The 71441-nt window shown below is 39.9% G+C and overlaps 9 protein-coding genes across 9 annotated transcripts; 5 read left to right on the forward strand and 4 right to left on the reverse strand.

Moving 5' to 3' along the window:
* The first annotated feature begins 623 nt into the window (after nucleotides 1-623).
* LOC144713728 (uncharacterized) lies at nucleotides 624-1544 on the forward strand. The gene has a single exon (XM_078588403.1). The coding sequence runs from the start codon at nucleotides 1005-1007 to the stop codon at nucleotides 1434-1436; it is 432 nt and encodes a 143-aa protein (XP_078444529.1). The 5' UTR covers nucleotides 624-1004; the 3' UTR covers nucleotides 1437-1544.
* A 3758-nt stretch (nucleotides 1545-5302) lies between these two features.
* LOC144713790 (uncharacterized) lies at nucleotides 5303-5954 on the reverse strand. Its single transcript, XM_078588475.1, has one exon. The coding sequence runs from the start codon at nucleotides 5794-5796 to the stop codon at nucleotides 5365-5367; it is 432 nt and encodes a 143-aa protein (XP_078444601.1). The 5' UTR covers nucleotides 5797-5954; the 3' UTR covers nucleotides 5303-5364.
* A 3695-nt stretch (nucleotides 5955-9649) lies between these two features.
* LOC144713868 (uncharacterized) lies at nucleotides 9650-10447 on the forward strand. The gene has a single exon (XM_078588587.1). It carries the CDS (start codon nucleotides 9959-9961, stop codon nucleotides 10388-10390), a length of 432 nt encoding a protein of 143 aa, XP_078444713.1. The 5' UTR covers nucleotides 9650-9958; the 3' UTR covers nucleotides 10391-10447.
* Nucleotides 10448-33230: 22783 nt separating this feature from the next.
* LOC144713497 (uncharacterized) lies at nucleotides 33231-34916 on the forward strand. Its single transcript, XM_078588093.1, has 2 exons — nucleotides 33231-33282; nucleotides 34483-34916. The coding sequence occupies exons 1-2, from the start codon at nucleotides 33231-33233 to the stop codon at nucleotides 34914-34916; spliced, it is 486 nt and encodes a 161-aa protein (XP_078444219.1).
* Nucleotides 34917-49174: 14258 nt separating this feature from the next.
* On the reverse strand, nucleotides 49175-49809 carry LOC144714002 (uncharacterized protein At5g01610-like). Its single transcript, XM_078588732.1, has one exon. It carries the CDS (start codon nucleotides 49682-49684, stop codon nucleotides 49253-49255), a length of 432 nt encoding a protein of 143 aa, XP_078444858.1. The 5' UTR covers nucleotides 49685-49809; the 3' UTR covers nucleotides 49175-49252.
* A 9859-nt stretch (nucleotides 49810-59668) lies between these two features.
* LOC144713651 (uncharacterized protein At5g01610-like) lies at nucleotides 59669-60306 on the reverse strand. Its single transcript, XM_078588303.1, has one exon. It carries the CDS (start codon nucleotides 60200-60202, stop codon nucleotides 59771-59773), a length of 432 nt encoding a protein of 143 aa, XP_078444429.1. The 5' UTR covers nucleotides 60203-60306; the 3' UTR covers nucleotides 59669-59770.
* Nucleotides 60307-61417: 1111 nt separating this feature from the next.
* LOC144713652 (uncharacterized protein At5g01610-like) lies at nucleotides 61418-62110 on the forward strand. The gene has a single exon (XM_078588304.1). The coding sequence runs from the start codon at nucleotides 61618-61620 to the stop codon at nucleotides 62047-62049; it is 432 nt and encodes a 143-aa protein (XP_078444430.1). The 5' UTR covers nucleotides 61418-61617; the 3' UTR covers nucleotides 62050-62110.
* Nucleotides 62111-66228: 4118 nt separating this feature from the next.
* LOC144714029 (uncharacterized protein At5g01610-like) lies at nucleotides 66229-66968 on the reverse strand. The gene has a single exon (XM_078588770.1). The coding sequence runs from the start codon at nucleotides 66769-66771 to the stop codon at nucleotides 66340-66342; it is 432 nt and encodes a 143-aa protein (XP_078444896.1). The 5' UTR covers nucleotides 66772-66968; the 3' UTR covers nucleotides 66229-66339.
* A 1112-nt stretch (nucleotides 66969-68080) lies between these two features.
* On the forward strand, nucleotides 68081-68718 carry LOC144713657 (uncharacterized protein At5g01610-like). The gene has a single exon (XM_078588310.1). It carries the CDS (start codon nucleotides 68185-68187, stop codon nucleotides 68614-68616), a length of 432 nt encoding a protein of 143 aa, XP_078444436.1. The 5' UTR covers nucleotides 68081-68184; the 3' UTR covers nucleotides 68617-68718.
* The last annotated feature ends 2723 nt before the right edge of the window (nucleotides 68719-71441 follow it).

Below are 71441 nucleotides of genomic sequence, written 5' to 3' on the forward strand. Positions count from 1 at the left end.
AAATCACTGTCGAGATTGTAGGCGCAGCGACTCACATCACTGATCTTCCAATCTGGCTTTCATAGCATTAGATTACACATTATTTACGTTATTTATGCATGAAGCCTTTAATATCTTAAGGTTCAGCTAAAATTCAACAACTTCCATATACCACGATTTATGGCCCTTGTCGTAATTTGTTTATTTTCCACTAACCCGACGTGAGTTTATAAAGATCAGATGTTCATTGTATAATTTTTTTTTCCAGGATATGAGTGGCCAAGCCTTACATAATGAGAGTTAGTCAGGTCTACAACTCGACCAGTCAAAGCGACGAAACCGAAACGAGAGTTTCATGAGGCAATGTGCTTTGGTTGGTCCCCTGTTCCCCCGCGCACTCTTCTCACGGCGAATAAAAAACCATGGCTGATAAGCAGATCTCCAAATGAGACAGATGTTTCCTCTCAGGCGAACTTTCAGTGGGCGGATCAATGGAATCAACAAAATGGGATTGGGAAAAATCGCCCTAATTCTCTGTCGTATCCAGTGACTATTTCAAACAAAAAACATCCCACAGAATATTACTGACGCGTTCTCGCAGATTTTACTGTAAAATGCCGCGTGAGCCATTAAATTGACGACTTCGTCTGAGTCGCCTAGAACATCAAGATTCAAACTAGAACGCTCGCCTTCCACGGTGGGCGCAACCCAATTTGCGACGGGCAAAGTCATGACGGTGCCATGTCAACGTAGGATGGCGAGATGATTAAGCAGAGACTTTCAAGTCATTAACGGCAAACCGAAACCAGGACTTACAGCAGCCATGTAATCCTTCCGGACTTTCTTGACGGTTTCAATGCCGCTCTCCTGCCGAGTACGCCAATACCTTCTTCCTATAAGAACCCTCTCCAGGATATTCTTCCTCCGCATATTTGCATCCCTCACAGAAATCAAATCGTTTTTTTGAACTACGACTGCCTATCGTTCCTTCTCTCCTTTCTATTCATAGCCCCTTGATCACGCTCATGGCTCCTCCCTCGGCCGTGGATAGCTACAAAAATAACGCCGAGGTTTTCCACGGCGAGGCTGCCTGCAAGAAGATGCTGGCCGAGCTGCTCAAGGACCTCGGCCTCCCGCTCGGACTGATTCCTCTCAACGATGTCACAGAGGTGGGCTACAACAAGCAGGACGGCTTCCTGCGGGTGCTGCGGAAGAAGAAGGTGGAGCACAACTTCAAGGCGATCAAGCAGGTCGTGTCGTACGCGACGGAGGTGACGGCGACGGTGGGGCCGCGGAAGATAAAGAAGATGACGGGGGTGAAGGCGAGAGAGATGCTGTTCTGGCTTTCCGTCGTGGAGGTCTATATCGACGATCCGGCCTCCGGCAAAATCATCTTTAAGACGGGAACTGGACTCGCCGACAGCTTCCCCGTTTCTGCGTTCGAGTTGGAAGCGTGAATGGGAAGGGCAAGATCTTACTATTTGTATGGATTAGAATATTTTTTTTTACAGTGATCTTACGATGTTATTAATTTAATTCTACTAAATATATATATTTTTTGTTCTGGAAAACTTTGAGAGTTCAGTAGAAGCATTCAAGAGCTGGAACATGAAGAAGATTGGGAGGGGAGGCAAGAGAGAGTTTGTGTGTGTGAGAGAGAGAGAAAGAAAGAGATAGATAGATAGATAGATATATATATATAGAGAGAGAGGGAACAAAGGAGAGAGAGACAAAGAGAGGGAGCAAGAGAGAGAGAGAGAGGGAACAAAGGAGAGAGAGAGAAAAAGAGAGGGAGAGAGAGAGAGAGAGAGAGGGAACAAAGGAGAGAGAGAGAAAAAGAGAGGGAGCGAGAGAGAGAGAGAGAGGGAACAAAGGAGAGAGAGAGAAAAAGAGAGGGAGCGAGAGAGAGAGAGAGAGAGAGAGAAAGAGAAAGAGAGGGAACCAAGGGAGAGAGAGAGAGAAAGAGAGGGAGCAAGAGAGAGAGAGGGAACCACGGGAGAGAGAGAAAGAGAGGGAGCAAGAGAGAGAGAGAGGGAACCACGGGAGAGAGAGAGAGGGAACCACGGGAGAGAGAGAGAGAGAAAGAGAGGGAGCAAGAGAGAGAGAGAGGGAAACACGAGAGAGAGAGAAAGAGAGGGAGAAAGAGAGAGAGAGAGATAGAAAAAGAGAGGGAACCAAGGGAGAGAGAGAGAGAGAAAGAGAGGGAACCAAGGGAGAGAGAGAAAGAGAGGGAGCAAGAGAGAGAGAGAGAGGGAACCAAGGGAGAGAGAGAACGAGAGGGAACCAAGGGACAGAGAGAGAGAGAAAGAGAGGGAGAAAGAGAGAGAGAGAGAAAGAGAGGGAACCAAGGGAGAGAGAGAGAGGGAGAGAGAGAGGGAGGGAGAGAGAGAGAGAGAGAGAGAGAGAGAGACAGAGAGAGAGGGAGAGCGAGAGAGAGAGAAAGAGAGAGAGAGATGGAGTGAGAGAGAGAGTGAGCGAGAGAGAGAGACAGAGAGAGAGAGAGAGATAGAGAGAGAGAGAGAGAGAGAGAGAGAGAGAGAGAGAGAGAGAGAGAGAGAGAGAGAGAGAGAGAGAGAGAGAGAGAGAGAGAGAGAGAGAGAGAGAGAGAGAGAGAGAGAGAGAGAGAGAGAGAGAGAGGGAGAGAGTGACGATCATTATGAGTCCGGTGGATTATAACTTGGATTGGTCTGAATTTGTAGAGTATGTATTATGTCCTTTATAATGAGCGTATGGATTCAACCTACTGTACATAATGTACCATAAATCTTTAATCCTAACCATCTCTCTCCTCCTATCTATTTATAATCCTCGCTCTTTTTATTGCATCCTCTCCGCTAACCTCGTTCAGAGTATAGCGTTGAATTATTACTACTCCAATGTTATTTCATGTCATTGATGAACGTCATGTCTCACATGGGCGATCCACTTTAGATACATCACATAAACATTAGAAGCCGTGGGTCATAAAATAAAGAAAACGTCCATTATACCTACATTCTTGTGGGGACATGGTACAAAATATTCCAAAGCTTTGTTCAGCATAAATGACAATATTTAACACATGAATTTTATCACATTGCTGCTAATCCAAATACCCATGGTGCATATTGGATGCATCATCAAACTGAGAGTGGATATCGATTCCCTGCGATGGCTAACTCTGCACAAAAGCAAATGTATCAACCTTTTATCTCTAATCTAAATTGAGAATTTTACCCAAGGGCTATTCCTAAAATTGTGGTCAGAATCAAGGGAGAGAAACAAATCAACACTTTTGGCCTGTTGCCAGCTTTGATTCCGATCCTGACACAAAGCTAGAGACTGTGAAAATATCATTCACTTTTCCAGTAGCCATCTTCAAGGCTCCCAAAGCTACAATGAATAGTGACACAAATAGTACCCCACTCAGCGGTGCATGAAGAATGGTACCCTGACAATGGAGCAACCCATCACATCACAAATTATCAAAGTGTTCTACAACAACCACAAACATACAAAGGCAATGGTCAGTTGTAAACAAGTAATGGCACAGTTTAAACATTTGGGCTATTAGATCTTCCCAATTTACTACTTCTGATCAAACAGTTTCTCTTAAAAGTATTTTAAATGTTCCAGAAATCATTAAGAACCTAACATTTGACAGTGACGCATATGTCTAGGTTCATTTTCTCATTCTCTCGTGAAGGACAAACAACCAACAAAATTCTCATTTAAGGAACTAATCAATATGCTATCTACTTTGTGGATCATCAACCTAAAAAAACATCCAAATGCTGGAAAAAACTCTCAACAGAAACATGGGACTCAAGAATGGGTCATCCGCGACTTAAAAAATACTATTCTTAAATAATGTCTACCATATTCCTATTGTCAAAATCAACTCATACTTGATTCTTGCAATATGTCCTGCCAGGGAACCCATTTCATAAATGTCTGATATAACCGCTAGAATCAGAGAAATTGGTCATGGAGGTTTCTTAAAAGAGGCTATTGCATTCTGTCTTATCTTCACGTTATGTGACATCAAATTGGTTGAGTTTGATTCCAATGAAACATGTTGCTCCTGAATCATGTCAGGTGGGCCTCATTGGTGAAGATATCATGACACAAGAATTTATGGCTGAAATTGTAAACGAGTTTGCAACTCATGAAGATCTAAAATTCATAAGCCTTGTACAAGTTGATTTCCATCATTTTTCATGGCAACTGTCATGCCAGGGAACCCATTTCATAAATGTCTGATATAACCGCTAGAATCAAAGAAATTGGTCATGGAGGTTTCTTAAAAGAGGCTATTGCATTCTGTCTTATCTTCACGTTATGTGACATCAAATTGGTTGAGTTTGATTCCAATGAAACATGTTGCTCCTGAATCATGTCAGGTGGGCCTCATTGGTGAAGATATCATGACACAAGAATTTATGGCTGAAATTGTAAACGAGTTTGCAACTCATGAAGATCTAAAATTCATAAGCCTTGTACAAGTTGATTTCCATCATTTTTCATGGCAACTGTCATGCCAGGGAACCCATTTCATAAATGTCTGATATAACCGCTAGAATCAAAGAAATTGGTCATGGAGGTTTCTTAAAAGAGGCTATTGCATTCTGTCTTATCTTCACGTTATGTGACATCAAATTGGTTGAGTTTGATTCCAATGAAACATGTTGCTCCTGAATCAAGTCAGGTGGGCCTCATTCGTGAAGATATCATGAGAAAAGAATTTATGGCTGAAATTGTAAACGAGTTTGCAACTCATGAAGATCTAAAATTCATAAGCCTTGTACAAGTTGATTTCCATCATTTTTCATGGCAACTGTCATGCCAGGGAACCCATTTCATAAATGTCTGATATAACCGCTAGAATCAAAGAAATTGGTCATGGAGGTTTCTTAAAAGAGGCTATTGCATTCTGTCTTATCTTCACGTTATGGGACATAAACATATTCAACTTGGAATACAATGTTGAACAAGAAACCATTGATTTGATCATACTCTGTAAATACAAACTCCGTATGAGGTTTTTGGGTGTGATACAATATTGATACATGGATTATAAATAGATCAGAGATAAATGGTTAGATTAAAGACATTAACTGCGTTATATAGCCCGTGATCAAATGTAATCATACCGCTATGTAATAGTCTAGAAATAGAAACCAATTCTACATTCTATAATATTCTCTCTTTGCCTCCCTCCCTCCCTCTCTCTCTCTCTCTCTCTCTCTCCCTGTTTGTTCCTAGACTTCTTCCCGTTTTCGTTTTTGAATACTTAAAAAGGTATTTCCAAAAATTCCGAAACAAAAAAATTATTTCTATGATAATTAAATTAATAGCACATCATGATTCTAATCCACACAAACAATAGGATATCGCCCTTCCCATTCACGCTTCCAGTTCAAAAGCGGAAATGGGGAAGCTGTCGGCGAGACCAGTTCCGGTCTTAAAGATGAGCTTGCCGGAGGCGGGATCGTCAATGAAGACCTCCACGACGGAGAGCCAGAGAAGCATCTCCCTCGCCTTCACGCCCGTCATCTTCTTGATCTTCCGCGGCTCCACCGTCGCCGTCACCTCCGTCGCGTACGACACGACCTGCTTGATCGCCTTGAAGTTGTGCTCCACCTTCTTCTTCCGCACCACCCACAGGAAGCCGTCTTGCTTGTTGTAGCCCACCTCTGTCACATCGTTGAGTGGAATCAGTTCGAGCGGGAGGCCGAGATCCTTGAGTAGGTCGACCAGCATCTTCTTGCAGGCAGCCTCGCCGTGGAAAACCTCGGCGTTATTTTTGTAGCGGTCCACGGCTGAGGGAGGAGCCATCAGAGCGAGTAATGCGGTACGAATAGAAAGCAGAGAAAGAAGGATAAGCGGTCAGAGCTCAGAAAACTGATTTGATTTCAAGGTGGGAATGATAATATAAGGAGGAAGAAGAGGCTGGATAGAGTTCTTATAGCAATAGGGTATCAGCGTACGCGGGAGGAAACCGGCGTTGAAACCGTCAAGAAAGGCCGAACGGATCACATGTCCGCTTTGGCTCCTGGTTTCCGTTTATCGTAAATGACTTGAAAGTCTCTGGTGAATGGTTTCGCCATCCCACGTTGACATCGCAGCGTAATGAGTTTTTTTCGTCGCAAGTAGGATTATGTCCACCACGGAAGGTGAGTGTTCTAGTTTGAATGTTAATGTTCAAGGCGACGCAGACGCGATCGCCAATATGACATTTCACGCGTTATTTTACACGAAAACCTTCTTAAAAGCGGCAGTTATATTTTGTGAGAGCTTTTTTATTTTAATTGGTCAATGCATATGGCCTGGACTTTGGGGATTATCCCAAGCCCATTTGATTGATTTCATTTGTCCGCCCGCTCGAAGTTCGCCTAAAGGAAAATATCTGTCCCAGTTGGAGATCTCCCATTCAGCGCATGAATTTTTATTCGACGCGAGAAGAGGTCGGGACCGACCGAAATCCAATGCCTCATGAAACTCTCGTTTCGGTTCCATCGCTTTGAGTGCTCGAGTTGAAGAGCTGACTAATTCGCATTCTGTAAGTCTTTGTCATTCATATCATCAAAACATATTAACAGGAGGCGCATTTGATTTTTATAAAGTCACGTTGGGTTAGTGGAAAATAAGCGAATTACGACAAGGCCCATAAAGCATGATATATGAAAGTTGTTGAAGTTAAGGGTAACACGGTCAATAAATCAGAGGTTTCATGTATAAATAACGTGAACAGTGTCTAATCTAATGCTATGAATCCATGTTAGCATCTTGGTGTTAAAAAACAGATTATTAATTCACAAGCATCATTTGTGTCCCTTTCTTTGTTCAGCCATTATCTTGGATCAATGAACAACTGCAACTGTGAAATTGCAAAGAAATAATCTAGTACGGGTTACTGTTTTAAAGATAGGAAACATTTTGGGGCCAGATTTTTTTGAAATGATCTCACGGCGTACCAGTGGGAATGAGAAGACCAAAAGTGTTTAACTTTTCAGTTATCTGTTTTAGAAAGTGTGTGAGTTTAAATTTTTTAGCTGCGAGTCAACTTTCTTCTGCTCATAAATATCGGAAACGTTTCCCATATACTTTCCATTTCATTTAAACGTTGTCCTAAACTTGGTTTTCACAAAAAATAAATGGGTGCACAAGACAAGATAAAACTATCCAAAGGTTCACATCTGGAGGCTCGAGCTATTGAACCGTTTCAAAGATTTTGAAATTAAAGTATTAGGTTTAAATAGAGTATTCTTGAACGGTATCTAAATAAACTAGTTGGATAGATAGTGTATACAAATTGCATGACAAGCTATATATGCTTTTCAAAAGTTTAATAAAGACATAAGCGTAGGAGTTCACAATCGTTACATCTAATAGTTGTCGTAGAGTAACTCCCGTTTCAACCTTCCTTTTGTATTAGTTATCAATGATCATTCCTACTTGCATTTGTTACCTTACATGTGTGACGTCATTACCCACATCTACTCTATGGCGAAGCATTTGAAACCACTACATATTAAGATATATTTTTAACCTTGCACGAATAATAGACTCAATTGAAGGTAAGTAAAAATATGAAACTTGGTACCTAAAATACATGACAAGTATGCCTTAGGATTCGACGTAAAAAATCCATGTTTTTTATCTTTATGTTTAAAAAGATTTTGCGATATTATATTTCAAAATTCGCTCCCCGTAGGGTTGGTTTCAATCAAAAGAACTTGCATATATTTCACAGAGTTAGCATCAAAATATTCATTTCAGTCACTGAAATGGCATAATATCCTCGAAATTTTTTATCACGCAAGATATGAAAAACTAAATTCTATTTGCGTTGAACTTTCCATTTCAAATGCAAAAACAAGTTTTGGTGTTATTTGATTTTATATTTTATATCGTTAACATCTCGGCTAGGAAGTTTGTCGCAAACTCTTAAACTACCTGGATGACACTTTAGGAGGTAATCACAATCTTGGGTTGTCCTTGATGTCCCACCAAACAATTTGATAATTACGTTTTGATTTTCTCTCATCAATTTTCATTACTTTTTAGCGGTAGGAAACCGTTATAGTTTTCTTTCAAAACTGGGCAAGGACACTAATGATATTGGATAGAAATATTAATTATATCGGCAAATATTGATATGAATATGAGAGAATCAAATTGCAAATTAATTTGAATATTTCTTCGTATGAATATCATCATAGAATGATACATGTCTTACGATATATCTTTATACTATGATTAAAGTATCTCTATATTAAACATTCAAAGCAAATAAAAACAATATGTCACAAAGCATCTGAATATCTTTTCGTTTCATCTCAAGTACGAATTTATAAAATCGTCGTTGGACACAAAGTTCTCGTTTTGGTGCGTGCATTTTTGCATGTCGTATCATCAGCCATATTTCTAACAATATGAAAAGATATGGTGTACATATTTTATGACACGCCTTTAAATCGATTAATAATGCTTTGTGCCAAACTATTCTCATTTACTGGTCAAACATCATGAGTTGTAAAGATTACGAAATTGAAAACTCACATGTCTTTGTTTTAAAGCTATATTATCGGTAGAATTTCTATAGATACCGTGCGACAAGAATTAATTTAAAGCTATAATTATTACTCTGGAACCTTTTAAACGTTTCACTAGGTGAAGCCATCAAATGTGAAACTTACGATCATTTCGGATTGACATGTTGACTCACTTTTTCGCGACAAAATCCAACTTTAGGACCGCGTTTAAATGAAATTTAAAATGTACGGGAAAAGTTTCCTGAAATTATTAACTGAAAAGTTTACTTGGAGAACTAAAAGTTTGAATTCACGCTCCTTCAAAACATGGTGCTGAACACCTTATAAATTTTCGTGTTCTAATTTTCACAGCTACACCGTAAGAACATTGGTTACTTTATAACCATAAAATATTTTCGATGATTGAAAGAGTTCACAGTACTAGATTAATTGCTTGAACTTTCAGTTTTAGGATTTTTTTGATCCATGGTAATGGCTGAGTCACAAAGTTACATACCTGATACATCGAAATTAAAAATATGTTTTCAACACATACTTGACAACATACATTCATAGCTCTATATTACACTATGTTTACGTTCTTTATGCATAAAACCTTATATTTCAGGTTTGTGCTATGCTAAATTTTACCATTAATATATTATAGTTTTTAGCCCATGCCCTAATTAGTTTGAGTTATCAGAATCATAAACTTTTTTTAGTACTGACCGGACGTCACTTTATAAAGTTCAAATGTTGATTTTATAGAGTTAGACAGCTCAAACCTATTAAACCCAAGCGAAAGTTTAGAGAGGCAATGATCTTTGGATGGTTCCCTGTCCCTCGCGTAGTCTTCTCACGACGAATAAAATATCATGGGCTAGAAAGGAGACATCTAAATGGGTCAGATGTTCCTCTCAGGATAACTTTCGAAGGGTGTTCAAATGAACCCAATAAGGACATGGAATAATTACCCAAAGTCAGAGCCATACGATTGACCGTTTTTAAATTAAAAACTTGTCACAACATATTACTTACGCTTTTACGCAGATTTTCGTATAAATTGTCGTGTGAATTGTCAGATTGACGACCTCGTAAGAATTGCCTTGAATATCAAGATTCAAACTAGAACACTCCTCTTCCGTGGTGGGATAATCCTACTTCGCACGGACAAACTCAGGACGCTGCTTGGTAGTCGGCCATGTCAAAGTAGGATAGCGAGACCATTTAGCAGAGACTTTGAAGTCATATACCACAAACCGAAACCAGGGCTTACACCAGCCATGTAATCAGCCCGCCCTTTTTTGACTTTTTCATCGCCGTTTTTCCCCCGAGCACGCTGATGCCCTCTTCCTATAAGAACCTTATCCAACTTATTCACCCTGCAATCAAAACTTCCTTTTAAAATACAACTGCCAATCCTTCCTTTTCTCCTTTCTAATTGAAGCATAAAAGTGCCTCTCATGGCTCCTCCCTCGGCCGTGGACAGCTACAGAAATAACGCCGAGGTTTTCCACGGCGAGTCTGCCTGCAAGAAGATGCTGGCCGAGCTGCTCAAGGACCTCGGCCTCCCGCTCGGACTGATTCCTCTCAACGATGTCACAGAGGTGGGCTACAACAAGCAGGACGGCTTCCTGCGGGTGATGCGGAAGAAGAAGGTGGAGCACAACTTCAAGGCGATCAAGCAGGTCGTGTCGTACGCGACGGAGGTGACGGCGACGGTGGGGCCGCGGAAGATAAAGAAGATGACGGGGGTGAAGGCGAGAGAGATGCTGTTCTGGCTTTCCGTCGTGGAGGTCTATATCGACGATCCGGCCTCCGGCAAAATCATCTTTAAGACGGGAACTGAACTCACCGACAGCTTCCCCGTTTCTGCGTTCGAGTTGGAAGCGTGAATGGGAAGGGCAAGATCTTACTATTTGTATGGATTAGAATGTTTTTTTTTACAGTGATCTTACGATGTTATTAATTTAATTCTACTAAATATATATATTTTTTGTTCTGGAAAACTTTGAGAGTTCAGTAGAAGCATTCAAGAGCTGGAACATGAAGAAGATTGGGAGGGGAGGCAAGAGAGAGAGTGTGTGTGTGAGAGAGAGAAAGAAAGAGATAGATAGATAGATAGATATATATATAGAGAGAGAGAGGGAACAAAGGAGAGAGAGACAAAGAGAGGGAGCAAGAGAGAGAGAGAGAGGGAACAAAGGAGAGAGAGAGAAAAAGAGAGGGAGCGAGAGAGAGAGAGAGAGGGAACAAAGGAGAGAGAGAGAAAAAGAGAGGGAGCGAGAGAGAGAGATGCTTCTCTGGCTCTCCGTGGTGGAGGTCTACATCGACGATCCCGCCTCCGGCAATATCATCTTTAAGACCGGAACTGGTCTCGCCGACAGCTTCCCTGTTTCTGCGTTCGAGATGGAAGCGTGAGTGGGGAAGGGCGAGATCTTACTATTTGTGTGGATTGGAATGATTAGAATTAATATGATTGTAATAAAAAAATTCTGTTTCATTGCAAGCATCTAATTATTGTCTTTGGATGCTACGGAAAAGGATGTGGGTTCTATGCAAGAGTTTACAACAGTATGAAAACAACGAGGAAGAGGGTGTTTTATAGAAACAGAGTGATTTTTGAAAGAATGTGTAGTAGGACATGCCTTTGGAAGAGAACAAGATCGAATATCATTAAGATAGATATCCGATAAAGACTTTACTTTAAAGTGAGTACCTTTTTCAGGCGTCATGTCTAAAGTAGGTAATAGGGCGGTATCTAAAATGGTTTCTTTTGGGGAAGAAGAAACAGAAGTTGAAGATATTAAATTCTGAGAATTTTTGCTTAGAGGAGTTGATAGATGTAATCTACTCAAAAGTGAATTAACTGATGATGTTGGATTTGGTAAATCATGATTGATAGAAGCTGACGAAGAATGAAGTGAGTTTAAATGTGATGCATTGGAAGGAGATGAATGTTCCATGGATTTCATCGATTCTGATGTAGTTGAGAAGGGAATAAAAAATGAAGATGAAGTTGAAGAGGAAGTTGTATGAGGACTGCTTCCAAGAATACCAGGCATAGTAATATTTGTTTTAATGTTTGTAAATGGAAAAGAATCTTCATAAAAAATAACATGTCGAGAGATAAAAAATTTACCTGTATGGAGAGATAAACACCTATATCCAATATGATGAGTACTGTACCCCATGAACACACACTTCTCTGATCTGTCATCTAACTTTTGTTTCGAATATGGCCTTAAATACGGAAAACAAAGACATCCAAAAGTTCTTAGCCACGAGTAATCTGGGAAAATATTGAAAAGAACCTCGAAAGGAGATTTATTTTTAAGAACAGGAGTAGCCATCCTATTAATAAGAAATGCTGCTGTGGAGATTGCTTCATCCCAGAATTTCCTAGGCATATTAGCTTGATGAAGCATAGATAAAGCTGTTTCGACTAAATGTCTATGCTTTCTTTCAGCGGTACCATTTTGTTCAGGAGTATGTGGACAAGACACTCTATGAACAATTCCATTTTGTTTGAATAATGAATTCAAAGCTTGAAATTCTCCAACCCAGTCGGATTGAAAATATTTAATTTTGGTAGAGAATTGATTCTCTACTCGTTTCTGAAATTCGATAAACATATTTAAAAAATCTGATTTTTTTTTAAGAGGATATAACCATGTGAACTTACTAGAATCATCAATAAAAACAACATAATAAAGAAAACCCGAATGAGAAAGAACCGGCGATGGTCCCCATAGATCTGAATGAATAATTTCTAGTGGAGTTTGTGACACATGATTGGTAGAGGTAAATGGTAGTTTATGTGATTTGCTAATACAACATGATTCACACGTAAAATGTTTTCGAAAAGGAGAAACAGGCAGACCAAATTTATTTATAATAAGTTGTAAAATTCGAAAATGAGGGTGGCCAAGTCTTGAATGCCAAGTATCTGATGTAGCTTTCTTTTCAATGTAAGCTCTTGGCATTGTCGATGTTGAATCAAGACAGTATAGTCCATCTCTAATTGATCCTTGATGAAGGATCCTGTTTGTTTTCTTGTCCTTCACAAGACAATACGAAGAATGAAATTCAACATAAACATCATTATCCAAGGTTAGTTGTCGAATAGATAATAAATTTTTAGTTATGTCTGGAACATGTAAAATATCTTTTAAATAGAGATTTTTATCATTTGTGACTATTTTAGATGATCCAATGGAGAGAATTTTCAAACCTGAACCATTACCTAGCTGAAGCTGATCATTGCCAAGGTAGCTGGTTGATAAATGTAGCATATTTTTGTCTGCTGTAACATGATGGGTGGCACCACTATCAGGATACCATACTTCATTTTGGGATGTTCCAGCAGTATTAACAAGATAGGCTTGAGGTTGACTTTGAGATGATGTTGTTCCATGAACCCTTTGCTGACTTGTGTTTCTCCAGGATAGATTTCCTTTGTTGTGGAATTCGCTGCATTCACGTGCACGATGTCCAAACTGGAAACAAAGTTGACACCTTGGTTGAAATCTATTGTTTCTTCCTCTTCCTCTTCCACGACTTTGATAATTGTTTCTACTGTAGTATACATCGTTCCGTGGCTGAGTAAAAGACTGAGTGTGTCAAATTTGAGTATTATTTGCAGCTGGACCAAACAAATCTCTAGTACAGTCTTGTTGATAGGCAAGATAAGCATCATGTGCTTTTAAGTTAAGGATGATGTCATCAAGCTTCAGATTATTGATATTAGCATTGATGCTAACAACAAAGTGAGAGTATTCAATGCCTAATCCTCTCAAGAATGTAAAGATCATAGTAGGTTCACTGATCATTTGATTTGCAATCTCAAGTGAATCAACGATTGATCGAAAATAGGCGATATACTCATCAGTGGTCATAGTACCTTTTTATATGGTGTGAAACTGTCGATGAAGTTCCATAATTTTACACTGACTTCGATTGGAGAAGATGTTTTCCAATTTTTCCCATGCTTCTTTGGATGATCGTGCTTTGCTGATGTAGGGTATGATGGATTCAAAGAGTGTTGAATGCAGAAGACCAAGTACTTGTTGATCGGATTTCCACCATATCTTGAATGTTGGATTCTCAACAGTATTTCCTTCAGAATCTGTAACAGAGATCGGAGGGGGTGAATCTTCAATAAACTTAACCAATTCATACCCATTGACGATGGGAAGAATGGAGCTTTTCCAGGCTTGATAACTGTCGTTGGTAAGCTTGATCGATATCATAGTTCCACTGGGAACTAGCGCTGGGACTTGTCCTGCGGGTGATACTGCAGCAATACTTAGAGTACTCATGCTTGAATTTGTGCAATCAGGCGAGAAATCAGAACCAAAAAGAGTACCAAGGCGAACGTGAATACTGACAGCAATTTGATCAAGTATTGTCGCCTTTGATCCTATCGTTTTTCTTTGTGTGGAGCAAGGGAGAAGAAGAGGCAGAGGCACAGACGCCGCAGAGAAGAACCAAATGGCTCATTGTCCCGTCGTGCAGTGTAGAAGATCCGAGAGAGCGCGTGGATTGAGAGATTGCCGTAATTCTTCTGCAACTGTGGAGGAGACGATGCCAAAGATGAGTTCTGATTGAGGATTCGATGGCATAGATATTCAATGCCCTGTTGCAATGGCTGGTTTGGCCCATGAAGAGAACGATGCCGCAGAGATCGTTTGAACAAGAAATCTGCGGCAGAGGGCAGAGTTGACGTCTTTTTCTTCTCTCCGATAGCTTCTTCAGGTTGCTGGCTCTGATACCATGTGAAGATTACTCAAGAAGAGTAGGGAAATAGAAGAAGAAGAACAGAGATAGAAGAGAAGAGAAGCAGAGATCGCACAGGCCAGAAGAGACAATAGGCAAGATGGTGTTTTCCTCATTAGAAAGATTAGCTACACATTTGTTTGTATTTATACACTATAGATAAGTAGTAAACGGTTAGAAAAGAGAAGTTACAGATCGAGATCTGTAACTTCTCTTTTCAGATTTAATTTTGACCGTTGTTCTGTAACGGTTAGATTATCCTATCTAGATTTAATCCTGTCCACTAGATTTCTCCTAACTATATTTAATCCTAACTAGATTTAATCCTAGTCTTCTATGTTTTCCTATATTCAATCCTGAATCTCTATTTCTCATAACGAGTATAGATACATATTCATTTCTTACTACTCTAAGTTATTTTAATGTCCTACTGGTCGACGGCGTAGTGACATAGCCACTGTTCGTCTTCACTAAGGCTAACGGCGATTAAGTTCCTACGTAGGAGATCTTGGACCTGTGCTTGGAGCTCTTGGTACTAAGTGGGATCTATGCAATAGGGAGGGAGGTTAGGGAGAGTAACCATTGGGAGTAAGAAGATGTCATGATGAGTATCATGATGGGTGAAATGTCAAAGGGAAGGTCTACCGAAATATATATGTGAAGTCCGCCATGAGTTTTGAGGACTTCCTTAGTGCTACAGGCATCGGGGCCATGGAAGTCATTGCAGAATATAGTATGATAGCCATGCATGTAGGGAAGTTATTCTTTTGCTCTCGACTAAACAACCACCTTCCTATATGTCTTTAAATTGGCTACCTTAACTAATGTCAAAGTTAGAGCAAGCTTGTCCTACTTGGAGGCCTAATGAGCAAACTTTTAAGGATGATACTATTGGGTTCGAGAGGCCTTGATATAGATTAACATGATGCTTCCATGCAACCAAAGACTTATAACATAATCATAACATCATCATTAAAATCACGAAATGAGTCACATGTGCACGAATCACTTCCATGATTTCTAGGATCCTTGTGCGAGATGCGTCAAGCTGCTCATGTGTGCAGCCTCAAGACATTCATGTGACCCTCGGCACAATGAATCTCCTCTTTCGCGTAGGGGAGCTCCGTTCAACCTATGGTGCCATCGTTACACCTTCCAATTGCATCTGGAATGGAGACCAGACATCCGTAGAAGGGAGAAAAACAAGGCCCATAATAAATTGTACCGTGGGTAAATTTCATTTAAGGCCTTCTCTTATTAATTTAAAGTTGGCATTTTTCATTAAAATCTCCAAAACATAAGTATATCTTCCGATGTCCAAAACACCACTGGTGTGTGATCGTCTAGGTCCATGTATTAGTCTATTTAACGACTCTAGTGGTCCAATTACCTTTATTGACATTATAAAATAAGTAACAATGTCATCATATAGATTAATTGATGTCGGATCAATTTTAAACAATCAAAAGGTTGAGTCTCCAACTCGTCGATGCCAAGCTACACTTTGTACTCTACAAGATACGAAAGAGTATGTGTCGACTCACTAATGGAACCTGTTGTATGTATAGTTTCTCCTTCAATTGGCGATCTTAGAACACCTTTCGGTACAGCTCACTGTCAACCCTCAGTCATCATCTGAGTTAGTGATGATGCATTCAAAAATCCCTAGAGAACTATTCTTGGATATTTCACACCCTTAGCCAAGGACTTCATTGCGTCGTCTCGAGCTATAATAATGTCCGCTTGTTTAGAATGGGTGGATAATCGTATCTTGCCCGTTCAATCATTCTCGTTAACTTATTGATACACCCAAAATAAGCGTTTTTTTAAGAATCCCATGATTAGAGACTCGTAGGTCATAGTCAAAGTACAATTGTCTAACTACAAGGCGTCTTTGGTGTCTCAGGTCTAAGGACCACTTACACAACCTTCATATCAATCAACCTAATCGACAGTTTGGTATAATACCACTCAGGGGTTCATACAGATCATCATGTGAATTCTTATCATAAGAATTATCAAAAACTGTGATTTCATCCTAAAAAGGCATCCTACTAGATTCACACATTACAACTAAGTTCCTCCCTAGATGTTTAACAATGTAAATTTCAATAACACCCATAAGTATATTTTATGAATTTTATATAGAAATGTCAATGCTAGAAGAGTGTACTCTTTCATCTTTTATGAAAATATGGATGATGGTGCGCAATTCTGGGGACCCAAATCGAATAATTTTCTGATGATACTACGAGATATCTGTGAGGTCTTTTGATCACTTGTATAAATATTTGCATTATTTTTTCTTAAAATCAAGCTTTAGTGGACGCGTCCATGGAAGATATCCTTCAATTTTCATACAAAGTAACAAAAGATTCCCGATATCCCAACCATGTAAATAGTACATTTTTATGATATTCAATTTAAAGAGTTTATTCTTCATTGTCAAACTTTAGGTGCAGTCTTTAAAAACCTCCATAACACATCATGTTTACCTCAAAACATATCAGTGCTTTCTACTTGTGGTCATTGATACTTAATCTACTATCCTGTTCATTCCTAGCCCCACTAAACAATGGGAGGACACAACGCATGATTTGTGTGGAGTATTGAAGTACACAAGCATTTATGTTTTGTTCATCGAATCCCTAGACCACTTGTAATCTAGTGCAACATTATCTGAAGTCATTATGATAATACTTTCATATTTTTCAAAAACCTTATCTATAAGTAAATCCTAAGGCATAATTGTTCATGTCGGAATGAATTTTTCCCCTGTCTGCAACACAAAAGGCAGACACCAAACCAGAGAAAGATACATAGGTGGGGTGTGGGAGAAGAAGATAAAAAACCGCATATTTATGCATTTCACATAGGTCATACATACAGGCATTTCAGCGTGAACTAAGTCACACGTAAAAGATAAAAAAATAGGATATTAACTAGTTCAAAGGAGACTGATTCAAAGAAATGAAATGAACAATCAGAAATCAATATTTCCCATTTATTATAACATCTTTATTTCATGTTGAACATGATTAATCCCAACAATCTCCTCCTAAATCTTGCCTCTATTCTTTTATGGTGTGAAGTCCCAAGTTGAAACACATTCCTGCAAACTACACTCCTCTGAGAACTTTAGTGAACATGTCAGCTAGCTGTCTATGGCTTCCCATGTATTCCAGTTCAACTTTATTTTCTTCCAAACATGATAAATGAAATCACAAGGCAAGGAATATGCTTTGTACGAAAATGATAAACTGGAGTTTTGCTCAAGTTATGGCTGATTTGTAATCCACCATTAAATTCGTGGGTTTGGGTTCTTCACCTATCAATTCACCCTTCAAACGAACTAACCAAACACCGTGGCACGCAGCAAAAGTGACACCAATGTACACAAGCCTCGCAAAAGATAATGTAACTAAATTTTGTTTGTGTAAGGTCCAACTGATTGCCTTGGACCCAATAAAAAAAGGACACTACTGGTACTCATATGGTTTTCTGTATCACCCGCATGATCATAGTCGATGTATCCAACCACTCCTTCAACAGATTGACCCTTCTCGTAATAAAGTCCAAAATTTAGTGTCCCTTTGATATGTCTAAGGACTCTCTTGACTGCCAATAAGTGTTCAGTAGTTGGATGATCCATATACACACTAAGAATTCCAAAAGAGTACATAAGGTCTGGTTGGGTGTGAGTGAGATACCTTAAATGCCCAATCAGACTTCAGTAATGAGAACAATTTATTGTGGAATCTGTTCCATCTCCGCTGAATTTGTCCATGCTTCCATAAGAGCTAGTGCATGATTGCAATCCACCATCACCGATTTCTCAAGTACCTTCAATGCATAAGCCTTCTGATTTAGGATGATAAAAGAATCACATTGAATAACATATGTTCACATGTATGAATTGAATAAACTGAGATCACTTATCTCAAATAATTTCATAGTCGGGTTCTTGAACTATTGAATATGATAGACTTTTGGACCTGTCAGTATCAAATCAACAACATAAACTCCAAATAACAAATAATACTTAACAAATAGATCGAAATAGACAACATGCTCATGCACACTTCTAGTGAATCCAAGCGAGGATAAACACTTGCTCAATTTCAAATACCAAGCGTCATGTGCTCACTTCTGCCTATAGGGGGCTTTATTTAATTTGAATACATGTTTCTCACTGCCCTTCTTGTTAAACCATATTGGTTGTCTCAAATATATATATATATATATTTCTTCTTCAATTATACTATTTTGAATTGCAGATTTAACATCTAAATGATGTATATCCTAACCGTCCTGTGATGCTTGTGCCAACAGCTCTTTGATGGCTTCCATCTTTATAATTGGAGCAAATACTTTCATCATAATCTATGACATACCTTTGAGAATACCCCTTCACGACCAGTCTTGCCTTGTGTCTGATTACTTCCCCTCTGAAATTCTTCCTTGCATTAAACACCCAGTTGAGATCAATGGGTTTGCTGAAAGCTGGTGGTTGAACAAGTTGCCATGTACGATTATTTCAATTGCATCCCTGTCATGTTGCATAGGATGCCTCCATACTTTGTCATTGTTATCCCCTGAAAATTTCAGTTGTTCGTCAGTGACATTCATACAAGTTTCAGGATTAACATTCACATGAGGTTTTTTAATCGAAGATCAGATTTATAGTTCTGCACTATCTTGGCTGATCTTCTTTTGAGGTAGAGTTCCCATTAAAATCAGCTTCAGTTATTTATTTATGCTCCATTTCAGATGCATTTTCATCAATCTCCTCATCGTCATTGACAGCAACATCCAAAAACTTAAAAAATTACGATGTACATTCGTGCTTGGATTAGTTGTCTTCTCCCCAATCCCATTTGATTTCTTCATAAAAATCACATCCTTACTCAGATGAAGTTTCCAGGTTACTCGATCATAACACTTGTATGCCTTTGTTCCACTTTCATACCAATGAAAACCATGGGCTGAGTTCTGTCATCAAGCTTTCCCTACCATTTTCGAAGTATCTTTACATGCACCAATGAGGCAAATACCCCTAGATGCTAAAAAATCAGTTTCGAACCGGTCCAGTTTTCAACAGAGTCGAACCAGAAAGGCTTTCTGAAGGTGACATGTTCAAAATATAAATAAAGGTACTTACTACCTCTCCCCGGAATTCTGGTGACTAATTATTTTCTATAATAATGCTTCTGACAATAGGTATAATGGTGATGTTTCTTCTTTCAAAAATGCCATTTTGCTGAGAGTAAGGGGACGTTAACTATCATCGAATTCCATGATCATCACAATATTTGATGAATGCATCTGAGGTGAATCCTCCTCAACGACCTGATCTGAATATTTGATCTTCAGATAGTTTTTTCTTCAACTAAGGAGTCAAAACCTGTGAAAACTTCAAAGGCCTCAAAAGTTCATTTGAGAAAAACAGCCCAGATTCATCTGGAAAAAGCATCAACAATTAGTAAGAAATACTTACTCCCCCTTATTGTTGACGGAGAGATGGGCCCACACAAGTCGCCATGAATCAACTCCAGAGATTATGTAGCTTTGGGAGACATTGCTGATGAAAAAGGATTTCTGTATTGTTTTCCAACAGTAGAACTTTGACATATTTGCACAAGTACTTCAAGAAGAAGCAGCCCATTCACCAGCTCCATACTTGCTAGCTGTATTAGCGACTTGAAATTCAAGTTCCCAAAACGCTGATGCCAAAGTATGTTGGAGTCACATAATTTCATAGGATATAATTTCCATTGAGTTCTTCTTATAGACAAAAAGAAAAATCTCATGTGAATCATAAATAGTAAGCATTCCAGATTTTAGAAGAATCTTGTATCATTCTTCATCAAGTTACGCCAGACTCAGAATACTTTATTTCCACTTAGGAGTATAAAGAGCATTTCTGAATTTCAAGATCATACCATCTTCACTTTGTAAGGTAATGTCATCTTTGCCAAGAATCTCAACCTTCAACTGATTAGAAAAACAAACAGTTAAGGTTGAGCTTTCTTAAGTGTCTTGAAATAGTTGTTTGTTCCCACTCATATGATTGCTTGAACCGATATCGAGATACTACTTGTTATCTTCAAGAGGTTGGCCACTTGAACTTTGACCATCTTCTTTGCCTTTTATTTTCTCATTGTATGAGAATATAGTGCCTGCTCATCCTTGCACAGCTATGTATCCCGTAGCTTATCTCATGTTTGTTCAGAGACCAAATTGCTTCTTTAAGAGTCATGAAATCCAGGCCTTTAAATTGCTCTATAGATGAGGCAACTGAGTCAAACTTTGCTGGAACTGCCCATAGAAGTTTGGCAACAACATCTCCTTCTGCAACTTTCTCACCCAAGCTTCTCATTCGCGTGAAAACTCTAGAAAATTTTCCAGAAAATTCTGATGTGGGCTCTTCTTCTGCCATAGCCAGCATTTGAACTTCATGCTTTAGAGCTTGAATTGTGGACATTTTCATGCTCGAGTCACGCCCATGTTCATTGTCCTTAATGCTCCCCACATTTCCTTGGAAGACTTGATGTCAAATGTGTGAGGACATCTTCAGTTATTTTACAAATGAGAAAGGAAAATGTCTGTCAATCCATCTTCTTGGCACGTTCTCCTCTTCTATTGTCTCCCATAGTCCATGAGCCTCCAGAAGTGCCTGCATGCGCATTGCCCACAATGGGTAGTTCTTCTTGGAGAGGACTGGAAGGGAAGTGGAGATTGGTTCACTCATCAGTCTGACTGAGCCACTGCCCATACTGCCTGCGTCCATTGAGAAGCCATCTGATGCAAAACAGGTCGACGGTGTCCTCGAGTTGATCTACACCACAGTAAATAGTTGAATGCGATGCCAGGGTTCGAAGGATGTAACTTGTAAAATAACGAGAGGTGATTCGATTATTGCCAATTCAGAACAAAGTTCAGGACATGAAATGGGTAGTCTAGGGTCAGTAGGTTTCCACTGACCCACAGAACGGCTAGAAGATTACGAACGTGATAAGAGCAATCATTGCCCGTAGATGTTCCAACCCCTTCTGATGCAATATTAAACTGACACGAAGAAAGATAATAGTATTTCAAAACAAAAGTGGCTAATCGTAAGTAAGGAAATCTCTCCGACTGAGGAACGATGTCGTCCGCACTAAAGAAAATAATTAAGCTAAAAATTTAAGGGAGACGATATAGAAGAGCTTGACATGGTTTTTTTAATCTTCCACGTTATTGAACGCCCAGGAGACCGACCAAGGAAAATGCTCCAGCAAGGCGTATCAGAACTGATCAAATGGTTTTGGACTCAATGTAATAATGGATGAACCATGTTGGGCACAAACACTCGCGGAAGAGTACTGGGACGTGAACCAATGCGGAAGATGTCGAGGATGATCCCAAGATGATACGAGGAGAAACACCGAGATGAAGTCGTTAGCCTCGTCACGTCCCCGCGTCGTCACCATCAAGAGAGCACAAACTCCAAGAGTAAGAGAGAGGGAAGGAGGAAGAGACTTCTAGTTCAAATGAACTTTCAAGAAACTCTACTCAACTCAAAGGGAGAGAAGAAGAATACATCAAGGGATGTTGGGATGAAGAAAATAAGGGAAATGGGGGGCCTTTTATAGGCACGATCCAAGGCCTAAATGCCCCCCTTTAAAACAAGGCACGATCCTAGAAAGTAGGCACGATCCTTGATAACACCCTAAATTCGGTCTTTTTTTCATGCTATTAGCATAATTTTATGCATTTAAAGAGCTTAAAATGGGGTTGTTATCATATATTTTCATAAATTTAACGTTTCCAAGTGATTTCTGATTTTTCCCTAATTTTCTGTTAATTTTATGAATTTCTGAGATTTATTTGAGCTTGAAATTATTATTTTTAAATGAAAGTGGCAGGTTTAAAATTTAATTTCGAGCTTAATTATTATATGGATGAAATACTGAATTTTTAAGAATTTTATGGAATTTTCTAGATTTTATTTAGGATTTAATTGGATTTTTTGAGATTTATTTAAGTGAGAAATTAATTTTTTAAGAGGAAATGGATATATTTATAATGAGAAAATAAGTTTTAAAGCAATTTCTACTCTTCTAGGGGCTTTTCGAAAAAATTAGTTGCAATGATGCCCTCAAAAACAGCTCTCGGTCGTGGTTGCAGGCGTAAAGATGTTATTTAAACTGTCCAAGGGTTTTATTGCAATTATTTAGTATATATTTTTAATATTTTTAGGAGATACCAGATGAGAGAGAGTGCGCAAGGGGGCGGCGTCTAGCAGCAATTCCAGCCTTTCTAAAGGACTTTTCTGCGAAAAGGAGAATTCAAAATTCGCCAGCCAATGAGAGAGCGACACATCATGGCGTGTTAAAAAAAAATGAATAAATAAATGAATTTAAATCCAATGGATTAAATTGGTTTAAAATTCATTTATTAATAACTTTTGATCCTGAAGTTCGATTGAGATGATTTTTTATGTATTTGCTCGTCTTGATCCCCTCTTTCTATCTGTATGCTTAAATTATTCAGATCTAGCCTACATTGATAGATAAAAATTAATTACTAAACAGGGGTAAAATGGTAATTTTTACCATGTAACCTAAGTATAAAAGCTAAATTTCGAGAGAGGGAGCTCACTCTTGATGGTGCTTTATTACAGCTGCAAGACAGAGAGGAGCTCCAGCTTGGATCAACCTATTTGGTACTCTTTCCTTCTTTGTATTTGAACATTTGGTGTATTAGGGATGTTGTTAGTTGAATTTCTTAATCTTTCTTCTTGATCCCTGTCTGAACTTCTATATTGCTTGGCTTGAGCGGAATGTACAAACCCTGACTAGGATTTAGAGGAGAAATTGAGATATTTCCTAGCTATTCCAAGTGCATATAAAAGAAAACTATAAAAAAAACTTATTAAAAGGGTTAACATTCAAGGATATTAATTTTTCCATTTCATTATCCAATAGAGCAGTTATTACTGAATTGTCAAACCTAAAGAGCCAACCAAAATACGTCTAAATTTTCTTCCTTATCTCTCTAATTGAATTCTTTGATTCTTTCAATTGGATCAATTAATTCAACTTAGAGTCCCTTATTTCATCTACTCCTCTCATCTCTTCTACCCCCCCTTCCAAATTTCTCATCTAATTAGGGTGATTTAATCTCTGTTGAAGATTAAATTAACCCCAATTAGGTTCAAATTATTCAAGAACAACATCAATTGGATTCCTTACTAGCTTCCCTTGGACGACACTCGTACTTATCACTACACATCTTAAGTAGAGTTTTTCTAAATTTTATTGTATTAGCTAAAATTGACAACGACAAGGGTTTAAAATTTCATAAATTTACCCCTAATTTGGCTTATCAATCCTATTCTCAAGGATGTGATAGGTCATCCTACTTTATAGGATGTATCAAGTCAACCCCCCAATCCTGAATTATAGGGACAGGGGATTTGACATTTTTAACAATCTCCACCTTGGCAAACTTTCAGCCCATGCACATGTCACTCTATCATCTTCTAGGTGCTCCATCTTCATCGAGGTACCTTCAATGTGAAGTATGCGCAAACACCGGTGGAACTACTCCATCGTGACCACTTTTGTCAACATATCTGTGGCATTCTCCTCCATGTGCACCTTTCGAAGAGCAATCTCTCCCTAATTCAGCAACTCCCGGATCATGTGATATCTCACGTTAATGTGTTTTGAGCGCGCGTGGTGCACCTGATTCTTCACCAAGCATATAGCACTTTGACTGTCACACAATAAAGTAACCTCCGCTTTGAGGATCCCTAGCTCCTTCATCAATCCCGTCAACCACAAGGCCTCCTTTGCTGCTTCACTAGCTGCCATGTACTCTGCCTCGGTTGTAGAGAAGGCGATAGTAGATTGCAATGTTGACTTCCAGCTCACTAGTCCTCCAGCGACCGTAAAGACATATCCTATTGTAGATCTCCGATTATCTAAATCACCTGCAAAATCAGAGTCAACAAAACCCATTGCTGATAAAGAACTCTCCTTCTTAAATAGAATCCCCGTGCTCATTGAGCACTTTAGATATCGGAGAATCCATTTCACTGCATTCCAATGCTCCTTCCCCGGGTTGCTCATAAATCTGTTCACCACTCCAGCTACATGAGCAATGTCTAGCCTCGTACAGACCATAGCATACATAAGATAGCCAACAACACTAGCATTAGGAATTTGCTTCATCTCAGCTAAGTCATCTTCAGTCTTTAGGCACTGAGCTTTAGATAGCTTGAAATGACGCGCAAGAGGAGTACTCGCCACTTTAGCATTGGACATGCCAAAGATATCAACAATCTTCTCAAGGTAGCTCCTCTGAGTCAACCATAAGCGACCTCTCTCCCGGTCCCTATGGATCTCCATACCAATAATCTTCCTTGCAGCTCCAAGATCCTCCATGTCAAATTCCTTTCCCAATAGTGCCTTCAGTCTTGCAATCTCATGTAAGTTCTTGAACGCAATGAGCATGTCATCCACATAGAGCATCAAAATAATGCATGATCCATCTTCACACCTCTTCATGTAGACACAACAATCAAACTCACACCAGGTGTAACCAATCTGCATCATGTAAGAGTCAAACTTCTTGTACCACTACCTCAGAGATTGCTTTAATCCATAAGCGACTTTCTCAATTTGCAAACAAGATGTTCAGCTCCAAGCGCAATGAAACCCTCAGGCTGATGCATGTAAATAGTCTCCTCCAAATCTCCATGGAGAAATGCCGTCTTCACATCCAACTGCTCCAGCTCCATATCCTCACGAGCAATAATAACCAACACCAAGCGAATTGATGTGTGCTTCACTACCGGTGAGAAGATCTCATTGAAATCAACTCTTTCCTTTTGAGCAAACCCCTTTGCAACAAGTCTTGCTTTGTACTGTGTTTGGCCGCACTTGACATTGGAGGCTTCTTCTTGAAGATCCACTTCCATCCAATAGCACGCTTTCCCGCGAGCAGCTCCACTAGATTCCATGTGTGGTTCTTATCCAAGGATGCTCTCTCCTCTGACATTCCCTTCAGCCACTTCTCCTTCTCGGAACAACAGATTGCCTCTTTGAATGATGTTAGCTCACCGTCTCCTGCAAACAAGTCTTCTAGATGAGCGGGAGGTCTTGTCACTCACCGTCCTCGTCTAGATGCAATGCTCTCCTCCACAAACTCCAGAGTATCCATAGGTTCAACTATCGACTTGGTGGACTTTTTACTTCCTCCACCTCCATCCAAGTCGTCTTCTCTGGAAAAGAATCCTGTAGCTTCTGGTACAAAGGCTCAGAAATGGATGCCTTTAAGATATGGTCTTCATCAAACACCACGTCCCAACTGACCACGATCTTCTTTGCTTCACGATCCCAGAGCCTATAGCACTTTACTCCACCTCCATAGCCCAAAAGAATGCACCTTTTAGACTTCAGATCAAGCTTTGATCTTTCGTCAACAGGAATGAGAGCATAGCCTGGACATCCAAAAATACATAGAATGGAATGGTAAACAGGCTTGCCACTCCATACCTCTTTAGCTACCTTCCCATCAAGAGCCGAATTGGGTGATCTATTAATCAAATAGACCGCCGCGCTCACTGCATCTGCCGAAAACTCCTTGGGCAACTCCGCATTTAACCTCAAGCATCGTGCCCTCTCCGTAATAGTGTGATTCATGCGTTCAGCTACACCATTCTGTTGAGGAGTCTTCTTCACTGTAAAGTGACGCTGAATCCCATGCTCATCACAAAATTGATCAAACTCTGAGTTTTTGAACTCCGTCCCGTTATCAGTCTACAAGACCTTGATTTTCCTCCTAGTTTGATTCTCCACCTTAGCACACCATGTCTTGACCGAGAAAACATCTCGGACTTGTTCGCCAAGAAGTGAACCCAAACCTTTATGGAGAAATCGTCAACAAAGGTCAAGAAATAACGAGCACCTCCTCTCGACATCACATCAACAGGACCCCATACTTTGCCACTTTGAAGCTCACCCTGCACTGCTTGCCCATAGCACAATACTTGCAAAAATCCAACTTGCCAGATCAAACTTCGGGTAGCAGTCCACGTGCATGAAGCATTTGCATGCCTTTTTCACTCATATGGCCTAGCTGCAAGTGCCATAATAGGGTGTTATCAGTTGACAGCTCATGGGGTGTTGCTGTAGCAGCTCCACCTACAATGGTGCTCCCTTCAAGTCTGTAAATGTTGGTTCGCTGTCGACACCCCTTCATAGTGACAAGAGAACCTTTACAAATCTTGAGCACCCCATTCTCGGCCCAATAAGAACTCCCATTCGCCTCTAGCTTACCAAGCGAAATCAAGTTCTAATGCAAGGCCGGTACATGGCGCACATTCCCCAACATTCTCACCATGACATCGAACATCCGAATCTTCACGCTCCCGATGCCTACAACCTCTCATGGAGCATTGTTTCCCAAAGAAGCAGTACCTGTCGAACTCCTCTAGGAGTCAAACCAGTCAGCATGTGGACACATATGATAAGTGCAGCCGGAATCAAGGATCCACGTGTACGCCAACTCCGTAGCTGCAACTAGGGCAGAATAGACTTCACCATCATCACTATCCTCCACCTTTGCGACATTAGCCGAACTCGTCTCTCCACCTGCTCCCTTACCACCATTCAGCTTCCGAAAATCATGCCTTAAGTGCCCCTTGGCATGACACTTATGGCATTCTTGGTTTTTCAACCGGTGCGCCCTTGACTTGGACCGTCCCTTCTTCTTCTCTGCAGTCTTGCTTCTCTCCCTCGTACGACCTCTTTCTTGCCCGCCTTGCACGAACAAACCTTGACTCTGATCTGAATCAGATGCAGACTGTCTCTGGCCAAACTCCATCAATGTCAAATTTGCCTCATCAAGACTCGGCATATTCGTCCCATGAAGCATAGTCGTCACAAGGTTTTCGTACTTGTTGGGCAGCAAAATCAACAAAATGATCGTCTTGCTCTCCTCAAACAAGTCGTCCTCAAATTTCTGCAATTCAACGTAAAGGCTTTGGAAATGATCAATATGAGCATGCAACTTGGTACCTTCGGCCATCCGAAGCCCAAATAGCTTTGTTTCAACAAAGCTTTGCTCATAGACGTCTTCCCCGCATATCGTCGAGCCCATGTCTTCCACATCTGGGTAGGATTTTCAAGGCCGAAAACATGATATCTCGCACCATCCGGCAAAAATTGACGAATAGTGCTCGCGACTTTCATTTGCATTCGTCTCCAATCGGCATCCTTGACACCTTCAGGTTTTGAATCATCCAAAGCCTCAATCACATTCTTTTTGATCAATATGTCCTTCACTTTTTGTTGCCACATGCTGAAGTTGACCGAGCTGCTCAATTTCTCAATGTCGTATCAAAAAAATAATGGAAGTCGCCATTTCCTAAGCAGTAACACGTTCCCTCCAACACGTAGCTCTGATACCACTTGTTAAATGGAAACACTCGTGGAAGCGCACTAAGATGTGAACCAATGCAGAAGATGTCGAGGATGATCCCAAGACAATACGAGGAGAAACACCGAGGCAAAGTCGTTAGCCTCGTCACGTCCCCGTGTCATCACCGTCAAGAGAGCACCAACTCCAAGAGTGAGAGAGAGGGAAGGAGGAAGAGACTTCTAGTTCAAATGAACTTTCAAGAAACTCTACTCAACTCAAAGGAACAAAAGAAGAATACATCAAGGGATGTTGGGATGAAGAAAACAAGGGAAATGGGGGGCTTTTTATAGGCACAACCCAAGGCCGAATTGCCCCCTAAAAACTAGGCACAATCCTAGAAAGTAGGCATGATCCTATTCTCAAGGATGTGCTAAATCATCCTACATTATAGGATGTACCAAGTCAACCGCGCGATCCTGAATTATAGGGATGGGGGATTTGACATTTTCAACAAACCACAATGAGATCCAACTGATTGAAGCCACTAGATTCGATCAGGAAAGAGAATTGAGCACACATAGGTAACTCAGAATGGTCAACACGCCCCCCTTAGAGGACAAACAAAGCACCTGTTCTGATAGAACCCAATCAGATTGAAGGTTCAACCGGTCGACAAAGAAAGTATCAAGCTCACACGTCAAGGAGGTTGGTTCCCCGAGAATTTGACTGGTAATGGCGATCGTCACAATCAATCGGATAGCTATCCGGTTTAACATTCAAGTATTTTTTTTCCTCGGTCGATAATCCACGGTAGTGCTAAACGGACAAGTTCACAGAGATAGTTGATCAGACGGAACAATCAACGATGTGGGCGACGAGAATCTACTGCACATGAAAACCCCTCCAAGTGAGGGAGGCAAGGTCTCACACCCGAAATGATTTGGTTGTCGATAATACCTCCACCGAATAAGGGGCGAAATTCCGATTTGGGCGTTGAGAAGCCGGAAAATGCAGCAGAGATTTCCCCGACGAGGGGATGGTAATCATTTACCATGAACTTGGGGGCCGACCTGGCAGTTAAACGGAAGTTTTCGTTGATTTAAGAAAGTCAACGACGCCAAATTCAGTGTACTGCTGCTGATGTTGATCTGACCAAAGAATGGTGACACCACCAAGTGTCGTTGACAAAACAATTCCACCGTTGAGAAAAGACCGACAGAATGATCACAATGGAGGAGAAGAACATAGGCTGACTGCCCCTTGTTGGAGAGAAGAGGCCGTCAACACTATCACGGAGACCAGTAGTTCCACAATACAAAGTTTGATACACCGGAGATTGATCAACAATAGATGGAGGAGAGGGTGGCTGAATTCCACTCGGTGATGGAACTATCAGATAACTACTAATTTCAGACCTGGACCAACGTAAGGGAACAAAGAGAACACCCGATAACTTTGATTTCACCAAAACAAAATGAGAGGTCCCCCCATTAGAGCATACCTTCCTTTATTTATAAGGATGGTTGCTCTAATGGGCCATTAGGGGAATGGTCCATTGAAAGACATTCTCCTAATGGTCCACAAGATACAAAATAAACTATAATTTGGCCAAAACAGGTGGCCATTAAATTGTTCATAAACAACAAATAAAAGCATAGATAAACATAACCAGATGATTTGTTAAGCCGAGTACTTGAAGGTCAGATCCTTCGTGTCAGCTCGGGTGCCACGTCGCGGCTTCTAGCGAGCTCGAACAGGAGCTTCTCTATGGTCCTCCATCACCATCACCTAGCGTTGCTGTCCCCATCACTTCTTGATGGAAGCAAATTGTGTAGGTATTTTTTTAAATGTCGTTGTAAATATAAACATACTTATATGTATAGTAAGAGTAAGGTCGTCTCCACAGGGACTGACCTCTAGATATATTTTTAATAATTGAGTTGGTAGTTAATAAGCTATAATTATAATAGTAAAGATAGTAAATATAAGAAGAAATAAGTAGTAGTAAGTAGATAGATAAGTATAGACAGATATTACGAAGGAATAAAGTGGTAGTAATAGTAATTAACAATTATTTATAGTAATATAAACTTTCCCATAGTTATAGAGTACGATTTATATAGGTTTCATATTTATTATAGAATTAATATATGTATTTTTATATGTTTTTTATCATTTTTATATTATTTATGTTATGTACTTTCTTATAGTAAGAAATCGGGTAAGAATGGGTTATTTAGTCAAACACCTTGGAGGTGTTCAACCAAATGCCCAAGAGGGGGTCGAAATAGGACATTATATTAATAGACTTTTTGATATGCCTTTTTTATACATGTTATATAGTTTTTAGAGTAGAAAATCGAGGATAAGGAGAGTAGTTCTGTCAAACGCCCCTTTGGTGTTCGACAGAATGCCCAACAAAGTTGGGTTTATGTATTTTTTTAGATTTGTATAAATTAGTCAAGTGGTAACTTATATAAATCAAAAAATAATCAGCCAATACATGCGATGTTTGATTATGTACTTTCTGAAGGGAAAATTGACATAAGAAATTCGTACGCATCAAAACCCCCCTTTTTTTTCTTCTCCTTTTTTGTGTTTTTGTTTTTTTCAATATATATATATATAGATATTTTCTTCTCTTCTTCTTCTTTATTTTTTTTTTTTGTTTTTTTTTTAACAGAAGAGGGGCATGACAAAAATAAAACATCTTTTATCCTATAAATAGTTTCTAAACATCTTATCACTACTATCATGAATGGCATATCAATCACATTGGTCAAGATAGACAGGACAGAAGAATAAGATTGAGATAATGCAGAGCAAAGCATGGACAGAAAAAAAGGCGAAGAGGCGGTATCAATTTGATATCGTGGAAAGGAAGATAGACGTACTTGGTAGATAGGTGTATCCTCAATAGTGGAATCAATGTGATGATGGGTAGAATGTGAAATGCTGTGAGCGTCCAGAACCGGGCTCTGATACGAAGTTGATGTCGGACGTCGTCAAGGATGTCGTGCGGTTGACACCGAATATGATGGTTTGATGCCGATAAGTGATGATGGTATCGAACGTCGACGGTGTAGTCATTCGACGGGTGAACCCTAACGGATCGATGTAACTACGATTCGCTAATGAATGTCCTCTGTGTCATACGTGCAGGCTCCAACTCGAGGGCGGCTCCGAGCTCCAAGCTTGGAAGGGGTTGCCGGGTGACGGCAACGATGACCTCTAGAACCTGGTCGGAGCGACGAAGGCGTCTTCGTCCAAACGGAATCTATCCGTAGGGCTCGCATGTAACGGACGTACTCATCCGTAACGGTAAGACACTTAGTTGACCGTAGTTCTCTCAATTCGTTCTCTCTCACCTACCTAGCATGAGCACGGTGGAGTCAAGATGAGGATATGCCACAAGAGGTAAATAAACGAGCGACGGGAGAGAATGGTGTACCTCGTCAGCAGTGGCTTGTAGTGCGGTGTCGTCGACGGTGAGAAGCAATTCGGAGCAGGTGGGGCAGAGAGTCACCAGAGAGATCACGGCGGCTCGACATGCGAGGTAGCGTTGGAGCTATTCGTAAAGGTCGGTGGAAGATTCATTGAGGATGTCCTGCGCTCGGGGCGACGACCTCTTCGGGGCAGCAAGGAATGGCACCCCGGGGCATGGTTCATCGAGGTGTCACAGGTCAACGTCGATCAGCGGGGGTGCAGGGCATGGTGGAGATGTTCGGTGGCGGCGCCTAGAGAAGTGGCGGCCTAGGGGAGCAATGGCGATGCCTGGTGGTGGCGTCTGACGTCGACAGTTGCAGTGGCCCTAGCGGCTGCCGCTGCTCCGGTAGCTGCGCCGGCGCCCAGCACCTGCGGTCAGCTGGGGTGGTTGCGACAGCTGGTCGGCACCCGCTGCTGGTTGCGGCGGTGCCCACTAGTCGCGGCGACGCCCGCTGTTGGGAGCCGTGCGGTGGCGGCGCGCCCACTGCTAGGGGCGGTGCGGTGGCGGCGTGCCCGCTGCTGGCGACGACGCCTACTGGTCATGGTGGCGTCCGCTAGTTGCAGCAGCGCCCGCTAGTCGCAGCGGCGCCCGCAAGTCGCGGCGGCGCCCACTAGTCGTGGCGACGCCCGCTGCTGGTGGTGGCGCTCGCTGCTAGGGGCAGTGCGGTGGCGGCCCACCCGCGGCGGCAGCCACCTAGGGCGCTGACGGTGGCTCTGCCAAACAAAGCGCTAGAACGGGCGCGCGGGCGCGACAGTGCGGGTGCGAACCCAGCCTCATTCCATTCTGCCCATTCTCTCTCCTCTCTTCACTTTCTTTTTTTCTTTCTTTTCTCCTTTTTTTTTATTTTCTAAGTGGTGAGACCAAGATAGACTAAAAACCTAACTTTTCTCTTCCTGGCCTGGATTTTTGAGGGCGCCCCCCTCTTCCTTTAGATAGGGACGAGCTTTCGGTCCCCTAAATGGGTCAACAAAAAGGGAGACGAGAACCATTAAGCGGCCCCTTATAAATTGGGCCCCCATTACAAGACAAAAGGGGGAAATTAAAGAAATAAAAAAAGAAGAAGAGGGGAATCAAGGGAAAAGGGGGCAATGGGAGGCTCCTCCCCTTGACAGTAAAATGGTGGACGGATGGAACACATCGTGAACGCGATGAAAACACGACACCGAGTACAAGAAAAGACAAAAAACGCGAGAAAAGAGCAATGAAACAAAGCGTTTTTTCGAGCGCCTTTCACCTGGTCGTCGACGTTGTAGGCGCGCAGCGCGGATGATGTCACTGATGATCCTTGATGGCGTGCGCCATCTGGGATGGCCTTGAGGGTCATGTCGGGTAGTTGGATTGCCTAGGGGTGCCCCCTTGCCAGCCACAAATGGTCTTCGACTGGTAGTGTCAACAGCCAAGGGCGAGGGTGGGCACAAATGCCCTTGGCCCTTTGATGGTCCTCATTTGGATACAACGGATGCAATTAAATTGCAGTTGTGGATCCTTCTTAGGGTTTACCCCCATCTTGCCTCCTCAACGCTTCATCAGCTACTTCGTGAGCACACTCGTTCTTTGTGATTCGTGATCCACGTCATCCCTGTCATCCTAGTACCCAATAGGAAGGCTTGAAAAAGAAATAAAATAGATTAAATAGGAAGAGAAAGATCTCACCATCTGATCTTCTTTAAGAAGATTGGACCTAGGATAACATATCACACTATTTAAAGTAAGCCTAAAATGACATGGGACTTCGGGCTGGTTAGCTCGAAGCCTGGTCTCAATTACTTATTGTTTTCTTTAGATTATGGCTTGTTGGGCATCGATCACATTCATGCCTATCAGCCCGGCCCAATGTGAAGTAAAAAGTGGCGGAGGATTCAAAATCCCATACTGGAAAATTTAAAGAGTCGTAGCGCTATAAGTATTCGAACGTTTATCTAATATCAAAATAAAATACATACCTCTCTTCTCTCTGGACTACATGATCTTGGTTGATTCTGTGGGCCTGATTGGGCCTCGCTGTGGGCTTGTCTTGACCTTGGTGGCTACTGCTGCTGTCTTGCCCTTGGTGGGCGATGGGTCTCCTTGTGCAGCAGACCTTGCTGGCTACAAGCCAACTTGAGCATTGTGCGCTCGTTGGCTGGCGGCTGCTTGAGGGCCCCTGGCTTGTCCCCTTGTTCTGGCACTCAAAAAAAATTTTCTTTTATATTTTTTATTTTTCTATTATTTATCTGTAAAACATAACTGACATGCATTTCTTTGCTCAAAGTAATTAGATTTTACATTTTCTTAACCTTTAAACGAATATATTATTCGTGGACAATTAAAAATGTATTGAAAATATCATGGTTTTCAAATGTTTTGCCCTAATGTAGAAGTCGGTGATTAGGTATCACATGCAAAGTGACCTATCTAAATAGGAATGATCATTCGTAAGTAAATTATACCGTAAGGTTGAAACATGAGTCACACTATACCAACACTCATTCCACTAAAATATAATGTGACTACAGACAAGCAAACTAGATCCATTTTTAGATATTTCTTCCCCAATAAACGATTTATGGGTTTGCAACCAGCAACTATAAAACTTTTATGAGCCGCTTATTTGGCAAGGTCAATGTCGGCTGGTGTGGCCTTGTTGCACATAACACTCGTTTATAGAATTCAAAATCAAACAAAGGCCTAGAGCGCACAAATAAACTGGTCCCTATTGACTGATTCGTTACCCCTCTCCATCACGTATGCTGATATCTTTATCCTATTTGAACCCTTTCCAGCTTGCTTTTCCTCCATCTGACCTTATTTTTTGGAGCATCGATGCTTATTCTTTTTATTTTATTTTTCTCATGTCTAGTCATAGCCCCTTAGTCACCCTGATGGCTCGTCCGTGTTGAATAGTAATCTTGAGTCAATTATTTTAGGAGTGGGTATTTTTAAATAAGTCAACAAAGAAGCAAGTCATCATGGTATAGGGAGATGTGGAGGTAGGAGCTGTGTTTAAGGAGCAAAAGATTGGGTGTCTTGTAAGACCAAGCACATGCACAGGTGTGTGGTCATGGTTTGTTTAAGCCCATATGCAGCTATGGGGGAATGTCTATAAATATGTATGAGTTTCATTGTTGTAGTATGCTTTGTGCATGAACTAGTTCCTCCCTCTCTCAAAGCGTTATTTTTTCTTGCTTCTTTGTGTGAGATCAAGAGAGTGGGAGCTTAATCTTTCTTCCTCTGTGTGTGATCAATAAAGTGAAAACTTAATCTTTTTCCTCTTTGTGAGATCAAGGGAGTGAGTGCATGTGATTCCCTTTTCTGTGCGAGTTGGTGAAGTGATAGAGCTAGGTTCCAACAATCTGTCGACCGCGCACACCTACAGAAACATCGTCAAGGTTTTCCACAGCGAGGTTGCAATCAAGAGTATACTCGCCGCATTGCTCAAGGATCTCGGCTTCCCGCTTGCATTGATTCCTCTCAATGATGTCACAGAGGTGGGCTACAACAAGCAAAATGGCTTCCTGTGGGTGCTGCGGAAGAAAAAGGAGGAGCACAACTTAAAGGCGATTAAGCAGGTTGTGTCCTTCGTCACCGAGGTGACAGCGATGGTGGAATTACAAAAGATCAGGAAGATGATGCAGGTGAAGGTGAGAGAGATGCTGCTCTGGCTCTCTGTCGTGGAGATCTGCATCGATGATCCCGCCTCTGGCAAAATCATCTTTAAAAGCAGAACCTGTCTTGCCGACAACTTCCTAGTTTTCTGCGTTTGAGTTGGAAAGGTTATTAGGTAGAAGGAGATTGGGAGGATGCTGATAAGATATTAATTTAATGATTTTATAAATAAGGATTCATATTGTTTTGGCAGACGTGAAATTTTTTTTCAAATATTCAAGAGTAAGAAAGGGAAGAAATTGAGCCAAGGGGAAAAGAGAGAGCGAGAGTGAGAGACCAAGGGAGAGAGACATGGGAGATGTAGTTCAGATCATTATGAGTTTGATAGATTATATTTTACATTTGGTTGTGTTGGGTTCTAGTGGCCTAGATTTGGATGAACAAATCAAAATGATGCGCAGCGGAAGTCTTTTTGCGAATCAAACGACATCAACAAAAACATTGAAACAATGTACCTCTGCACGAATCTCATTCGTGATTTCTTTGATCCCGGAGCGAGACGAGTTGAGCTGCTCAAGTGTGCAGCCTCTAGACATATCCACGCGGTCCTCGGCGCGTCGGATCTCCTCCTTCTCGTTGACGAGCCCCGTTCTTTCTCCGTTGGCGTCGTTACGTCGTCCCGATCACATTAGAGATGGAGAGGGGGTGTGGGGAGAGTGGAGAAGAAGGGAAAGGCCCCTGAACAATTCTGGCCTGGGTGAATTTGATTCAAGGCCTTCCCCTATTTATACTAAGTGGGTATTTTTCATAAAAACCCCCAAAAATTAAGTATATCTTCCAACGTCCAAAAGACCATTTGCGTGTGACCCTCTAGGCCCATGTATTAGTCTACAGTCTAGTAAACGACTCTAGCGGCCCAATAACCTTTATTGGCCTTCCAAATTAATTAACTATATCATCATATCGATTAATTAATGATGGATCGATATAACCCAATTGATAGGTCGAGACTCCGACACGTGGGGTGCCAAGCTACACCTCGTGTCCTAGAAGATACAAACGAGTGTGCATCGACTCACTCATGGAACCTGTTCATCATCGGTTACCGTGTATGTATAATCCCTTATCCACTTGATGCTCCTTGGACGACTTAGGGTTTGGTCAACTGTCAAACCCTAATCGATCATCCGAATTAGTACTAATGCATTTGGAAATCATTGGAGAACTCTTCTCCGATATTTCACTGCCTTTACCAAGGACTTCGTTGCATCATCTTCCTTGAGCTGTCACCTCTTATACCGAGGGTGGACGATCCCATCTTGACCACTCAATCGCCTTCGTGTACTTCTTGATGCACCCGAACTAAGACCGTTTAGAATCCCATGATTAGAGACTCGTTGGCCATAGCTAAAGTACAACTGTCCGTCCACAAGACGTCTTTGGTGTCTCAGGTCTAAGGACCACTTACACAACCGTGATGTGAATCAACCTGATTGACAGTTCGGTATAATACCATTCAGGGATTCATACGGATCAATTCAGTGAACTCTTTCCACTAAAGAGCACCCACTATCTATCCCTCGTGTCGCCACACTAATGGCTACAGGACTGGCCATACTCATCATATGAGTGAGGCTAAATAGTGCTATTCTATCCGAATACTTCAATGTCCTTCTCCTGTATCCTTCGAATAGGAATGTTTAGAACACATGCTCAAAGACTAGTGATCTCCGTATTACGATCTCATCATAATTCACTAAGTCCAATCATGTATTCATGGACTTCATAATACGCATCACACGCGCACTATAATGAATATGTTCTATTAATGAATATGGAACGAGATGTGGAATGTGTGATTGGCTTGCCGACCACATATATTTCCATTAGGTTGTACTTATACAGATTTATGTATGCATTATAATGGACGTACGAATATATATTGTATAGTATTGTACATAATCCACTGTATATTCTTAATTCTAAACATAAATATTCTCATATTTTTTATAGTTCTAGGAGTCTATATTGTATCCTGTCCTCCAATATTGTACATAGTAATAGTCTAATGTTATTTTAAGTCATATTGGTCAATGTGATGTCGGACGTGGCTGATCCTTTGAGTCTATCTCGTTTATCCCACCCCACCCCCTGAGAGAATTGATCTTTCTCTTGGACAAGAATATATGAGAGGAAGAGAGACGGAGAGAGAGCATTATCATGATCGTTGTATTGAATCCCACATGTTAATCACTACATCGGTTTGTATTTAAATAGACAAAGATAACCAATAAAATAGGTTATATCTTTCGGCCATGATTGTACCTGTTAAACCCTAGAATATATAAACCTCATGTCCTGGTAACAGATTACAAACGTAAGTTAGTCTCCACCTTCAGGCCCATTTGCTGCAAAGAGTATGTTGAGCATGACCTCATCTCAAATAAACATGCAACTTGAATTGATTTTTCGAAGCATAGGACAGTTAGTCTTAGGTTCAAATGAAGCTGATACTCAGATACCTTGCAGCAACCTTCTCTTGCACTAAATGGAAGTTGACTCATATATGACTCATGCACCATGACAAAACTGAATGTGCTGTAGATGTATTGTGGTGATGTTATGAGACCACTAAACCCATTATTCTATCACCAGGACAAAAGGTTTTTACCAATGCAAATAAAATATACTATAGTTTATCTTTTATCCAGTTGATCTACTTCCCAATAAGCATAACTAAAGCCTTTTATAAATCATCGTCAGTTGTGATAAATAAGAAAACCATGCAAGGTGTGGTCCTTTCAGTAAGAAATTTCATTCTACAACCTCTTCCAATCCGCTGACGTTAGACTTTACATAATTTTTAGGTTTTCATAACCACAAACGTAAGTGTATTCTATTGCAGAACAAACATTTGCTTTTGTATTGAGACTAATTACCCTGTCAGTTGCTTTTGAAGGGAACGAACAGGGTGTTTTAAAAGGTTTGAAATTATCCCTATCTGCTTGTTTGTAAAGATATTAGAGGTAAAAAAACAGATTAAAAATGTATTAATTATCCTAGAAGATATCCGGCATCATGAGGAATGAGTTATAATTCTAAGAAGAAAGATGCGTGAGACCTTTATGAAAAGGTATTAACTTAAACAAAGCATATTAACTCAAATGGCCTTTTTTCACAAACCACCTGATAAAACTTCATAAAACCATAAATTATTAATTATCATAATTCAGAATTTCATGAATTTATTTTATTTCTGTATTTATGCTATTTACATAAAATAAAGACAAGTGTTGAGAAGTACAGAAATAAATTATATTGAGCTGACTCAAAGATTTCTTATTTCATGAGAAAAATATATTAAACTCTGCACTTTACTAACTTCAGTTAAATATTTTATGTCGTCAGTCAAAAAATGTGTTTTTTCTAATAAATTTAGTGTGATACTAGATATTTCCCAATCATGCCTCCAAATCTTACTTATGTGATGCCAAATTTTCATACGTATGTAGTCATTAACCAGTTCCGTCAGAGTGAAAAGTATCAAGCTCATTATGGAAATTTAAATTTTCAGAAAAGTTATTTAAAATGATATATTTTAAAAATATTAACAAGTATGTCTGAGACTTATGATTCCAATCTAATTAGAGAATAATGGAAATTCCTCTTCCTCACTTGTAACATGTGTATTGAATAACGGTAGAGTTGAAGTCTAATAAAATTATATGCAATTGTTCATTGAAATCTCACGTATCAGATACAAAATTTTCATATGTACGAGGACGTTAACCATTGCAATCACACTGAAAACTATCAAACTCATTATGCTAGAGTGATGTGATGGCTACTTAAATTTTGAGAAAATTTATTTAAAATTGATATTTTCAACAAAAATCATGATTTATGTCCAAGACGTATATTTCCAATGAAGTTAGAAAATTGTGAAAATTTTACTTTCTTATCTAAGAGGTGCATATTTAATGTTTACTGAGTTAGCGTTAAATAAGATATTTTACAAGTGTCCTTTCAAATCCAACATATAGGGTAGAGAATATTTTTATGTGTGCAGACATTAAACAGTGCAGTCATACGAAAAAGTATAAAGTTAAGAGGTCCAACTGATGTAATGGGTATCCAAGTTTTGAGAAAAGTTCATTAAAAATGGCATGTTTCAAATGCTTTAGCTTGTTATATCAGGAGTTATTTATCCAATGACTTTGGAGAAGCATAGGAATTTATATCATGTAAATACCTCTATAATTCATCATATTGTTTGTAAAGAAATTTAATATTGAGAATTTTTATTTAGATTGAAGAAGATAATGATGAAAAATATGAACTGAAATAGTACCAAAGACAGTTGAGTCATCAAATATGTATACATAATTCTCTCACTAAGACCACTAAAAAGCAGTCAATCTTTAATGTGAGAAATTACTACATAAGATAGATGGATTTCCAAAAGAAGTTAAGCAAAACTGTAAATGAATTTGGATCTATTAAGCTATGATGCGACTTATTTTTAAGAAATGATATAATCTAATTCAGTCTGTTCAATGACTGTCATTTATCAGATCCACAAGTTTACTTAATGAATATTTTAAAATGTATCAACCCCACTACAAAGGAAGTGATGTGCTTTTTACACCAGTTATTATCATAAGCTTTATAAATGTTTTATGTCCAGAATAATTATTTATTTAAGAAACAAATCAAGTGATGTGATCAGCAGATATTATAAAACTTGCTGGCCATATTTATATCATATTATTTCAACAGATTTGGTGTTTCTTTTGTTATATTCTAGATATAATTCAAATCCCTCTTTACATAGTTGTCTCCCTAGCCTTCACTTATCTGAGTTAGATGTGTGTCTATTTGACGCAAATAATAAAAAATTCCAAATGTATTTTTATTTTAATCTCACTTTTTTTGTATTTTTGGAAAGGTTTAAGCAAGATGGAAATTTATTTCAATATTTCATCATTTGTATCTTTAATAAATGAAAATGTGTGAAGCTCAACACATGCTTTTTAGAAAAGTAGTATATGATGCGTTATTTTGGATATCATTTCGTACATTAATATTTTCATTTCAAGGTTCAGCACAAAACTTCGCCAGAAAATCCAAATATTTTAATCCAAACTAATAAATGCTTGCGTCATTAAGTATTAAAAGTTACAAAATAGACTAAGATAATAACACCCTAGGGTAGTGCAAATACAATAGTTTTTTAAACATTTTATTCCAAATCTCTGTTACAAAATTTTAAACAAAATATGTATATCATGTAAAAATAGCAAAGGTTTAATCAATATGCTTTGTAGGAGGTTTTTAATACCTACGCAAATAATCTTATAACAATTATTTTATATGAGACCTGAATGAATAAAAGTAATATATTCAAACTTTTCATGATTATCTCTTATCCGATAACTATAATGGAATGGGTATGTTATAATTTTTGAAATATCAGGTCATAAAAAAATCATTGACATTATTTGTAATTTATTTCTTTCATATTAATAGAAATATTTACTAAGATATAATAAATCTCTATTTCTAATCATTATGGTACTTAGCCTGAATTACATGGAAAATATATAGTAATTTCTTGTCAGACATATGAAATTATAATAAATGAGAATGAAATCAAATAAAGTTTTCAGTTTTTTTTTGCCACAAACTATTACGAAAAATTATGTATGCATCACGAGGCGCCACATATAACTGTTCAAAATGATATCTAGCGTCAAGGTAGTTAAAGAGGTTAAAACCTAGTGTGTATGAATATCTTCCCCCAGATGTTAACAATATAAATTCACTTAAGATTGAAAATGTTCAAGGAACATTTGATAGAGTTTATTATTTTGTCTTCTAAATTATCAAAAGATTGAAGATGGTGTACAGGTTTCGTAAAACAAATTCAATATTTTTGTAATCATAATATAGAAAAATAATTATAAGGTCTTTTTGTACCACTTATAAATATTTTTTAGCTTTTATAAAAAATTTAGCTTAACATGAAGCATACATTAAAACATGTTGACAGAAAAAACACAAAAGTTATCCAGTTTCTTTAATACTAAAGCTTTTCATCATGATCCAAACTCATTCATTTAACATCAGCCCTTTGGAGGCATTTTTTCATTCTAGAAATAAAATAAAGGTTTCTTACATCTTATATCTTTATCTCATTATTAACATCTATATACTCTTATATCTTTATATCATTTGTTGTTGCCTTATTTGGGTTCTAGTTGTTCTAAAACTTAAATTGTGTGCCTTTCCCTTCAACTTTATGTTTCTTAGATTTTTTAATTTTTTTTCCACTTTTTCAAGTTATTATTGGAAAATGTTTATCCAAATTAATGTCTAGTGTTGAATTCCATTCTGAATTAGATTCAATCCCAGACTCTCTTTTATCTACTCTCTGGAGTATTATTTTTCAAGGTTGAGATATTAATGTCACAAATCTCCAAATTTAATAAATTATACAGTTTATTAATTGTCATCAAGAATGCTAGCTTGATCAGAAAATACAAACATATATACTTGCAACTCTAAAACAATAATAAGCAAAAGAATTATTAATAGATATCCTCCAACGAAAGATATGCATAGAAATTGTGACACTAATTATTCCTATCAGTATGAGATTAGAAATTATCTCTCAACGTAACTATTGAATTATGGATCCATTAGGTTTATTTATTTTTCCTGTTGTATATTTATATTTATTTTATCGATGAGTTAACAAAATAAGTAAAAATTTTCTTATCACCATAATGAAGGATACAATCCTGTTTCCATGAAATGGGCTTTATCATCTTCAAAATTGATGTTTAAATTACAGGACTTCAGAAAACACATTATAAAAATCATAAAATCATAAAAATAATATTTTTTCTCTCTTCATAGAAATTACATGAAATTTATTTTAATTTTTTATTTAGCCACTTGTCATAAAACAATAATACATGATCTGAAATATACCGATAATTATCAAGTAGCTAACACTAAGAAATATTGACTTAACTTTGTGGGTATAAATTTCATGAACTTCAGTTAATTAATAACTTTATTTTCCAATAATATTATTTATAAATAGGACGTTTTAGACTTCTTCACACTAGAACATTTACGATACAAACTTTTGACTTGAACTTTATCAAATGCACCAAGTTGACAGCATTAGAGTGATGTGATGGGTATCTTAAGTTTCACCATTGTTAATAAAAAATCTTACGTATAAAATAATTTGACAAGTGATGTGAAATACTTATGAATTCAACGAATTGGGGGAAGCATCAAAATGTATATATTTTAATACGGATGTACATCATTATATTACTTATATTTGAAACACGTTTACAATAATTTGTATTTGAATTGAAGAACCCCATGAAGGCATGTATGTTCGGAAATTAATATATTAATGAATAAAGGGATTAAATAATTCTGCATATTTTTTTGGTGACATCAATAACAACTACAATATATATATTCACAAAATTTATAGCATGAAATATATTGGTAAAGAAACTAATGAAGAACAAAAAGGAATTTTCCCGTATTGATGTTCAGTGATATCTATGCCTAATAAAAGATACAATTCCATTCATTTTATGTTTTAAAAAAGTATTATACACAAATAACATAATTTACTAGTTATTATTAAACTGAATCTGAACACAAACGACTGTTTTATGTACATCAAAACATATATTGTGCACTGTTTTTGTTGTGTCTTGATCAAATTTATACTGGTGTCGTGTGTCCCTTAAACTATTAACATTGTGGTGATCATGACAGAAATAATGTTATCTTTCAAAAATCATGTAAAAGTCTGTTAAATATCATAAGCGGAGTAACATTTCCCAAGGTATTCCATTTTTTTAAAAATTGATTATTTATATATAAAAAAGTCCATATAATATATATGTGTAGCAAGCATGTATCTAAAAGGAATTTCAACACACTATCTGTTATTAACCTCACAGTTTTCCATATTTACCAGGCCCATGTGAGTTCAAATGCATTATTTCTTTCTTACGTTTAATTACACATGCCAATCATTTTATTCTTTTTTTGCACCTCGTTTTAAAACAAAATATGTGCATTGTTTTAATTATCTCTTCAATAATATTGGTACCTAGCTAGTGTGTTTGACTTTGTTACATAACCTTTAAGGGTTAAAAAGTTACAGAATTCAAATTTTCATGAAGCCTCTTTTAGTTATCATGGTACGAAAGCTTAGAAAATAATATTATAATATATATTGAAGGGAAATTTTCCTAATTTATAAATTAAATAATAAACCACTCGCTGATTTTTTAGCTTTCTAGACAGTACTAATAATATAAATGTTATTTTCATTAATTTAAATCCAAGTGTTAAAATTGTTACTCTGATTTTTCAACATAATCAATGAAAAAATTACTTTGTGCTATTTTTTCACTTCAGTTCCAATGTCAATGCTTTTGCACATTCCTGTTGTTTATCTATGTACATACTCCTGCACTTAAAAATGTATCCTGGAAAACCACTTTTGTACTAAAATTTATGACGATTTTATGAAATATTTTAATATGTTTTATTTACAATTGAGGGAAATTGAAGTATTTGTATTGCCCTCTAGTTTTCTTAACCAAAAAGTTGAATGTGATTAAGATTCACAAGTTACACAATCTCTCAGTCATTCTTATATTTTGTGAACCATAAATTCGTTAGAATTTCTATGATTTCATAATATGTCAACAATGTAGTCATTGAACCAATTTAAGATCTAGTTTATCTTCATACGGTTTATTGTACCATGTTATCGGGTTTATAATGATTCAATATATCGCTTAGACTGTGGATGAAGAAATCTTGTGATTGAATTTTTGAATAACATGGTACTAAAATAAGTACACTGAGAAAAAATTAGATGCTAATTTTTATTACCTAGATATTAATTGATGATGCCAACACACTTCTAGTGTGTTAGAAAACAAATAGCTTGACCCGTGTTATCAGATAATGAAAGCAGCATGAATGAGACAAGATTTTCAGATAAATGTTTAATGATGGCGCACATGTTACCCTCATTTAGTCAAATATTATTTCTAGAGATGGACAGAAAAAAGAGAGTAAATAATATTTATCTAAAAACTCATCTAGTATTATTATAAGAAATCTTTACATTTCAATAGTTTGTGTAATAAAACCTCTGAAGATATGGTAAACCTACAGCACAGTTATTCCTATGCAAATTAATAGGTAAAATATTTGTTTTTTGAGAGGATGTGTATATTAAATAATGTGCATAAGGACCAATGAGGATTAACACAGTGATCAATGGTTCAAAATTAGTTCAATTCCGGGCATAACCATTTATTCTACACATATTTTACAGCTGAAACTTTCAGGTTGTGAAATGACTATTTCTGTCTTATTCTAATAGCTATCCATGCTTCATACTCGTAAATTAGACGACCTACATGCTGGAAACTTTCTAGATTCAAGTAAGTCCATTGAAACTTGTTTTCAGAGTACAAAATCAATTTAAATTTGGTTCTAAAAACCAAACATATTGATGATTCTTGGTCTTAGAATAAACCGTCTCAAGTTGTTCAGATATCCAACATCTAGACATATCCATGAGATCTTTAGGAGTATTCTCTTTTTTTCTTAAATTTTGCAATCAGAAATATAATTTTGTCTCCATCTAGTCTAGTAAAAATATACACGCACAATGTGCAAGAGGAAGTGTAAGGTATTCAAAATAACTCTCACAGGTGTCAAATGAGAGAGCCCTCTTAGAACTAAACAGTACATGAAATTCTCATAAAAGCTCACATCCACTATACGTTCTATAGAGGCCCCAAAATTAGATGTGTGACCTTCCATGTTCATGTATCTATCATGTTAATAAGTTTAAGTGCAATAGCCTTTTAGGTAAACCTTATTCATTGACTATATAAAAGCATAGATTATAAACAAGGGATCGATTAAACTTAAGTAATTGATAAGTTTTCATGTGGTATAAGATATAAAGGGGGGGGTCGACTTTCTCATACTACCTTTATCATCATTATTAACCATGCATCAAGAATTACTACATCATACAAGACTCTAGAATGACTTTGCATATGGTTAGGTATCAAACCCCAATCAGTCACTCTTATTAATACTGACACATTGCAAAATCATGCAAGAGTCCCTCATCCAGTAGTTCTACTATCTTGGATTGAGTCTATTTCCTCGCATACCGACGGCAGATGGTAACATGTTGATCGCATAATTTCCTTGATTATTTCAAGCTAGGATGATTACAAAATATAGTTAATGATCATAATACATACATGGGCTGTATTCTGATTCCATCTTGTTCAGTTGAGATAATTAATAATTCAATGATTACGAACTGATGAATCATAACTAGAACATAATTATTCATGCACAAGATGTCTTAGGGATGTCATGTCCTAGGACCATTTGCACATCCATGACATCAATCACACTCATTTACCTTATATACAATTCATTCAGATATTTGATAAGGTAAATTTTGTAAACTCATTTACACAAATAGCACCATAATATGCCTTTACCATCTCGGCATTAAGCTAATGGAAATATACATCATCTACAAGCCAGTGACATCTTCTACATCTTTTCTAATGTGCATTACAATAATATATACTCATTACAATGCATATGTGATGCTTGTGATGAAGTCCACAAATACCTAATCAGACTTGGTGAATTCTGATGATATCATAGTACATAATTCACTAGTCTTTAAGTTTCTGTTTAAAATATTCCTATTGGTCAAATACTCTACAACGACATTGAAGTATTTGAACATAATGTTTTTGTCTAATCTCACTCATATACGGCAACAGGCCAGTATCCTAATCATCATTGTGGATATGCTAGGAGTATATAGAGGGTGCTCTTAAGCAAAAAAGTTTACCAAAATGATCTATGAGAAACCCTAAATGGTGTTATACTGAAAAATGTAATAGGTTGACTTCTGCCATAGTTGTGTAAGTGATCCTTAGACTTGAGACATCTCAGACATCTTGTGTATGGAGGGTTGTACTTAGTGATAAAAATATATGTGGCTTGAAAGCCAATCACACATTTATTACATCTTTTCATGTTCATTAACAGAACATATTCATTTTAGTGCACGTGTGACGCTTACAATGAAGTCCACAAATACATGGTAGGATTTAGTGACTTATGATGAAATCGTATTACAGAGATCCATAGTCCTTAAGCATGTGTTCTAAATATTCATATTCAAAGAATACTTGAGAAAGAGACTGAAGTATCTAAATAGAATAGCTCTATCTAGCCTCACTCATATCATGAGTAGGGCAGGGCCCTAGCCATTAGTATGGAGACACTAACGATAGATAATGGGTGCTCAGTGGAAAGAGTTCACTTAATTGATCCGCATGAATCTCTGAATGGAATTATACCAAACTGTTAATCAGATAGATTCACCTCACCATTGTGTAAGTGGTCCTTAGGCTTGAGAGTCTAAAGATGTGGTGTGGACAAACAATTATAATTCGACCACGACCTGCATGTATTAACTTTTCAACTATGAATAATTGTACTTTGATTTGCAATGGAGTTTAGATCCCTAGTCCGATCAAAAGGGGAAAAATGTGAATGATCTTGACATTACCACGAGGATTTGGATCAAGATATGCTCAATTTATTGTAAGAATAAACATCAATATCAATCACATGAAATTCGAAGATATTCTTAATAGTCTTGGTTAAGGTGTAAGAATAAAATTATGAAAATAGTTGTGGGGACAATATGTGATCGTCCATCCTCGGTTTAAGAGAAGACATCTTAAGGAAGACGATGAGATGAAGTCCTTGGCCAAGCTACTGAAATATAAAAGCAGACTTCTCCAATGATTTTCAAATGTATCAGTACTAACTCGGATGACCAATTAGAGTTTGAAGGTTGACCATACCCTTAGTCATCCAAGGAGTATCAAGTGGATGAGGGACTATACGTACACACTTACCAATGATGAATATATTCGTTGAGTGAGTCGATGCATACTCCTTTGTATATTCTAGAGCACGAAGTGTAACTTGGGGTCCCACAAATTTGAGAGACAACCTATTGATTGGGTTAAATTGATTTGATATTAATTAATTTGTACGATGATATAGTTAATTAATTTTAAAACTCAATAAAGTTTATTGGGCCACTAAAGTCATTAACTAAACCGATACATGGGCCAAGAGGGACACACGCTAATGATGTTTTGGACATCCGAAGATATATTTCAGTTTGGGATTTTATGAAAAATGCCCACTAAGTATAAATAGGGGAAGGCCTTGAAGGAAATTCATAAAGGCCCGAATTGTCCACGGGCCTTCCACTTCTTCTCTATTGTCCCCATGGCTCCTCTCCATTCCCTATGCAATCGGCACTGCGTAACAACGGCAAGGGAGATTGAATGGAGCTTACCAATGGGAAGGAGGAGAATGGACATGCCAAGGATTGCATGGATATGTCTAGAGGCTGCACACATGAGCAGTTCAACACAACTTATTCTATGATCAAAGGAATTGATGTTGTTATTGAGTTGATTTATTTATGTTGTTATTGATGTCGTAATGATTTCATTTTAGGTCTTCCTCTGCATGAAATCATCATGTTCAAATCCTCATCCTAATATCAAGTTCATTTACATGTTTTCTCTTTTGTTCAGACTAGGGATCTAAACTCCATTGCATTTCATCTCAACATATATTTTATGTATTTATATTATGAAAATGAAAATTAAGTTCCAGAATTCAGGATTCGTATTTGCATTAAAAGGCATTCTGAAATTTTTACCAAAATTTTAGAGTTGATTTTGTTTTGTTAATGCTCAGGATAATTGAGAGAGAAATGGTGGAATGGTAAAATCTAAGAACTCCTTGATTTCATTGATATCTTTTTTTACCCATTATTCTATTTTGTAATTTCATTGATATACCCAGTCTGATATGGTATTGGAATTGGAGCTGAGATTTATTCAATAAATGAAATGAAATCATACACCTTGAAGAGGGGCAGGACGAATCTCTTCCAGGATTGATATTTTCTGTAGGTGAAATTTGAAACCATCATGTTCCCAGTACGAATTATGGCTGGGACTTGTCCTATGGCAGGCATAATGAGCGGATTTGATGTTCTTACAGTAATTGTCGTCTTTCTGGCAGATATTTCTTCAGACATAGGCTGAAGACGTATCTGGTACCACGAAATATTCCAATAAGAGGTCTTGGGCAGATATAGATAAAGAAAGGGGGAGAGAGATACACAACGGATAGTTGATTAGAAGAGCTCCTGTTTCTTCAAGACATTCGATTGCTTGTGTTTATTTTTATAATATCATTTGTATATCCATTAAAATGTTCATTATAATGCAACGTTCTATTTCATCTAACCGCTTGCATTTAGCCATACACTTACTGTATATATCCTATCTATTTAATGCTAGTAACTAATCTCATAATGAGTACAGAGATGTGTTCCGTTATTACTCGTCTAGTCTTCAATTTAGACTACTGGTTGGCAGGAGTAACGCTAATTTAAAACACCGTAAAAACCCCAAAAACAGAAAGAAGAACAGTAAGAATAAGGAGACTGGAGAAGCAGACAGACATAGACAGTAAATGATCATTGATCCGCAAATTAGCAAGCGACCTGTAGATTGGTATCTATGATACAATATATCATATAATGGACTATAATGGCTAGATTAAGATGAATCCTGGATTTCCACGTGTTTCCTATCTAAGGTTTGGTCCTGGCCTTCCATCTTTAATCCTATTTATAGTTGAACTTATGTTAAGTTTTGACTTTTCATTTCTAGCAATTCTTTAAGATGAATCCAATCGGTCAGCACCCCGTGCTCACTGGGTTACAAGTTGCTGCCAACTGCACAGGCCCCACATCTGCATCAAGATGGAGACCACAATCTGCGGCAGTAACGTCGATCTTTTATGAGATGAAATATGACAAAAACGCGAATGATATAATTACTGCTTTCCAAGGTGTAATAACATTCATTTTTTATTTTTGTTGACAGAAAAAATGTGCTGTTCTACAATATACGATTCGGATTATCTACTGTACGACCTCAATCTGCAAATGCGCACGACTTCCATTAATATCTATTTTAAATGCTAAACGCTGCTTGAATTTTCCATATTCCATTTTTTAAAACTGTAGACACTGCCTCTCTGGTCAATCGGGGCCCCTGAGCTTTTATTCTTGCCCTGTAACTGCAACAACCTTCTTGTCTCCTTCCCTGCGTCTTCCATAACCTATCTAATGGACAAGGCGAAGCTTGTTTTTTAATCAAAAATGAACGTCGAAGTTAACAGAGACCAGAGCTACAAATCTGCTTCAATAATAGACCGATTGAACGTCAGACCGGATACATTAAAAACATTCTTATTGGGTTCTCCTTGTTCATGCTTTGGGCTGGAAGGCGGAAACCGGGAAGGTGTCGGACAGGCCAGTTCTGGTCTTAAAGGTGATCTTCCCAGAGGCCGGATCGTTGATGTACACCTCCACGACGGAGAGCCAGATCAGCATCTCTCTCGTCTTCACTCCGGTCAGCTTCTTGATTTTCCGCGGCTCCACCATCGCCGTTATCTCCGTCGCGTACGACACGAGCTGATTGATCGCCTTGAAATTGTGTTCCACCTTCTTCTTCTGCACCACCCACAGGAATCCTTCCTCTTTGCTGTACCCGACCTCTGTTAGTTCGTTGAAAGGAAGCAGGCCGACCGGGAGGCCGAGGTCCTTGAGCAGCTCGGCCAGCATCTTCTTGCAGGCAGCCTCGCCGTGGGAAACCTCGGCGTTGTTTCTGTAGCTGTCCACGGCTGAGGGAGGAGCCATGAGGGTGACTAAGGGGCTAAGAGTAGAAAGGAGAGAAGGAATAATAACAAGCCAAGGTTTAAAAGTAAGACTTGATTTCAGGACGAAGAGAGGGTTCTTATAGGAAGAGGATATCAGCGAACTGGGGGGAAAGAGCGCCGTGAAGGCGGACCGAAAAGGGCGGACGGTTTACATGGCCGCAGTGCGTCTTGGTTTCGGCCAGCCTGTTATGTCTTGATCATCTCTTAATGTGACATTGACTTTAACAGATACGACAGTGCCTAACGAATTTGATAGTCGCAACTAAGTCACGCCGTTCACGGGAGTTGATCGTTCTGATAGCGTTAGAGATAAGACAGCGAGTACATTCAACGCTTGGTTATTATTCGTGTGCACAGACCGCTAAAAAGCGTAGAATAATGTTCACTGAGAGTGCAGTAAGGAGAAAATGTCGCCGCATTTGGCACTGAACAAATCAAATGTTACCAGCCTTCTTAGGTAATCCGTCAGAAGTTGAGCTTTCTCTCGGTCGTGGAGCTTCCGCACATTTCACAGTGTTTCGTCACACAAGTCCCAGCCTCGCCCTCACAGGATGAAATGACAATTTGTTTCTTACGAGTGTCTCTGTCGGTATTCCTCTCTCTCTCTCTCTCTCTCTCTCTCTCTCTCTCTCTCTTTCTCTCTCTCTCTCGCTCTGTCTCTGTGTCTCTTTCTCCCCGTCTCTCTCTCTCTCGCTTTGTCTCTGTCTCTCTTTCTCTCCGTCTCTCTCGCTCGTTCTGTCTCTGTCTCTCACACTCTGTCTCTGTGTCTCTTGCTCTACGTCTCTTTCTCTCCCGATTTTTTTTTCCTCTCTTCTCTCTCGGAACTCTTGGTATCCCCGTCTCCCTCTGATCTCGCCCGGACTCTTCCTCTCCCTCCTCACTCTTGGTATCCCCATCTCCCTTTTATCTCTTCCAATCTCTCCCTCTCCCTCCTCTCTCTCGGTCTGTCTCTCCCCTTCTTAGCTCTCTGGGCCTCACTCTCTCTCTTCTTTCTCTCGGTCTCTGGTTCTCCCGTCTCTCTCGGTATCTTTCTCCTTCTCAGCTCCTCCGGTCTCTCCTTCTCTCCGCCCACTCCCTCTTATCTCTTTTAGTCGCTCTCTCTCTCTCGGTCTCTCTTTCAATCCGCTCATTCCCTCTTATTTCTCTCGGTCGATCTCTCTCCCTCTTCTCTCTCTCGGAAGACTAAAGTCCAACGAAAACATAAGTGTCCGGCTTCCAACCCCATTGACCCATTAAGTGGTTGTGTTACACACAAAGAAAATGAATAAAATTAAGGACGTATAGGAAACACTTCCCAAGTTTATAAACATAAATGTATACTTGCGGATTTTTTTTTTCGAAGTTATGCAACTTCACAACATGTTACTGCATAACCAAATTCCCATTGGTTTACGAAATGATCATTCACAAGTTTCTAGCGTTAGAATACTTCGTTTGGTACAAAGAATTGGTCGTAGTTTATTTCTTTTAAATTTCATTCTTAGATTTTTCGTATCTCCAATATATTGACTGAAAAAACGAAAGGAACACACATGATGCATGTAAACTCAAATTCTGTTTTTAACACTTTTTTGATAACATGGATTTATAGCATTATATTGCACTACACAACGTTATTTATGCATGAAATATCTTATTTATTGTCCATGTTATCGTAAAATATAACAACTTTCATGTCTTGTACTACGGTATATGTCCTATTTAATTTGAGTTCTTGGAATTACAAACTTTTTTCAGCTAACCCGACTTGACTTTATAGGGTTCAAGGGTTCTATCTCTTATTTCATTTTGAGGAATGCACGTGCATTACTTAGAGAACGTAAGGTTGTCAGCTATACAACCAGAGCGCTTAAAACGACCAAACCTAAACCAAAGTTTTACATGGGAATGGGGTTTTTTTTCTTCTCTATCTACAGTGTAACCCTCTTCTGACGAATAACTTGTTGCAGACCAAAATGAGCTATCCAATTGCGCCACATGTTCTTCTCAGTAGAACTATGAATCGGCGGAGTTTGCAGATGAATGGGATGGGCTGGCATTGTTCGGCTCGGTCAGTACTAAATGCACTGACCATTCCACCGAAAACGCCTGGCACTAAACATTACAGACGCGTTCACACAAAGCTCATGCGAGCAGATATTTCGCAGAGAGCTGTTATATTCATGACTTCGGATTAATCCCCTTTAACATCAATCTAGAACATTTGCCTTCCCGAGTGAGCATTATCTTAAAATCAACCATCAAACTCCTTATCCTGCCTGATACTTGGGTATATCAACCCCAGATGTCGTGTCCATATCATCCTCCTAATCCTCAGACTGAAACCAAGACTTACACGATTATGTCACCCATCCGTCCACCTAGTATGCCTATTGGGGTGTGTCAGCCCCCCCCATTACGGGAATGTGAATGGGGAGGGCTTGACTAGTCAAACCCCAATAAAGGAAGGGGGAGTTGAAAAGTTTTAACCCCCTCCTCTTGTCTCTTTGTTGGAATATGAAGAGGCTTCTTTGGAGAATATGAAAAGGCTCTTGGCTTTTCATATTCCAGACCTTTCAAATTCCTTGAAACTGTAATTGGCCCTCTATATATAGAGGGCAAATCTATTCTCAAATGGAAGGCATATGAGTTTTCTGTTCATTCTTCTTGTCTCGTCCTCTCTTCTCCTCTCTCTCTCTCCTTTTGGTTTGTCTTCATCACTCCTTGGTGGCCGCTCCCTTGTCTTGGGAGTTTGAGGAGTTGCTCCGCAGCACCATATGAGAAGTCGTTGCCCTGCACCAAGAGCCTTGCACATTGACGTCACGCCGGTGACGTAAAGAGGTTCTTGTTTCCTGTCTCTATACGCCGACACAGTTATCACGTCCGAGTTGATTCCGCATTTCACCGTAGCGTCTTGGGTCGTTGTTTCTCTTCAACGAGTTACAACAAGTGGTATCAGAGCTATTGGTTGTTTTACTCGGATTTGATATGACGTCGTCTTCATCTCGTTTTGATGTTGAGAAGCTAGACAGCTCGTCGAACTTTAACCTGTGGCAACAACGGGTGTACGATCTGTTGATCCAGCAAGATTTGACGTTGACCTTGGACAGGCCTAAGCCTGATAATGTTACGGCAGCGGATTGGCACAAGTATCAGCAGAAGGCCGCGAGCACGATTCGATCATGCTTGTCCGATAGTGCTCTTTATCATGTTCTCGGTGACAAGGATCCCGCGGCAATTTGGGATAAGTTGGCGAAGCGCTTTGCATCAAAGTCGATGATGAGCAAGTTGGCGTTGAAGAGAAGATTGTTCGGGCTACAAATGGCTGAAGGTGCTGATTTATCTGTTCACATTGATTGTTTTAATCAGTTGATTACAGATCTGATGAAGATTGAGGAGGTGTTCTCTGACGAGAACAAAGTGATATTTCTGCTGGTTTCTCTTCCCGAGTCGTACGATCACCTCGTGACGACCTTGTTGCATGGAAGCAAAGCGCCAGGTCTTGAGGAGGTTATTACAACCTTGATGGAGTATTATCAGCGGAAGAAAGGAGCTGAAGATACCCATGGCGAGGCACTCTACGTGAAGAACTGGAAGGAACGTGGACGGTAGAAGGAGAAGGGGAAGTCGGGAGAGAAGAACCATCGGTCCAAGTCTCGGACCAATTGGTTGAAGAGCGTGACATGCCACAAGTGTCACGAGAAAGGACATCTTCGGAGAGATTGTCCAAAGTTGAAGAATGGGAAGACGGATGCTGCAGAGACGAGCACTGCTAATGTCGCGAGGGTTGAGGAGGGTAGCGACGGATACGTCTACTCTGCCTTGGTCGCCGCTGATAAATTAGTAGACTCTTGGATTTTGGATTCTGGCTGCTCCTACCATTTATGCCCTCACGCTGACTGGTTTCACTCTTATGCAAGTGCTTCAGAAGTTGTTTCTACGGAGAACGATGCTCCTTGCAAGATTGTTGGCATTGGAACGGTGAAGATCCGGATGTTCGATGGAGCAATCAGAATGCTGGGTAATGTGCGGCACGTGCCGGATCTACGACAAAGTTTGATTTCGCTCGGGTACTTGGAGGCGAATGGCTGCACATTCAAGGTTACGGACGGAGTATTGAAAGTTTGTAAAGGAGCGCTCGTTGTGATGAAGGGGGCATGTCTAGGAGCCAACATTTACAAGCTTGAATGGAGCACTGTGATCGGTGGAGCTGCAGTTGCTACACCACGGGAGCCAAGGACGGACTACACACTCTTGTGGCACTTGCGCTTGGCCCACACGAATGAAGCCGCCATGCAGAAGCTACATGCACGAGGTCTGCTACCCGGCGTGAGGTCTTGCAAATTGGACTTTTGCAAGTACTATGTCATGGGCAAACAGTGATGGGTGACGTTCAAGGCGGCAAAACATGATACTGGCGGTGTCATGGATTACATCCATGCTGATGTTTGGGGGCCCGTTGACGTGATGAGCCGTGGAGGTGCTCGGTATTTTCTAACGTTTGTTGATGATTTTTTCAGGAAAGTTTGGGTTTACTTCTTGAAGTACAAGTCGGACGTTTTCTCACGGTTCAAGACTTGGTGTGCAAGAGTTGAGAACCAAACGGGGAGGAAGATCAAGGTCTTGCGGACTGACAATGGTACGGAATTTAAGAATTCTGAATTTGATTAGTTCTGCGCAGAGCATGGCATTCGGCATCACTTTACGGTGAAGAAGACCCCTCAGCAGAATGGCGTTGCAGAACGCATGAACCGCACCATTGCGGAGAGAGCAAGGTGTTTGCGGTTGAATGCTGAATTGCCCAAGGAGTTCTGGGCAGAGGCAGTTCAGATGGCGGCGTACTTGGTGAATAGGTCGCCAAATTCTGCTCTTGACGGGAAGGTGTCTGAAGAGGTATGGACTGGAAAACCTGTGGACTACTCCATGTTGTGTGTTTTTGGATGTCCAGGTTATGTCCTTACACCTGCTGATGAGAGGTCAAAGCTTGATCCAAAGTCCAAGAAGTGCATTTTTCTTGGGGTATAGCGACGAAGTGAAAGGCTATCGGCTTTGGGATCCGGAAGTGCAAAAGATTGTGTTCAGCAGGGATGTGGTTTTTGACGAAAATCACATGGTGAAGCCTTCCAATGAGCAGGGAGATCAGAATTCAGGTGGCGGCAATGTCCAAGAGAGGACTTGGGTGGAGGTGGAGAATGTGCAGATTCCACCCAGTTCAGCTGATGGTGGAGAATCAGCTGATGAGGCCGCAGAGAATTCTGAGAGCATTGCTGTTAGGCGAGCGAGGCGGGAGACGAGGCCGCCTGCACGTCTAGAGGATTATGTGACTATTGCTTTGTTTGCAGGAGATGGAGAACCAACGTCTTTCAAGGAGGCACTGAATTGCCCCGAGAAAGAGAAATGGCTGCAGGCGATGTCCGAGGAACGCACATCCTTGGACAAGAACCAAACATGGGAGTTGGTGGAGCTTCCGACAGGGAAGCGAGCCATCGGATGCAAGTGGGTGTTTAAGAAGAAGGCGCCACTTTCCGGGGCAGAGCAGCCATCATACAAAGCACGGCTAGTCGCAAAGGGCTTTGCTCAGAAACAGGGAGTTGATTATAATGAGATCTTCTCACCTGTTGTTAAACATACATCTATTCGCATGGTGTTAGCTATTGTTGCGCATGAAAACATGGAGTTGGAGCAGTTGGAAGTGAAGACGGCATTCCTTCATGGTGATTTGGAGGAAGTGATCTACATGCAGCAACCTGAAGGCTTCGTTGTACCGGGGGCAGAGAACCTTGTTTGCAGGCTGAGGAAGTCCTTGTATGGGTTGAAGCAGTCTCCGAGGCAGTGGTACAAGAAGTTCGACTCATTCATGGTGCGCATTGGCTATTCAAGGTGCGAAGTTGATTGTTGCGTCTACATGAAGATATGTGATGATGGTTCTCCTATATATTTGATGCTCTATGTGGATGACATGCTCATTGCTTCGAAGAATTTACATGAGATTGGACGGTTGAAGGCATTGTTGAGCAGGGAATTTGAAATGAAGGATCTGGGTGCTGCGAAGAAGATCCTTGGAATGGAGATTCATAGAGACTGTGCGAATGGCCATCTATGGTTGACTCAGATGAGCTATCTTGAGAAGATTGTTGATCTGTTTGGCATGAGGAATGCTAAAGCACTGAATACTCCTCTTGTTAACCATTTCAGGTTGTCTGTTGCGCAGAGACCTGAAGCAGCTGAAGACATCGCTGAAATGAAGTCTATTCCCTATGCTAGTGCCGTTGGTTCTCTCATGTATGCTATGGTTTGTACAAGGCCGGATATTGCTCACGCAGTTGGACTGGTGAGCAGATTTATGAGCAATCCGGGGAAGGAGCATTGGAGTGCGGTGAAATGGATTCTTCGATACTTGAAGGGCACAACTGATACAAGAATTCTCTTCAACAAAGGGAGTTCACTTTCAGTATGTGGTTATGTCGATGCTGATTTTGCAGGTGACATTGACAATCGAAGATCCACGACCGGTTATGTGTTTACGGTGGCCGATGGACCTGTGAGCTGGAAGTCAACACTCCAGTCAACTGTGGCATTGTCTACAACGGAGGCGGAGTACATGGCAGCCACGGAAGCTGCTAAGGAAGCCTTGTGGCTGAAGGGTTTGTTCAAAGAACTCGGCATTGCTCAAGGTGGAGTTCCTCTGTTATGTGACAGTCAGAGTGCCATTTGCTTGGCAAAGAATCAGGTCTACCATGCACGGTCAAAGCACATTGACGTGCGGTATCACAAGATCCAGGAGCTGTTGAATTCTGAGGAGATTATCCTTCAGAAGGTGCACACAGAGGAGAATGCCGCAGACATGTTGACGAAGGTTGTCACGGTGGAGAAGTTCAAACATTGTTTGGACTTGGTGCATGTTGCAGGTACCTTGATGGAGGTGGAGCGCCTGCGACGTGGGAAAGCGACAAGAACACCTAGCGCGACTGGGGTGTCTGCCAAGGTGGAGTTTGTTGGGGTGTGTCAGCCCCCCCCATTACGGGAATGTGAATGGGGAGGGCTTGACTAGTCAAACCCCAATAAAGGAAGGGGGAGTTGAAAAGTTTTAACCCCCTCCTCTTGTCTCTTTGTTGGAATATGAAGAGGCTTCTTTGGAGAATATGAAAAGGCTCTTGGCTTTTCATATTCCAGACCTTTCAAATTCCTTGAAACTGTAATTGGCCCTCTATATATAGAGGGCAAATCTATTCTCAAATGGAAGGCATATGAGTTTTCTGTTCATTCTTCTTGTCTCGTCCTCTCTTCTCCTCTCTCTCTCTCCTTTTGGTTTGTCTTCATCACTCCTTGGTGGCCGCTCCCTTGTCTTGGGAGTTTGAGGAGTTGCTCCGCAGCACCATATGAGAAGTCGTTGCCCTGCACCAAGAGCCTTGCACGTTGACGTCACGCCGGTGACGTAAAGAGGTTCTTGTTTCCTGTCTCTATACGCCGACACAGTTATCACGTCCGAGTTGATTCCGCATTTCACCGTAGCGTCTTGGGTCGTTGTTTCTCTTCAACGAGTTACAACAATGCCTATATCATTTTCCTATACGAACCCTTTCCAGCTTGCCCTTCTTCCATTTACTCAAAACCCGTACCCTTAAATCTAATCTAACCTTCTTTCAGCACTCCGACTACTTATGCTCCCCTTATCTTTTGTTTGAGAGAGAGAGAGAGAGAGACGGAGTTGCACACCTCCGCCAAGATCAACTTTAAAACGTGAACTGGCCTCGCCAAAAGCTACCCGGTTTCCGGGTTCGAGTTGGCAGAGTGACGGGGAGGTCGTGATCTTACCTTTTGTGCTGATTAGGATGATGATGGTATGCTATTAATTTAGTTTTAATATAAATAATTTTTCTTTGTTTTAGAGAAAGAGACACGGGAGATGCAGTTAAGATCATTAGCCGTCCAAACGACTATATCTTGCATTGCTTTCTACTACAAAGTGTTATACAGCCGGTAAATGGACCTATGACTTAATTTCATCGTAGCGTATTTAATGCACAATTTATCTTTAATCCTAACCAGACATCTCCTCCCATTTGTTTATAACCTATCTGCTAACGTCATACCGAGTGCAGGAGGTACGTGTTCGGTTATTATTACTTCAATGTTAAATTATGCCATGTTGGTCGATGTCATGTCTGACGTGACCGATCGACCCTGTAGAGCGCCTCGCCCCCTCTATATCTCAGGAATCAGGATATCTGATAAACGTGCCTTTGGAAGCGAGTTTGACAAAGCTAGGCCAGTTGGCCTTTTAGTAAGTACATCAGTGCAGTTTATATACACAATTTGTATCCCTGTTGTCACGGGTAGATTAAAATTATACATCAGGGTTTGTACACTGAATCTCGACCATTTAGTGCCAGCTCAGAGTAGGGGGATACATGGCTAATTCCTGGTTGGAGGCATTTTAAACGTAATCCAATTGGGCGTGTCTCGGCAGAGGTGGCAGCGAGTCCGATTTTTCCTAATACCCCTCTTCAAGTGAGAGAGCGGAGGCGGGGATGATTGACTTTGGCTCCTAAAGCAAGTGGAAGATGTCTTCTTGTTTGCCCGCTAATTGGTAAGAAATCTGAGGCAAAGCTTTCATAAAGTTGTAAAGCCTCCGTGCAACTTGGAAATCGTGGGTTAACGGCAGTTTATGTTATTAGAATTATTAAAGATGTTATTACAGAATATTGGGTTGTGTTATGTGGTCCTGCACTAAAATTGATAACTATCTCCTGTGTGAACCAAAAAAAATTCAGAATTCACGTCAAAAGACCAAGAGTTGTCAACTATCGACTTATAAGACAAGCTTATTTCCTCCGGCTCTGTTCCTTCCCTTAAAATCTTAAGATGTTATTTGAATTCGACGTTTATTTGAACCCTAAATGAATACCAAATTTGGTAAAGGAGTTCCGCATTGACAATTGCACACGGCATTAATCAATAGAAATTATGTTAACAGTAGTCTCGTATATCCAAACATGTACTCCTATAATAACCAAGATCAACATGTTCTGGCCTGTGCATGGTAGAGGTTATAACTTGTTGCATGTCTAGTATATATCATCGCATCATTTGGTTTAGAACTAGTTCATAGACAGTTATATACCTTAAGATATCATCCTTGACGGTAGAAGTCAGCGTTGAGAATTAGTGAAGTCCATTTATGTGGATATTTATTGCCGTTGCATTGAAATGTTGCTATGGAATGATAATTTTAGAAGTCCTGTTACGCATTTGATGCTGATTACACGATAAAGGAGTTAACTAGGAGGAAGATTGCGGAATATAAATTTTAATATCTGTTTAAATAGAAAGGAATATTTGGTTAGCTGACGAAAATGAAAAGAAGAGCACCTATAGTAGGGAAGAAGGATCACTTTGCGTAAGCAGTATTATGGGGTATTGAAGCGTATAGCATGTGAGTTAGATGACATAATTGGTGAAGAACAAGATAAGGACGATGTAGTGAATATATCTTAATACGTTTTAGTATTTTCGTATGTTATAAACCTATCTAGGGATATTCTTGATCGAAAGTGTTGACTAAGACGACTACGGGTGTTCAATTTGGTGTCTCATGAAATTTAAGATACCTCGACCAAATAAAGTTTATATTTACACGCTATGGATACTGCGTTCCTCAAAATCCTATTCCGTGCAATAATTATGGAGAGGGAAATACAAATGCTTTCAACGTGTAGCTTCTTGGAATTTTATTTTTAGAACTCATCCCGAATTGCTACCTTATATTTGACCGTAACGTGACAAAGTAGACACCTATTCCTCAACAGCAGACTTAGATTGAAAAACTACCCATGGAACACAGCTTCAATCTCCGTTTTGTGTTTATATTTAAATCGTTGGACGCCGCTCAACAAAATCTCTGGCCCTTACCATTCGTTTGTCTTATGCGAGAACAACGTGTATCCTCCCATCTACCCGTCCAATTAACGCAGCGGCGCTACAGTTTCAATCCGAACAAAAGGTAAAAATATTTCCAATAATAGAAGAATATAAAGCATCAAATCCAACAAATAGGTTTAAAACAATCAGACTTGGTTCTCCCGGTTCATGCTTCCAGCTCAAAAGCGGAAACGGGGAAGGTGTCGGCGAGACCAGTTCCCGTCTTAAAGATGATCTTGCTGGAGGCGGGATCGTCGATGTAGACTTCCACGACGGAGAGCCAGAGCAGCATCTCCCTCGCCTTCACCCCCGTCATCTTCTTGATCTTCCGCGGCTCCACCGAAGCCGTCACCTCCGTCGCGTACGAAACGAGCTGCTTAATCGCCTTGAAGTTGTGCTCCGCCTTCTTCTTCCGCAGCACCCACAGGAAGCCGTCCTGCTTGTTGTAGCCCACCTCTGTGACCTCGCTGAGTGGAATCAGTCCGAGCGGGAGGCCGAGGTCCTTGAGCAGCTCGGCCAGCATCTTCTTGCAGGCAGCCTCGCCGTGGAAAACCTCGGCGTTGTTTCTGTAGTTGTCCACGGCCGAGGGAGGAGCCATGAGCGTGACGAAGGGACTATGAGTACAAATGAGAAAAAGGAACGATAAGTAGTCGTACTTTAAGAAGAGGTATTTAATTTCAGGGCGGGAGAAAGAGGAAGCTGGAGAAGGTTCTTATAGGAAGAGAATATCAGCATACGCGGCGGAAGAGCGGGGAGGACGTAGTCAGCAAAAGGCCAGCCGATTTTAGTCTTGGTTTGGGCCTGCCGGTAATGACTTGATCGTCTATAACGTGGACCAAAATAAATATGACAGCGCATAATTAAGTTGACGGCGTGTCCCATTAGACCATTAAAAGTAGTTGGACATGGGACCGCGAGACCCAATAGACCATTCAATACTGATTGGAGCCACCGAGCGGTTATACCGTAAGAAAATTGTTTACTGAGAGTCCATTTATGAGAAAATATCACTTCATTTAGCACTGATCAAGTCGAGTGTTATCAGCCCTCTCTATTCATTACATATGATATCCCATTGGTAGTAATACTGAGAGGAGGCCATAAGCCACCGGAAGTTTGCCCTTTTCCCATTTTATATAGGACATAATAAATGGCATCAGGAGACTACACGGAGGACAAAAAGTCTAACAAAAGCTCAAGTGTTTTGCTTCTGACGCTATTGTCTTATAAAGTTATCGTTTTCAGGTCGTCGCTTTAAGGTGTTCGGTTACAGAGCAGACGAACTTGCCTTAGCAATGCACTGCTAATTTTTACATTCTTCCGTAACACTGAGATTGTACATTGTCTTCCACCTATGGTTTCGTATTTTCTCCTGCAAGTTATACTCTTCCGACCAACAAAATTAACGGGACAAAAGGAGATATATATGCGCCACATCTTACTCTCTGTAGAAGAATCAACTGTTTAACATTCCAAATATACAAGAACCACATGCAATATTATACTAGGTCAATGCCAAGTGCTGAGTCTTTATAGCAAAACGCCTCTCTTTGAAAAGTACAAACGTTTCGCGCAACGTTTGTGAACGTGGATATTTCGCGGAGACCTGTTATACTTACGGCTTCCTATTACTCACCTTCAACCTTAATCTAGAGCGTTAGCCTCCGCTAGTGGGCAAAGTCTTAAAATCTAGCATCAGTCTAATTATCTTGCCAGGATACTTGGTCAGGTCAACGCCGGATAGCGTGACAAAGTCAGGACCATCATCCTCAGACTGAAACCAAGACTTACAGGGCCCTGTAACCGGTCCGCTCTTTCCTGCCCTCTTCCTTCCAACTCTTTCACCGGGTATACTGGCACCCTCTTCCTATAAACACCCATTACAGCTTCCTCTTCCTCCATATATTATCAACTCGAACCCTAAAACCAAATCTTGTTTTCCAACACCGAGTTCCTATCCTTCATTTTTCATCTCTTTTTCTCCTTTCTACTCATAGCCTCTCAGTCGCTCTGATGGCTCCTCCCTCGGCCGTGGACAGCAACAGAAACAACGCCGAGGTTTTCCACGGCGAGGCTGCCTGCAAGAAGATGCTGGCCGAGCTGCTCAAGGACCTCGGCCTCCCGCTCGGACTGATTCCTCTCAACGATGTCACAGAGGTGGGCTACAACAAGCAGGACGGCTTCCTGCGGGTGCTGCGGAAGAAGAAGGTGGAGCACAACTTCAAGGCGATCAAGCAGCTCGTTTCGTACGCGACGGAGGTCACGGCGACGGTGGAGCCGCGGAAGATCAAGAAGATGACGGGGGTGAAGGCGAGGGAGATGCTGCTCTGGCTCTCCGTCGTGGAGGTCTACATCGACGATCCCGCCTCCGGCAAGATCATCTTTAAGACCGGAACTGGTCTCGCCGACACCTTCCCCGTTTCCGCTTTTGAGATGGAAGCGTGAATGGGAAGGGCGATATCTTATTGTTTGCGTGGATTCGAATGTTGATCTGCTTTTTTTTGAATTGCTTTTTGAAAATAATCTTTTATTCTCGTTTTGGAGAAGTTTGAGAGATCTTTAGACGTATTCAAGAACAATAACGGGAAGAAGTCGAGGGATAGCGAGAGAGAGATAGAGAGAGAGAGAGAGAGAGAGAGAGAGACAGAGAGACAGAGAGACAGAGGGAGAGAGAGAGAGGGCTATATCTTACATTGGTTTTTATTTATAGTAGATTATCTTATTCTGGAGTGGACCGGTTGAGACTCGAAGAAGGCGCAATCTTCAAAGCTGCAAAGTACTTCACGATCCAGTTCGACAAATGGACACCCTCGTCGCTGTCTTTGGCGAGAGCGCAGTTGGCAGGGTCGCACCGTTGAGTCTGGCTTCTGGTGGATTATCCTTCTCCGTGCTTACAGAACATGAACCGGAGATCTCTCGTTTGCAGAGACTCCAGAATGCCAGAGAAGGAATGGTGCTAATCCTCGCCCTGTGTTTATCAGAGGCCTTCGACACTTTCCCAACTATGCTCTGCGCCGAAGGATGCTCCATGATCGATCGAAGAATGGTGCGTCATTAAATTAAATCGGCCCCAAACTCAATTAAGTATTTATCAAACGAAATTTTCGTCCTAATGATTTAATTAATAAAATGAGACAAATAAGATAATAATCGCAAAAGAAGAATGAGAGAGAAAAACGAAAATCAAAAAGTAAATCAGAATAGAATAGCAGTTAAAGGTAACGTGCACATGGGAGAGGCAACCAAAAATGTGTACTGTTGAATAATCTGCAACTGATCCAGACCCTTTCTCTCGCATCTGTCTTCTTTTCAATAGCTGTGGGGGGATATCACTACATTAAGTAAGCAGTTATTCTTGCTGCCTTGACCCAAAATGACTTAGAATCAGAAGCATTCATAAGCAAGCTCTGTAACATATCAATTAATCTATGACTCGTGTGGTCTGAAATACCATTTTCCTTCAGTGGAGATAATACCTTAGGACCGAAAAATTAAGAAGTCCATTTAAAAAAAAACTACAGCTCGTTATTCGTTTTTCGTAACTTAAGAAAATGTTTAGTCTGCCTCCCCACTGTGATCTTTCACTCATTAGAGCTCTAGAACACCCTTGTCTTTTTTATCAAGCAGTTAACCCAGCTTTTTCAAGAAAGAACACAAATAATAGCCAGAATCTATTGTACGAACTGAAATAAAAATTTAATTCAATAATATTATAAACAATCATAAATAAATAACAATAAGACAATTAAAGGTGGTAAGTCTCTTGCAGATCCAAATCCATAACTCAAATATTTTATTGTATTGTATTATATGTATCCGGCAGCATCATGTAAAACAGATTTATTACCAAGAATATTATTCATTAAAATATAAGTCATTCTCTCTGTTTTTCCCCCCTTATCATGTTCTAAAATATTATATTTATACCTTTTATTATCTTATTTATTGCTCCATTTCTTTGTGTATCTTTATTTTACCTTTTAATATCACATTTTTCACATGAATTCGTCCATTCCATTAATTTTCAGATTCCAAATCTGATTCCAAATTATTTACATGCTTAGTATCTGTTTGAGAGGCTATCCTGAAATCATTTTCTTTTTCGCATTGTTGATTGAAAAAGGAAAATATACACCGAGTCTGGAAAATTCTGGATTGAATCGTGTTTCTACGGTTGAATTTTACATGAAAAAATAATTAAGAGGCAAAAAAAAGGTGAGGGGCGTCGGTGTGGATAGTAGGCACGGCCACGTTCAAGACGGCCCTACCAAGACTTCAACAGCCTTTACCATTGAGTGTTCATAATTAAGCAAGTGCACCGCACCAGGGCGGGATATGTTGTAGCGGTATAATGACACAATAGAATCTCCCACGTCAAGCAAATAACACGAGTGCAGTGCTCACATCAAGTTATTTGAAATTAAACTATGATTCATTTTGAGATTTGTATGAGAGTTTTTTGTTTCCAAACTATTTACATGGGAATGACCTGTTAGATTTATTCTTAATTGTGGTGCAGGTTTGGGCGTAAGACGGAGAATATATGATCGTGGACCAATAGGCTTTACTCATCATAAAATAATAAAGACAATGTCCAAACTTCAAGCTGTCCCGACCCAAAGCGCACATCCTAACGAGCCAAGTATTAAATGATTCGATATAATCTCGACCATCTATTTTCTGAAGTACGATTTGATGGCAAAATTGAAGGACATAAATCTAATCACCTTTTCTGTGGACTCATCTTTTAGTGGTGGCCACTAACTAAAACAATCAGGCAAGAACAACGATGATTAAGAATGACAACTAATAATGGAATAGCTGCCATCTAAGATAGAGGAGGTCAAGCATCTATTTGCATTGAAATTCGGAAGCTTGATAGAACATATTTTCATATCTTGTTCCATGTTTGTTAATAGAACATGTTCATTATAGTGCAGGTGTAATGCTTTGAATAAAGTACATGAAAAACATGATCGGAGGTCATTAGTCTTTAAACATATGTTCCGAAAATATTCCAATTTGAAGGATACTCGAGAAGGACATCAAAGTATTCAGATAGAGTAGCACTATCTTTATATTATATATTAGAGACAAGATGTTCTTTTCCCCTCTCTACTGAAACCCCTACATAATACAGTACAGTGAATAGATTATCTCCTCATAAGTCTTCATCTATCAATAGAAATAATAATAATAAGATAAGAATATATTAGATCCTTTTAGTAGTATTCCTACTATTCTATCTGTCTTCTTTACTTTATGGATTATTATCCGTCATTAAATATGTTAAATCTAATGTGGACACAATTACTTTCAAAATAATATACTATTATAAACTCCATGCCTCTTATTTCCCTATGACTATATTAGCATATTATTCTCCTTGTTTGTAACTCGTAAATTGGATATATCTCTAAGTACCAGTCCATATGGAGACGACCTCACTCACCAAAAGACATATGAGAACGCGTGGCGTATGTATAATTTTAACTTTGTCAAATGGTAAATAAAATTCAACACCCTAACTTAATCAAGAGAATCTATTGTCTTGGTTAACGGTTTAAACAATAAGATCTCTGATAGGCTTCTAATGTACTTAAGTACTAAAACATATTACTAGTCTCCCATAGTCGTTCTTTATCCATGATGCCATTATAACTCCCATGCTCTATGCTTCTATATACCTTAATAATGATAAGGTTTCAAAATGTTCACTTTTTGCAATAGATTATCCTCCGTTCATTTCCGTCGCCTTAGAAATCCTTCCTTGGTCTCACAATAAACATTGAAATTCATATTTAGAGATCTTGTCATATTAAAGATAAATATTCTGGCATAAGGTTTTATAGGTATGTATGATAAATTATTAGTTGCAGATTATTCAACAGTACACATTTTTGGTTGCCTCTCCCATGTGCACGTTACCTTTAACTGCTATTCTATTCTGATTTACTTTTTGATTTTCGTTTTTCTCTCTCATTCTTCTTTTGCGATTATTATCTTATTTGTCTCATTTTATTAATTAAATCATTAGGACGAAAATTTCGTTTGATAAATACTTAATTGAGTTTGGGGCCGATTTAATTTAATGACGCACCATTCTTCGATCGATCATGGAGCATCCTTCGGCGCAGAGCATAGTTGGGAAAGTGTCGAAGGCCTCTGATAAACACAGGGCGAGGATTAGCACCATTCCTTCTCTGGCATTCTGGAGTCTCTGCAAACGAGAGATCTCCGGTTCATGTTCTGTAAGCACGGAGAAGGATAATCCACCAGAAGCCAGACTCAACGGTGCGACCCTGCCAACTGCGCTCTCGCCAAAGACAGCGACGAGGGTGTCCATTTGTCGAACTGGATCGTGAAGTACTTTGCAGCTTTGAAGATTGCGCCTTCTTCGAGTCTCAACCGGTCCACTCCAGAATAAGATAATCTACTATAAATAAAAACCAATGTAAGATATAGCCCTCTCTCTCTCTCCCTCTGTCTCTCTGTCTCTCTGTCTCTCTCTCTCTCTCTCTCTCTCTCTCTCTCTCTCTCTCTCTCTCTCTCTCTCTCTCTCTCTATCTCTCTCTCGCTCTCCCTCGACTTCTTCCCGTTATTGTTCTTGAATACGTCTAAAGATCTCTCAAACTTCTCCAAAACGAGAATAAAAGATTATTTTCAAAAAACAATTCAAAAAAAAGCAGATCAACATTCGAATCCACGCAAACAATAAGATATCGCCCTTCCCATTCACGCTTCCATCTCAAAAGCGGAAACGGGGAAGGTGTCGGCGAGACCAGTTCCGGTCTTAAAGATGATCTTGCCGGAGGCGGGATCGTCGATGTAGACCTCCACGACGGAGAGCCAGAGCAGCATCTCCCTCGCCTTCACCCCCGTCATCTTCTTGATCTTCCGCGGCTCCACCGTCGCCGTGACCTCCGTCGCGTACGAAACGAGCTGCTTGATCGCCTTGAAGTTGTGCTCCACCTTCTTCTTCCGCAGCACCCGCAGGAAGCCGTCCTGCTTGTTGTAGCCCACCTCTGTGACATCGTTGAGAGGAATCAGTCCGAGCGGGAGGCCGAGGTCCTTGAGCAGCTCGGCCAGCATCTTCTTGCAGGCAGCCTCGCCGTGGAAAACCTCGGCGTTGTTTCTGTAGCTTTCCATGGCCGAGGGAGGAGCCATCAGAGCGACTGAGAGGCTATGAGTACAAAGGAGAAAAAGAAATGAAAAATGAAGGATAGGAACTCGGTGTTGGAAAACAAGATTTGGTTTTAGGGTTCGAGTTGATAATATATGGAGGAAGAGGAAGCTGTAATGGGTGTTTATAGGAAGAGGGTGCCAGTATACCCGGTGAAAGAGTTGGAAGGAAGAGGGCAGGAAAGAGCGGACCGGTTACAGGGCCCTGTAAGTCTTGGTTTCAGTCTGAGGATGATGGTCCTGACTTTGTCACGCTATCCGGCGTTGACCTGACCAAGTATCCTGGCAAGATAATTAGACTGATGCTAGATTTTAAGACTTTGCCCACTAGCGGAGGCTAACGCTCTAGATTAAGGTTGAAGGTGAGTAATAGGAAGCCGTAAGTATAACAGGTCTCCGCGAAATATCCACGTTCACAAACGTTGCGCGAAACGTTTGTACTTTTCAAAGAGAGGCGTTTTGCTATAAAGACTCAGCACTTGGCATTGACCTAGTATAATATTGCATGTGGTTCTTGTATATTTGGAATGTTAAACAGTTGATTCTTCTACAGAGAGTAAGATGTGGCGCATATATATCTCCTTTGTCCCGTTAATTTTGTTGGTCGGAAGAGTATAACTTGCAGGAGAAAATACGAAACCATAGGTGGAAGACAATGTACAATCTCAGTGTTACGGAAGAATGTAAAATTAGCAGTGCATTGCTAAGGCAAGTTCGTCTGCTCTGTAACCGAACACCTTAAAGCGACGATCTGAAAACGATAACTTTATAAGACAATAGCGTCAGAAGCAAAACACTTGAGCTTTTGTTAGACTTTTTGTCCTCCGTGTAGTCTCCTGATGCCATTTATTATGTCCTATATAAAATGGGAAAAGGGCAAACTTCCGGTGGCTTATGGCCTCCTCTCAGTATTACTACCAATGGGATATCATATGTAATGAATAGAGAGGGCTGATAACACTCGACTTGATCAGTGCTAAATGAAGTGATATTTTCTCATAAATGGACTCTCAGTAAACAATTTTCTTACGGTATAACCGCTCGGTGGCTCCAATCAGTATTGAATGGTCTATTGGGTCTCGCGGTCCCATGTCCAACTACTTTTAATGGTCTAATGGGACACGCCGTCAACTTAATTATGCGCTGTCATATTTATTTTGGTCCACGTTATAGACGATCAAGTCATTACCGGCAGGCCCAAACCAAGACTAAAATCGGCTGGCCTTTTGCTGACTACGTCCTCCCCGCTCTTCCGCCGCGTATGCTGATATTCTCTTCCTATAAGAACCTTCTCCAGCTTCCTCTTTCTCCCGCCCTGAAATTAAATACCTCTTCTTAAAGTACGACTACTTATCGTTCCTTTTTCTCATTTGTACTCATAGTCCCTTCGTCACGCTCATGGCTCCTCCCTCGGCCGTGGACAACTACAGAAACAACGCCGAGGTTTTCCACGGCGAGGCTGCCTGCAAGAAGATGCTGGCCGAGCTGCTCAAGGACCTCGGCCTCCCGCTCGGACTGATTCCACTCAGCGAGGTCACAGAGGTGGGCTACAACAAGCAGGACGGCTTCCTGTGGGTGCTGCGGAAGAAGAAGGCGGAGCACAACTTCAAGGCGATTAAGCAGCTCGTTTCGTACGCGACGGAGGTGACGGCTTCGGTGGAGCCGCGGAAGATCAAGAAGATGACGGGGGTGAAGGCGAGGGAGATGCTGCTCTGGCTCTCCGTCGTGGAAGTCTACATCGACGATCCCGCCTCCAGCAAGATCATCTTTAAGACGGGAACTGGTCTCGCCGACACCTTCCCCGTTTCCGCTTTTGAGCTGGAAGCATGAACCGGGAGAACCAAGTCTGATTGTTTTAAACCTATTTGTTGGATTTGATGCTTTATATTCTTCTATTATTGGAAATATTTTTACCTTTTGTTCGGATTGAAACTGGAGTGCCGCTTCGTTAATGGGACGGTTAGCTGGGAGGATACACGTTGTTTCTCGCATAAGAAAAACGAATGGTAAGGGCCACAAGATTTTGTTGAGCGATGTCTAACGCTTTAAATGTAAACAGAAGGGATGTCTGAAGCTGTGCTCCCTGATTAGTTTTGCAATCTAAGTATGCTGTTGAGGAATAGATGTCTACTTGGTCACGTTACGGTCAAATCTAAAGTAGCAATGCGGGATGAGCTCTAGAAAAAAAATTCCAAGAAGCTACACGTTGGAAGCATTTGTATTCACCTTCCATAATTATTACACGGAATCGTGTCGACCATCTGTGCGTGTCCTAGTTAGCGGCCACGACTGAAAGATGAGGCCACATAAATCGTGATTAGATTTATGTCCTTTAATTTTTCTATTTCAGAAAATCGGACGGTCCAGATTATATCGAAACATTTAAGAGTTGGCCCGTTAGAATGCGAGCTTTGGGTTGGGACAGCTTGAAGTTTGGTCATTATCTTTTTTATTTCATCATGAGTGCAGCCTATTGGTCCACGATCATATATTTTCCGTCTTACGCCCAGCCTGCACCACAATTAAGAACAAATTTGACAGGTCATTCTCATGTAAATAGTTTGGAAACAAAAGACTCCTATAGAAATCTCAAAAGGAAGAATAGTTTGAGTTTAAAATAAGTTGATGAGGTCTCTGCACTCGGTTTATGTGCTCCATGTGGGAGATTTTATTGGGTCATTATATTGCTACAACATATCCCGCTTTGGTGTGGTGCACTTGCTTGATTATGAACACTTAATGGTAAAGGCTGTTGAAGTATTGGCAAGGCTGTCTTGAACGTTGCTGTGCCCACTGTTCACACAAACGCCCCTCAGCCTTTCTTTGGAACTTAATTATTTTCTCATGCAAAACTCAACCGTAGAAACATGGTTAAATACAAAATTTTCTAGATCCGATGTATATTTTACTTTTTTAATTAATAATGTTAAAAGGAAATGATTTTAGGATAACCTCTCAAACAGATACTAAGCTTGTAAATTATTTGGAATTCATGTAAGCAGAAAATGACAATTAATAGAATGTACAAATTCATGTTAAAAATGTGGATAGTAAAAGGTAAAATATAAATAGACAAAGAAATGGAGCAATAAATAGAATAATGAAAGGTATTAGTGTAATATTTTAGAACATGATAAGGTGGGAAAAACAGAGAGAATGGCGTATATTTTAATGAGAAATATCTTGTTAATTAATTTTTTGTACATGATGCTGCCGGATACTTATAATACAAAACAATAAAATATTAGAGTTATGAAATGGGATCTGCAAGAGACTCATCACCAGTAATTATTTTATAGTTATTTATTTATGATTTTTCGTCATATGATTTAATTATATTTCTAGTTCAGTTCATACAATAGATATTGACTATTATTTATGATTTTTCATGAACAAGTTGGGTCAACTGCTTGATATAAAAATCAAGGGTGTTCTAGAGCTCTAATGAGTGAAAGACCCAAATGAAGAAGCAGTCCAAACATTTTCTTAAGTTACGAAAAACACAAAACAAGAACAAGGGTTCTATGGAAGAAGCTAAGATCACTCAGGAAGGGAAGAGATTTGGATTCAGAAGAAATTGGAAAAAGAAACATTCACAAATGTCAGTGGACGTTCTGACTTACTCACTCGTTCAAAACATCAAACAGTTCACGGGCATTTATAAGCCCTTATATTTTGTTAAAAACACAGACATTTACACATCACTCCATGTGGTCCAATTAGAGTTGAAATAACTCTCTCTTGTTGAGCAGTTCACAACTGTTCCTCTTGATCAACCGGTCCACTAAATATCCTGAAAAAAAAAACTAAAATAAAGTTGTTAAGATCGTTAGCGATCTCGGCTGATTTTTCTCTGACGATCATCAAGATCACTACTTCAATCAGGATGGCTTCCTATGCTGTAAAAGAAGAAGGTGGAGCACAACTTCAAGACGATCAAGCAGCTCGTCTCGTACGCTGCAGAGGTGATGGCGACAGTGGAGCCACGGAAGAGCTGTAGTTTTAAAAAATGAATTTCTTAGTTTTTAGGCCATAGGGTATTATCTACACCACAGGAAAATGGTATTTTAGACCACACGAGTCATAGATTAATATATATGGTACGCATATTACTTTTGAATGTTTCTGATTCTAAGTCATTTTCGGCCGAGGGAGCAAGAATGGCTGCATACTTCATGTAATGATCTCCCCTCACAGCTATTGAAAAGAAGACAGGTGCGAGAGAAAAGGTCTGGATCACTTGAAGATTATTCAACAGTACACATTTTTGTTTGCCTCTCCCATGTGCATGTTACCTTTAACTGTTATTCTATTCTTTTTTTCTTTTGATTTTCGTTTTCCTCTCTTAATCTTGTTTTACGATTATTATCTTATTCTTCTCATTTTATTAATTAAATCATTAGAAAGAAACATTCGTTTGATAAATACTTAATTGAGTTTGGGGCCAATTTAATTAAATGTTCGATCAATCATGGAGCAGCCTTCGGTGGAGAACATGGTTGGGAAAGTGTTGAAGCCCTCTGATAAACACAAGGTGAGGATCAGTCACATTCCTTCTCTGGCATTCTGGAGTCTCTGCAAACGAGAGATCTCCGGTTCATTTTGTGCAAGCACGGAGAAGGATAATCCACCAGAAGCTAGAGTCAATGGGTGCG

This window comes from Wolffia australiana, chromosome 16 (genome assembly GCF_029677425.1).
Source record: "Wolffia australiana isolate 7733 chromosome 16, ASM2967742v1".
NCBI classification, from domain to species: Eukaryota; Viridiplantae; Streptophyta; class Magnoliopsida; order Alismatales; family Araceae; genus Wolffia; species Wolffia australiana.

Excerpts from the sequence above, each read along its gene's own strand:
- LOC144713728 (XM_078588403.1), top strand. The coding sequence starts at position 1,005 with ATGGCTCCTCCCTCGGCCGTGGATAGCTACAAAAATAACGCCGAGGTT.
- LOC144713790 (XM_078588475.1), bottom strand. The coding sequence starts at position 5,796 with ATGGCTCCTCCCTCAGCCGTGGACCGCTACAAAAATAACGCCGAGGTT.
- LOC144713868 (XM_078588587.1), top strand. The coding sequence starts at position 9,959 with ATGGCTCCTCCCTCGGCCGTGGACAGCTACAGAAATAACGCCGAGGTT.
- LOC144713497 (XM_078588093.1), top strand. The coding sequence starts at position 33,231 with ATGGGTCTCCTTGTGCAGCAGACCTTGCTGGCTACAAGCCAACTTGAG. Across the intron at positions 33,283-34,482 it reads TACAAGCCAACTTGAGCATT|TGATAGAGCTAGGTTCCAAC; the intron begins GTGCGCTCGTTG and ends GAGTTGGTGAAG.
- LOC144714002 (XM_078588732.1), bottom strand. The coding sequence starts at position 49,684 with ATGGCTCCTCCCTCAGCCGTGGACAGCTACAGAAACAACGCCGAGGTT.
- LOC144713651 (XM_078588303.1), bottom strand. The coding sequence starts at position 60,202 with ATGGCTCCTCCCTCGGCCGTGGACAACTACAGAAACAACGCCGAGGTT.
- LOC144713652 (XM_078588304.1), top strand. The coding sequence starts at position 61,618 with ATGGCTCCTCCCTCGGCCGTGGACAGCAACAGAAACAACGCCGAGGTT.
- LOC144714029 (XM_078588770.1), bottom strand. The coding sequence starts at position 66,771 with ATGGCTCCTCCCTCGGCCATGGAAAGCTACAGAAACAACGCCGAGGTT.
- LOC144713657 (XM_078588310.1), top strand. The coding sequence starts at position 68,185 with ATGGCTCCTCCCTCGGCCGTGGACAACTACAGAAACAACGCCGAGGTT.